The 72,089-nt window shown below is 36.5% G+C and overlaps 2 pseudogenes; both read right to left on the minus strand.

Annotated features, from left to right (window-relative positions):
* Positions 1–13,398: 13,398 nt before the first annotated feature.
* LOC115950165 lies at positions 13,399–21,004 on the minus strand (annotated as a pseudogene).
* A 7,138-nt stretch (positions 21,005–28,142) lies between these two features.
* LOC115950166 lies at positions 28,143–37,688 on the minus strand (annotated as a pseudogene).
* Positions 37,689–72,089: the final 34,401 nt, after the last annotated feature.

Consider the following 72,089-nt stretch of genomic DNA (forward strand, 5'->3'; position numbering starts at 1 on the left):
ATTTTTTTATTATTTTATGTACGATGATACATTGTTGTATGTATAAAACTAGTATTGTGCCACAATTTTATAATTTGAATGATTTTTCATTGTTTCATACTTAAATATAATTTGAGAGAATGCAATCGTTAACAAATACAATAATTGAAGGTTTCAAGTTGGATGTTGAAGGACTTACACAAATTAAATGCCAAAATGATAACGATTGCAAAGATCTACAAAATTGTTTTTGCCACAAGGATTTGAAGTTGTGTTTCTGTGATCCCCCCACTAAACAAGAATTTGTAGCTAAAGTCCTCAACAATCACTTGGAAGGACAAAATGATAACTTGTTTCATTAACAGCAACCCTATAAGTTGTAATTTGGAATAAATTGTAATTCTCAGGACATCCTATTATTCAAGAAAAATAAATCAAGGATCCTGTTAATAAGTGCTATAAGGACACAAGTTAAATATTAATAAATGTTCAATTATTTAAAATGCTAAAAGATTAGCATTAAACTCAATATATTTGCACATTTTCTTCCATTCTCTTTTATTTTCAAAACATTGACATAATATGGTTAAATTTTTTGATTTGTACATTTTACGTTTTTATCTAGACTAGGATCACGCACGTTCAAGAGAACAATCACACTAATATCCATACCCAAAATGAAAAATCTCCAGAATGGTAGATATACAAAATTGAATCATCAATTTCAATGGGAAGGAGAAAAGAAAGATACTCATCTAGCTAAGTAGAAGAATCCTTAAATCCTTAGCATAGGAAACTAAAAGTTCGGCCACCATATTGACCAAGAAACATATCTAAAGGAAAGAAACTGAAATGGAGAGGCCAAATTATGTACAATTATCTCTAAGCTACAGCAAATTTTGAGAGGGCTTGTTTCTGTTGATTGTAGCAAGGGAATTAGTTGTGCATATAAACACGAGAAGTGCTACGTCTACAAACAACTCGCATGGAATGCCAAGGAGTGCAGCCCAAATTGCTTGGAACTCAAGTTTGAGTTGAAACTCAAGTTCCAAAAAATGTTCTATATAACTAAATAACTTTGTTAATGTGCTTTTCTCCTAAAATTTGCTAAAATTGTGCTATTGGGCAAATTTGGCAAGTGGTGATCTCTTCAAAGGTTTAGTCCACTTTAGCTATTCTTATATGAGGGTGAATTAAAATGAAAAAAGAAAATAGAGGTAACGCATGGGAATTGGGGAATTGTAATTGGTCATTATTATTATTCTAAAAAAACTAGTCTAGGAACTTGACTCTTTTAGTGGAGCTTATGCTGTTATATAAACCACACTTTTTTTTAAAAAAAAATGTGAAGTTTAAGCAGAATATTTTTCAAATTCTCTTCAAATAAGATTTCAAAATTCATATAAAATTAGTTCAACAACAAGAGAAGAAAAAAAAAAAAAAAAAAAAAAAAACCTTAAATAACAACAATTATTAATCTAAACAAAAACAAAACTAGGCCAACAACGACTGTAAAAATTATTCATTAAAACCTAATTAAAAAAGGAAAAAAAATTACATTTGCCCCACTTACCATCATTAGTCCTCTTAAAAAAGAAGAAAATGTCTATACAAAATTAACTGATCTAAAATCCCATAATACAAATTAGCAAGGCCAAACAAATTAGTCCAAGAACAAAATCACAGATAAAAAATTTAGCCCAACAAACCAATTTTACGAAAAAAAATAATAATAAAATTAGCTTAGCCCTTATAAAGTTTGTCACAAAACTGATCTCAAAAGGTTGAATTGAGACATTCCACTCCATCAAATTCCAAATAAAAATTTATTTAAAAAAAAAAAAAAAACTAACGGAGAGAGAGTGAGAGGCACTAGGACTAAAGCATGCAGTATAAGTAGAAGCAGTGGAAGATTGAGACCAAAATGCTGCAACACTCCAGCAAGACACTTTGACTTGAGCACCACCAGACTAGATCTGCTTCTGAGAGGTACACCAACAACAGCACTACAGACAAAACGAATCTGAAGCTGGAGAATACAGAATCAGATAGAGGAAGTCATGGACAACACATACTAGTATAGTACTGGACTACATGCTATGCAATTATTAAAAAAAATATGTATTATATTAGCACTTCCTATTTTGTATAGAGGAAGTCATATACCATTTATTAAGAAAATATATAATAAATAGCAACTTCCTATTAATCAAGAATACATACCCTCTAAATGTGTCATTAATTTTTAGAAATCAAGAAAAATCTGAAATTTCTAGATTTCTAAATTTGTTCGTATAAAGATCTTTCCTTGAATTTCAAAATTTATAGATTTCTAATTTTGTTTGGCCAGAGATCTCTCCTATATATACATGTATGCAGAAGAACATCAATAGTAACATCAATAGTAAGGGTACAAAACTAAACACAAGGAAAAAAAAAAAAAAAAAGAGCTTAGCAATTGTATACACCAAGACATAAGAGATGGAGAAATATTCCTTCAAGTTGGCTTTTTTAATTACCCTCTTATTTATTGTCTCCTGTAAGAATCTCATCCTATATTTTTACTTAATTTTTTTTTCTTATGTGTATATAGTACTATATGGCCTTATTGTTCTTGCAAATAATTATAAACTTTGAGATAATTCAGTATTTTAAATAGGTTTGGTACCTATAATATGATAGAAATTTAAGTAAAAATTAAGGAATATATACTTCTATTCATCAAAAAAGAAAAAAATGGTCATTTTCAAGTTTTTTTTAATTATTTTTATTATTTTTTAATATGCAAAATTATTCATTATTCAAGTCTGTGTTATAGGGTAAAAAAATTTAACTCATTCACTCAAGTAAAATTTAGATTCCCTCTTACTCACATTATTCTACATCTAGGTAAACAATTTTGTATACAATTATTTAATCCTTATTCATTTAAGAGGGACAATGAACATTAGTGTTGCTAACGAACATTTGAAAAATGCATAATATTTGGATTTAAAAAAATTGACATTATCTCTCATAATAAAAGAGTTTCAAACACAAGAACGTTCACTTGGTTATCATTTACATAGGAGATTAATTTGTTGGATCTTATTTATTTACTTCTTTATATATTTATTTATTTATTTTATGTACAATGATACATTGTTGTATATATAAAACTAGTACTGTGCCACAATTTTATAATTTTAATGATTTTTCAATGTTTCATACTTAAATATAATTTGAGAGAATGCAATCGTTAACAAATACAATAATTGCAGGTTTCAAGTTGGATGTTGAAGGACTTACACAAATTAAATGCCAAAATGATAACGATTGCAAAGATCTACAAAACTGTTTTTGCCACAAGGATTTGAAGTTGTGTTTCTGTGATCCCCCCACTAACCAAGAATTTGTAGCTAAAGTCCTTAACAATCACTTGGAAGGACAAAATGATAACTTGTTTCATTAACAGCAACCCTATAAGTTGTAATTTGGAATAAATTGTAATTCTCAGGACATACTATTATTCAAGAGAAATAAATCAATGATCCTGTTAATAAGTGCTAAAAGGACACAAGTTAAATATTAATAAATGTTCAATTATTTAAAATGCTAAAATACTAGCATTAAACTCAATATATTTGCACATTTTCTTCCATTCTCTTTTATTTTCAAATCATTGACATAATATGATTAAATTTTTTGATTTGTACATTTTACGTTTTTATCTAGACTAGGATCACGCACGTTCAAGAGAACAATCACGCTAATATCCATACCCAAACTGAAAAACCTCCAAAATGGTAGATATACGAAATTGAATCATCAATTTCAATGGGAAGGAGAAAAGAAAGATACTCATCTAGCTAAGTAGAAGAATCCTTAAATCCTTAGCATAGGAAACTAAAAGTCCGGCCACCATATTGACCAAGAAACATATCTAAAAGAAAGAAGCTGAAATGGAGAGGCCAAATTATGTACAATTATCTCTAAGCTACTCCAAATTTTGAGAGGGCTTGTTTCTGTTGATTGTAGCAAGGGAATTAGTTGTGCATATAAACACGAGAAGTGCTACATCTACAAACAACTCGCATGGAATGCCAAGGAGTGCAGCCCAAATTGCTTGGAACTCAAGTTTGAGTTGAAACTCAAGTTCCAAAAAATGTGCTATATAACTAAATAACTTTGTTAATGTGCTTTTCTCCTAAAATTTGCTAAAATTGTGCTATTGGGCAAATTTGGCAAGTGGTTATCTCTTCAAAGGTTTAGTCCAGTTTAGCTATTCCTATATGAGGGTGAATTAAAAAGAAAAAAGAAAATAGAGGTAACGCATGGGAATTGGGGAATTGTAATTGGTCATTATTATTATTATAAAAAAACTAGTCTAGGGACTTGACTCTTTTAGTGGAGCTTATGCTGTTATATAAACCACAATTTTTTTTAAAAAAATGTGAAGTTTAAGCAGAATATTTTTCAAATTCTCTTCAAATAAGATTTCAAAATTCATATAAAATTAGGCCAACAACAAGTGAAAAAAAAAAAAAAAAAAAAAAACCTTAAATAACAACAATTATTAATCTAAACAAAAACAAAACTAGGCCAACAACGACTGTAAAAATTATTCATTAAAACCTAATTAAAAAAGGAAAAAAATTACATTTGCCCCACTTACCATCATTAGTCCTCTTAAAAAAGAGAAAATGTCTATACAAAATTAACTGATCTAAAATCCCATAATACAAATTAGCAAGGCCAAACAAATTAGTCCATGAACAAAATCACGATAAAAAATTTAGCCCAACCAACCAATTTTACCAAAAAAAATAATAATAAAATTAGCTTAGCCCTTATAAAGTTTGTCACAAAACTGATCTCAAAAGGTTGAATTGAGACATTCCACTCCATCAAATTCCAAATAAAAATTTATTTAAAAAAAAAAAAAAAAACTAACGGAGAGAGAGTGAGAGGCACTAGGACTAAAGCATGCAGTACAGGTAGAGGCAGTGGAAGATTGAGACCAAAATGCTGCAACACTCCAGCAAGACACTTTGACTTGAGCACCACCACACTAGATCTGCTTCTGAGAGAGACACCAACAACAGCACTACAGACTACAGTAGCAACACAATATTTCTTTGTCTCTCTCTCTCTGACTCCTTTCTTTTATTCAGTTTTGTTTTTCTCTGTCTCCTTGCCGGTCAAGTTGTGATGTTATAATTGTGGTTTTTATTAAAATTTTCTGCTAACTATATAAAAAGAGGCAATAGCTCAATCTATAGTAGAGTAGAGTATTTGGTGAGGCAAAACTCATTGTTTTTTTTTTTTTTTTCATTGTACGCCTAGTTTTGTTTGTGCTTTTCTGTTTTTTCTTTTGAAAATTTATGTGTGCATACACAGTACTTACACAATAAATTTTTACAATATTTTTACAATTATTTAGGTGTAAATGTTTATAGGACAAAATAAAATAATAAAATAAAAGATTGAGACCAACTAAAACTGAAAATAAATGATTGCAAAAATTTAATAACATCTTCTTGTTGTTATAATATTTTCACAATTGCCAAGATCTCAGTTCCTTAAAAATCAAAATAAAATCACAATAATTTCATAACAAATATTACTTGGTGAGGTATTATTATTGGATAAAAAAATGATATTAGTAGTGGGCTCAGTTTAAAACCAGTAACAATCAGGTTGGATTTTGTCTAAACTCGAACAAACAAAAAAATAAAAACACAAAAACTAAAAAAAAAAATAAAAACACAAAAATAAAAACAAAACAAAACAAAAACGAATCTGAAGCTGGAGAATACATAATCAGATAGAGGAAGTCATGGACAACACATACTAGTATAGTACTGGACTACATGCTATGCAATTATGAAAAAAAAATATGTATTATATTAGCACTTCCTATTTTGTATAGAGGAAGTCATATACCATTTATTAAGAATATATATAATAAATAGCAACTTCCTATTAATCAAGAATACATACCCTCTAAATGTGTCATTAATTTTTAGAAATCAAGAAAAATCTAAATTTCTAGATTTCTAAATTTGTTCGTATAAAGATCTTTCCTTAAATTTCAAAATTTATAGATTTCTAATTTTGTTTGGCCAAAGATCTCTCCTATATATACATGTATGCAGAAGAACATCAATAGTAACATCAATAGTAAGGGTACAAAAGTAAACACAAGGAAAAAAAAAAAAAAAAAAAAAAGAGCTTAGCAATTGTATACACCAAGACATAAGAGATGGAGAAATATTCCTTCAAGTTGGCTTTTTTAATTACCCTCTTATTTCTTGTCTCCTGTAAGAATCTCATCCTATATTTTTACTTAATTTTTTTTTTCTTATGTGTATATAGTACTATAAGGCCTTATTGTTCTTGCAAATAATTATAAACTTTGAGATAATTCAGTATTTTAAATAGGTTTGGTACCTCTAATATGATAGAAATTTAAGTAAAAATTAAGGAACATGTACTTCTATTCATCAAAAAAAAATAAATGGTCATTTTCAAGTTTTTTTTTATTTTTTTTTATTTTTTAATATGCAAAATTATTCATTATTCAAGTCTGTGTTATAGGGTAAAAAAATTTAACTCATTCACTCAAGTAAAATTTAGATTCCCTCTTACTCACATTATTCTACATCTAGTTAAACAATTTTGTATACAATTATTTAATCCTTATTCATTTAAGAGGGACAATGAACATTAGTGTTACTAACGAACATTTGAAAAATGCATAATATTTGGATTTAAAAAAATTGACATTATCTCTCATAATAAACGAGTTTCAAACACAAGAACGTTCACATAGTTATCATTTACATAGGAGATTAATTTGTTGGATCTTATTTATTTACTTCTTTATTTATTTATTTAATGTACGATGATACATTGTTGTATATATAAAACCAGTACTGTGCCACAATTTTATAATTTTAATGATTTTTCAATGTTTCATACTTAAATATAATTTGAGAGAATAAAATCGTTAACAAATACAATAATTGCAGGTTTCAAGTTGGATGTTGAAGGACTTACACAAATTAAATGCCAAAATGATAACGATTGCAAAGATCTACAAAACTGTTTTTGCCACAAGGATTTGAAGTTGTGTTTCTGTGATCCCCCCACTAACCAAGAATTTGTAGCTAAAGTCCTCAACAATCACTTGGAAGGACAGAATGATAACTTGTTTCATTAACAGCAACCCTATAAGTTGTAATTTGGAATAAATTGTAATTCTCAGGACATCCTATTATTCAAGAGAAATAAATCAAGGATCCTGTTAATAAGTGCTATAAGGACACAAGTTAAATATTAATAAATGTTCAATTATTTAAAATGCTAAAAGATTAGCATTAAACTCAATATATTTGCACATTTTCTTCCATTCTCTTTTATTTTCAAAACATTGACATAATATGGTTAAATTTTTTGATTTGTACATTTTACGTTTTTATCTAGACTAGGATCACGCACGTTCAAGAGAACAATCACGCTAATATCCATACCCAAACTGAAAAACCTCCAAAATGGTAGATATACGAAATTGAATCATCAATTTCAATGGGAAGGAGAAAAGAAAGATACTCATCTAGCTAAGTAGAAGAATCCTTAAATCCTTAGCATAGGAAACTAAAAGTCCGGCCACCATATTGACCAAGAAACATATCTAAAAGAAAGAAGCAGAAATGGAGAGGCCAAATTATGTACAATTATCTCTAAGCTACTGCAAATTTTGAGAGGGCTTGTTTCTGTTGATTGTAGCAAGGGAATTAGTTGTGCATATAAACACGAGAAGTGCTACGTCTACAAACAACTCGCATGGAATGCCAAGGAGTGCAGCCCAAATTGCTTGGAACTCAAGTTTGAGTTGAAACTCAAGTTCCAAAAAATGTGCTATATAACTAAATAACTTTGTTAATGTGCTTTTCTCCTAAAATTTGCTAAAATTGTGCTATTGGGCAAATTTGGCAAGTGGTGATCTCTTCAAAGGTTTAGTCCAGTTTAGCTATTCCTATATGAGGGTGAATTAAAAAGAAAAAAGAAAATAGAGGTAACGCATGGGAATTGGGGAATTGTAATTAGTCATTATTATTATTATAAAAAAATTAGTCTAGGGACTTGACTCTTTTAGTGGAGCTTATGCTGTTATATAAACCACAATTTATTTTTAAAAAAAATGTGAAGTTTAAGCAGAATATTTTTCAAATTCTCTTAAAATAAGATTTCAAAATTCATATAAAATTAGGCCAACAACTATTGAAAAAAAAAAAAAAAAAAAAACCTTAAATAACAACAATTATTAATCTAAACAAAAACAAAACTAGGCCAACAACGACTGTAAAAATTTTTCATTAAAACCTAATTAAAAAAGGAAAAAAATTACATTTGCCCCACTTACCATCCTTAGTCCTCTTAAAAAAGAAGAAAATGTCTATACAAAATTAACTAATCTAAAATCCCATAATACAAATTTGCAAGGCCAAACAAATTAGTCCAAGAACAAAATCACAGATAAAAAATTTAGCCCAACCAACCAATTTTACCAAAAAAATAATTAAAAAATTAGCTTGGCCCTTACCAAATAATAGTGCGTTAATTGTTTAAAGATTCAATTGGGCAATTACTGTGGTCAATCGTAAGCTTCAAAAAAGCGGCTCCAATTAGGGATGATCAAACCCATTGGGTAATGGGTATCCGACCCTACCCAACTCACAAGTTTATGATATTATTTGGTTTTTAATGAGTATAATATAATTAGGTTGGATTTTACCCAAACCTGAACCAAAAAAAAAATAAAACAAAACGAATCTAAAGTTGGAGAATACATAATCAGATAAAGGAAGTCAGGGACAACACATACTAGAATACTATTGGACTACATTCTATGCATTTATTAAAAAAATATGTGTATTATAATAGCAACTTCCTGTTTTGTATAGAGGAAGTCATATACCATTTATTAAGAATATATATAATTAATAGAAACTTCCTATTAATTAAGAATACATACCCTCGAAAAGCAAAAAAAAAAAAAAAAAAAAAAAAAAAAAAAAAGAATATATACCCTCTAAATGTGTAATTAACTTTTAGAAATCAAGGTAATCCAAAATTTATAGATTTTTAAATTTGTTCGTACAAAGATCACTCCTTGAAATTCGAAATTTATAGATTTCTAATTTTGTTGGGCCAAGGATCTCTCCTATATATACATGAATGCGGAAGAACATCAACAATAAGGGTGCAAAATTAAACACAAAAAAACGAGCTTAGTGACTATGTGCACAAAGACATAAGAGATGGAGAAATATTCCTTCAAGTTGGCTTTTATAATTGCCCTCTTAGTTCTTGGCTCTTGTAAGAATCTCGTCCGATATTTTTACTTAATTTTTTTTTTCTTATATGTATATAGTACTATATGGCCTTATTGTTCTTGCAAATAATAATAAACTTTGAAATAATTCAGTATTTTAAATAGGTTTGGTACCTCTAGTATGATATAAATTTTTGTAAAAATTAAGAAATATATACTTCTATTCATCACAAAAAATGAATGGTAATTTTAATGTTTTATATATATATATATATATATATATATATGCAAAATTATTCAGTATTCAAGTCTGTTTCATAGGATAAAAAATTTTAATTCATTCACTCAAGTAAAATTTAGATTCCCTCTTACTCACATTATTCTACATTTAAATAAACAATTTTGTATACAATTATTTAATCTTTACTCATTTAAGAGAGTAAATGAACATTAGTGTTTCTAACAAAGATTTAAAAAATGCATAATATTTGGATTAAAAAAATTAACATTAGTTGTCATTCACATAAGTGATTAATTTTTTGGATTTTATTTATTCATTTTTTTTTTATGTACAACGATACCTTGTTTTATATATATATATAACTAGTATAGTGCCTCCATTTTATAATTTTAATGATTTTAAATGTTTCCTAGTTAAATAAAATTTATATAATGCAATCATTAACAAATACAATAATTGCAGGTTCTAAGTTGGATGTTGAAGGACTTAAACAAGTTAAATGCAATACTGTTAAAGAGTGCAGTGATCCACGATATTGTTATTGCCACCAGGTTTTGAAGTTGTGTTTCTGTGATCCCCCGCTAAACAAGAATTTGTAGATAAAGTCTTCAATAATCACTTGGAAGGACAAAATTAAAACTTGTTGCATTAACTTCAACCCTTTAAGTTGTATTTCAGAATAAATTGTAATTCTCAGGATATCCTATTATACAAGAAAAATAAATCAAGGATCCTGTTAATAAATGTAATAAGGGCACAATTAAAGATTAGTAAATCTTCAATTATTCAAAAAGCTAAAAAATTAGCATTAAACTCTATATTTGCACATTTTCTTCCATACTCTTTTACTTTAAATCATTGACATAATATGATGAAATTTGTTTATTTATACAATATAAGTTTTTATCTATACTAGGATCATGCATGTTCTAGAGAACGATCAAGCTAATTTCCCTAACAACACCGCCCCCCTCCAAAATGGTAGATATACGAAATTGAATCATCAATTTCAAGTATCGTTGTTCAAAATAACGAGAAAACTATAGTTTATAAAGTGTTGTTAAAACAAGTGTTTAAAGTATTCATAATGCAAAAAAGGTGTTTGGTACCCTGTTTCAAATAACATATTTTAAAATATAAAAAAGGATAATTATGTTTGGTATGTGTTTGCTTTTTTTTAAAAATCTTACAAGCACAGTAAAAGCATATTTATTTTATTGGAAGAGAGAGAAACTCCCTCGTTACCAATGCACACCCTTTCCTTCTCTCTTTTTTTTTTCTCCTCTATTGCTCCATCTTTCTTTTCTTTTCTTCTTTGTGTCCTCAAAACCCATTGCTCGACCCTCTCTCTCGATGGTTCTAGAAAATAAAACCCAGGTGAAATTTCAAAGGTGAGAAATTTCATGGGTTTTGTTTTCACTATTGACATGCCATTTTCTCATTGATTTTTCAAATAATATCTCTTCACTGATACAGGAAAAGAATCCATGTGAAATTTCAAAACGAGCTGTGAGATGTGGAACTTTTTCATGGGTTCTGATTGAGTGGAAAATATCCTTACTTGTTCAGTTTGTTCTTTTGTTCTCCTTGTTGACATGCCCTTTCCTCTTAAATTTTTTTAAATAAAAAGATCTTCACTAATACAAGAAGAAAAAATAGTTAGAATTTTATAGAAGAGCTATGAGATGTGGAAATTTTCTTGGGTTCTGTTTGTTTAGATCGATGGAAGAAATCATTGACTTGAGACGTTAAGGGAAGCAAGTGTGAATTGAAGGAGATAGTGAGAGAAAAGAGTGCTAGAGACGTGACAGAGAGAGAAGACTGTTTAAGTGTTTTCTAATCAAGTGGGACCTGTGGGTTCCAGTTAGCTCAACTGGTAAAGTCTCTGATGGTAGAATAAGAAATCTGGGGTTCAATCCCAGCCGACACCAAAAACCAATTGGTGTCTTGGTCTGATGATAAAAGAGTTATTATTAGAAACGGACGCCATAGGTTAAAACTATCTAAAAAAATAATAATAATCAAGTAGTTCCCATGGTTTTTAACATATTTACAAAAGTGCCAATAAGTAATGTGATTTGAAAATTGAAAACTGGTAAGAGTAGTTTTTTGAATTCAGTGTTTAAACACCCTAATATGAGAAATGTAACTCAAACATTTCAGTAAAAAACACCCTTACCAAACACTTTTTTTTTTTTTTAGGCCTACAGTTTAGTGTTTAAATACTAAAAACTGTTAGGAAACCAAAAGTTGGGCCTCCTTATTGACCTAGAAACATATCCAAAAGAAAGAACTAGAAATGAAGAAGCCAAATCATGTAACATTGTCTCTAAGCTGCTGTAAATTTCAAGTGTGTTTGTATAAGTTCATGGAAAATGGTGTTTTAAATTTAAAATTAGTGTTTGTAAAAAAAATAATAATAATTATAAGGAGTTGTGGTTGTAAAACAGAGTTTTGGATTTTAAAAATGTTCTTTTAAGCTCCCAAAACGCCTAACCAAACGGACCCTTCGAGAGGTGATGTTACTATTGATTGTAGCACAGTGGCGTTCTAGGATTATTATTTAGGGTGATCAATAAGAAACATAAATTATACAAAATTTAAAACAAAAGAGAACTTGAATATATTGACATCACAACAAGAAAACAAAAACAAAAATTGAAATACATAAATTTTTTACATTTGCTTTCTATGATGTTTTATATTTTGCATTATCAATCCTACAAGCTACATCTCTTTCAGTGTACATGGCCAAACAATCATTCATCCATTGATCTCCCATTTGATTGATTTATTTCAAATTTGTTACGATTTGAATGAGTTCTTTTTTTAAAAAAACAAATTAAGATTAACAAATATCTACTTTTGTTGTTAGGCTTTTTAATTTTTATTTTCCAGATTTTAGATTAAATTAGTTTATTATTAAGTTTTTTTTTTTTTCATTATTAAAAAGGCCAAGATATTGTTCAGAGGATCATATTCAAACTTGTGGCTGTCAAAAACTCAATGAAAGAAACACAGCTTGATTTTAAAATGGTTAAATCCCTAGGTAACTGACTAGCACAATTTATTTATCATAAGAACATGGGAAAATTTCACAGTGGGAAGCTCAAACAACTGACTTAACAAAGCAAGATTAAAAAATGAGAAGCTGAGTAGCACAACTCATTTTTTTTAGGTTTAGGGAGTTAGCAAAAAAAGAAAAATACAATATATCTCACACTCTCTCTCTTCTCTAGGCTTTTTTCCTAATATTTCTCAACACCCTCTTTGTTACACCCTCATCTCCTTTTATAGGTATTTTCCCTTCCCTTATCTCTTTAGCTAGCCTGCTCCTAGCCGGATTTTTTACGGATACATGTCCCCTCTTTCATTGGTTTCCCCCCTTCTTATCCTAAAACAGGACTTTGGGGGGGGGGGGGGGGGGTGTCTGTACTGTTCAAATTGTCTTATATGTATTTAATGCAGAAGGGAGTAGGTAGAGAACCTTTCATTAATGCAGAGCTGATAGTCTCTGCAATCCTTATTCCTTCAGGGAGTTTCCCAAGGGATATCTGGTAAGAGTGGTATCTCAGCTAAAAGAGGGATTAGTTCCTTGGGATCCTTCCTTTGCCTACTATAAGGTCACCAGTGTTTACAACCTCGGACAAGAGTTTCAATGTTGGTGGCATATCTAGAACTTCACGGGAATCATCTGGGGATAATTTCCCTTTATTACCATTAATATTAGATGTATTGTAAAATATGGTAAAAAAAGATATAAGCATTAATATATTCTTCTAAAATATAAACGAATCTAGGAGCAAAAATAAGAGTCATAAAAAACACAAGAAGATCAATTACATGTCATATTATTTATTTAAGGAATTAAAGGAACAAAGCTCCTACATTCTGTCAATGATTTTTGCTGACCACCTTGACAGTTACCGGACACTATTACAAGTAGTTATCAACCAACCTCACGTTTACAGAATCGGGTTGGAGCCCCATTATAGGATCCGGTTTGGGTCCGAACAAGTAGTTCCCTCCAAGCAACAGCCTCCTTAATGGTGAAATTTCGGGTCCCGATATTACCGCTTTGAAGGCGTACTGGGTTGGCATCATACCCGTGAACTTGTTGTTCTCCCAGGACAAAGCAGAGAGCCCTGGCATTAACGCCATGAATAAAGGTAAAAAGCCTCGGAGCTTGTTGTTGCTTAGATTGATAGCTATGAGCTCGCTTTGTGTGCCTAAAGAAGCTGGGGCTTGTACGGAGGAGAACAGGTTGAATGAGAGAGTGAGTTGTTGCAGTGATAGGAGGTCGTAGAGAAGGGATGGTACTGAGCCACTAAGTCGATTGTGAATTATATTGATTACTTGTAAATAACCCAAAGTTCTGAAATTCTCTGGGATTATTGTTCCTTCTAAGCTATTGTTTCTCATGGAGATTTGAACCAGCGAAGATGGAAAAACCCACAGGATTTTGCCGAAGATGGCATTGTTGCTAGCATCTAAAAAGGAAAACTTTTTCAAAGAACCCAATTTAGGAAACTTGCATGTGAGCTTGTTTGATTGGAGTTCGAGTCTTTTTAAGCTCACAAGGTTGTTGAAACTCGCTGGAATTTCTCCCTCCAGCTTGTTGTTATCGAGGTAAAGCTCCACAAGCTCAATGAGTGAGCTAATCAAGGTGGGTATTTTGTCAGAGAACGAGTTCATTGAGAGACCGAGTCACCACAGACGAGTCAGGTTAGGGAGTGAGTCAGGAAATGGATTAGAGAAGAAGTTGTTGGAGCGGTCAAGGGTGTCTAAGTAAGGGAGGTTCCAAGAAATGTGATAGGCCAAGAATGTATTGGTCCCTTGTGATGAATTAACCAATTAATTTAGCCAAGTGAATTAATTAAGTTAATTAACATGCAAAACGCGTGGTAGCACAAACAAATCACCAAATAACTAAATGCAGCGAAAATTAAATTGACATGGTGATTTCTTTACGAATGGGGAAAACCTACACGACAAAAACCCCACCAGGTAATTTTAAAGTCACCATTTCTGAGAATCCACTATTATCAAAATAGTTGATTACAAGTAAGTGAATCACAGTACCTTATTCCAACTTACAGTTGAACCTTTACCCCAATACCCAATTGGACTTATTCGGTAGTGACAATCTCTCCTTTTAATGAGTAGATCCCAGTATGCGACTTAATCACCAACTTCAAAAGAATGTTGGCTGCAAAGTTCTTTACTTCATCACACGATGAAGATCATGAAGCTCCTTGGTCACAAAATCCTACGGTGCACAAACACAGCAGCTTCTTCAGGAGAAAGATGAACTTGGGAAAAGTTTTATCTCTATTCACAATTTGCATAAACAAGACTTTGCTTCACACTTGTGCAACTTGTATAACCTTTGATGGCCTTTAAAATAATCCTTATATATGTTTAGGGTTGTGAGAAAAGAAAGCCTAAACACATATTCATGGATTGGATGTAAAACAGCTCTGAAAAACTGAGTCTCATAAACCTCGATAGATAGCCATCTATCAAGCTAGCTGTCGAGCCACGGGCTTCAACAGCTTTTAAATCTCGATAGATGCTAGCTGTCGAGTTTTAAATTCCAGCACTTTCTTACTTGATTCTTGGACAGACTTGCATGGCTTTAACACTTGAATTTGAAACCTTGTTCCTTGAAGTATTAAACACATCCTAGATCTATCCAATTACAAGTAAAGTGCATTTTGTCAAAGGATTAGCCAATTACATAAAATAGTGACATATGTTCCTAACATTGAATCACATATGTCCTAACAAAATGGAAGAGAGTGAACCGTTGTAACCCGCCTGGTCATGACCAAGTTCGGTGACTCAGCTCGTTTTTGAGACATTGAGGTCGAAACGAAACCCACACATGAACCAGTTGCTGAAGAGGTTATTGCATGGGTAAACATTGAAGTCCCAGGAGTTAGTGTCTATTTGGAAGTCTCAAAACTGGATCTCGCGACTAGCAAGTCGCCAGAATGGCACACGTGTGAAGCATGCAGGGGGAGCTGAAGGGTCACACTAGCTGTTGCACTACAGGACAAAACTTCTAGTCTGGCCAGGCAGTTAGTTCATGACTCAAACTCGCGACTTGTTCCAGTCGCGAGCTCGAGTTGCCAGAATGCCCTGTCTGGTTGTAATTGACTCTTCGTATTCCTTATACACCCTGCTATAAATACCCTTATACCCATGAAATGTAGAGAGCTTCCAAAGAGAATTTTGGATGAGAAACCTTAGTGAAAAACAGGATTGACTCATCCACAATCTTCATCTTTTAATTCTCCAAATTCCTCTACTCTCACCCTCTCTATTGATATATCCTTGAGAGGTACATTAGCCAAATCCTTATCTCACCATACCCATATCTGTGAGAAGCTATTTTGGTGCTTGGGAAGTAGTTTAGAAGGGAGCAATTCAATTTGGTTGATGCAATGGGCTATTGCGGGATCTAGTAAAATAGGGAAGACAAGGTTCGGCGTAACCCTGTTGGAGCAAGAAGCTTAGAGGGCTTAGGTGCATTTAGTAGATTAGGCTTAGAGGATCTTCTACTATTCATGTATCCCAACTTCATTCTCTAGTGGATTATTGACCACTTGGATGGCGGCGGAGAGGTTTTACGCCAAGTACTTTGGTTTCCTCTTCGATAAAACATTGCCATGTTATATTTGTGTTTGCATCTCTCTTCCCTTTCTCTTTACCTTTTAATTACTATTGTGATTATGATTAATTATGGTTTAAAGTGTGTTACATGTTTGGGTTTAGCTTATATTCATATTCCGCACATATATTGTTTGATTATAAGGTTGTATTGATAATTTGTAGATTGGGGGTCTAAACGTTTATTGGTGTTTTCAACACTATTTGAACATTCAGGAGCGAAGGTTCAACTGTAGGTTGGTATTTCGAAATAGGCCAAGGTAGCTGGTAAGATTCCTTATACTTGTAACCACTTGATTATTGATTAGTGGATTATTGGGAGTAATGACCTTAAAATCACCCGCTAGGGTTTTTGCCTTGCGAGGTTTTCCCCATTTATCAACAAATCACCAGGTCTAATTTATTTTCTGCTGCACTTAGTATTTTTGGTGATTTATCGATGCATTCATGAGTTGCATACAATTGAACCTAATTAATCAACTTGGGTAATTGAATTAATTAACGGGATCAAGCTATCTTAACCCAACAAGTGGCATCAGAGCAGACACACTCTTTGCTGTGTGATCTATTGACTCCTGTTGTTATGGATCGTGGGCAATCCCTAATTGTTCCTCCTTTATTTGATGGTAGTAACTATGCATATTGGAAAGTATGCATAAGAGCCTTTAATCTGTCTTTAGATGAGAAAGTATGGCTTGCAATTGACGTAGGTTGGACGTAGCCTGAAGAGCCACCAGCCATCTGGGATGATGCAAAGATCAAAGCTGCAAATTTTAACAGTAAAGCACTGAATGTTCTGTTTAGTGCTGTGACCAATGAAGAATTCAAGTAGATCTCTTCCACTGACAATACGAAAGAAGCATGGACTATTCTTCAAAAACATCTCTTTCTATAGACTTTCCATCACATATGATAGAATCTATTATAGATTGCTATCGAGGCACTACCACATGTGATAAGCTCATCTTTCCTTCAACTATCACGCACATTCTCACTCACTTGCATGTCACCATTCCTTTTTCTCCTCTCTTCTATGTCATGGGTGCCATGAGCAAGGAGTCTATTCGAAGGAGTGCAGCGCAGCTTGCTGTGAAGCAGCCTTATGTGGAGCCTTCAGTTGTAGCCCCTACAAACCCTGCAGCCCCTTCCTCTCAATCCTCTTCATCATTTGCCCCTTCTTCCTCATTTAGGGCACTTGTCTCCCTTGTGGAAGTCATGGAGCAACTTCAGCATATGCATGCTGATTTTGGTAGTCATCTTGACCATCTATCCGATGAGATGTGTCAAATGAACATCAAAATCGGTCGCATCGCTTAACCGCTAGTCTCGCCGTGGTGGTTTTGCACCCTCATCTTCACCTGAGCATGTTAAGGAGTCCTCTTCTTTGGATGGTGGAGATGATGATGGTGATGATGCTTCTGGCTCTGAGTATGATGATGAGATGACGAACTCTCAGTGATACACCCTTTGTCACTTGTGACAAAAAGGGGGAGTAGTTTTATAGATGAGAGTAGTCTTATTGCTAGGGGGAGAGCTCGCAAAGGATATACTAGATAGTGGGATAGTGTTTTGAGGGATGTAGTGAGGTTTTGGTGTCTTTCTTTTCTCATTACATGTACCATGGTGTTGTGACGACTTTAGTTACATACATTGTATTCTTTGATATATAAATATATATCAATATAATTACCCATTTGGTAATTGCCTCCTATTCCCAACAAAAGAGACTTAGTTAACAGACTTAGCAAAGCAGTGGTTTTCTGTAAGTTTGACGTGAAGAGTGGTTTCTGGCAGATACAAATCAGAGAGTCTGATAGGTATAAGACAGCCTTCACCACACCCTTTGGCCATTACGAATGGAATGTAATGCCCTTTGGTCTTAAGAATGCACCTTCTAAATTCCAAAACATCATGAATGAGATTTTCAATCCATTCTCCAGTCATATCATTGTGTACATTGATGATGTACTTATTTTCTCAGAATCCCTGAACCAACATTGGAAGCATCTTAGAACATTCTTCCAAACCATCAAACATAATGGTCTTGTTGTTTCAGCTCCAAAGATCAAACTTTTCCAAACCAGTGTCCGATTCTTAGGCTTTGATATAAGACATGGTGTCATTAAACCCATAGATAGAGCCATTCAGTTTGCAGACAAGTTTCCAGATGAGATCCTAGAAAAGACCCAACTTCAAAGGTTCTTAGGATCCCTCAATTACATTTCTGATTTCTATCAAAATCTTAGGCAACAATGCAAGCCTCTTTTTGATAGACTTCGAACCAATCCTCCTCCTTGGACACCCACTCATACATTGGTTGTTCAATAAATCAAAAAATATGTCAAAACACTCCCTTGTCTAGGAATCCCCTCAGAAAATTCCTTCAAGGTCGTCCAGACAGATGCCTCTAATTTATATATATGAGTTGATGTATGTTTTCTTTACCTTTGTCTCACATGTGTTGTTTCTTATTGTATACAACTTGTCTATGTTTCACACTTGATCTTGTTTAATCATTTCAGATAAGACAGGTTGCACGTTTATCATGCCATGGTCTCTCTTTTTGCAAAGTTTTCAAGAGTTTGTTGTAGGGCTAGACTTATGTACTTTTGTAAATTATGGGATAATTGTGTTAGACTTCTCTCATAATTGCTTTTTGTGGTTTTATCACGGATTTCCAAAGGGGGAGATTGTTAGAGTCATATTTTATTGTAATTGGCTAATCCTTTGACAAAATGCACTTTACTTGTAATTAGGTAGATTTAAGATGGGTTTAGTACTTCAAAAAACATGTTGTTCAAGTCAAGTATTAAAGACATGAAGATTGATCCAAGAAACAAGTGAAGAAAAGATGTTCACTAAGTCTCGACAGATAGCTCGATAGAAGCCTGCTATCAAGACTTAATGTGAAGCTCGATAAATAGCTCGACAGCAGCTCAATCTATTGAGAACTACGATTTTAGAATTTCCAAATCTGAAATTCAGCCCAGTCTTGTGCAGTTGTTTAGGGTCTCTTATCTCATAACCCTAGACATATTTAAGGCTTATTTTAAGAGTCATCACACATGAATATAAAGACCAAGATACTTATTTTCTCTGTGTGAAGCTACAGCATTTGTGCGCCATAGGATTTTGTAACCAAGTGCTTCCCGATCTTCATTATTGATGAAGTGAAGAACTTTGCAGTCAATAACATCTGTTCAAATTGCTAGAGTTAGTCATGTACTAGGATCCATGCAAAGGGTTAGTCACAAATTGGAGGTTTGTGCATCAAAGGGAAAGAAGGCTACTACAAGATCAAGTCCAATTGGGTATTGGAGTGATGGTTCAACTGTAGGTTGGTATTTCGGGATAGGCTACGGTAGTTGGTGTTAGGTTCTAAAGTCTTAGAATTTTATGTATTTAGAACTCTAATTTGTTTTGTTGGCAAACCATGATCAAAACAATGTGTTTAGAAGTGTTTTAGTCTAGCTCAAAGCTGTTCTTTTATGTAAAGTTGGAATTGAGTTAAAGCAGGAATGCATTGTGCCTTTCGACTTGGCTCGATCGATCAAAGCTCGGTCAGAATGATTTTCTGCAGATTTGTCCAACTCAGCCCTAAGTGTTTTAAAACGTTTTTAGGGTTTCTTATTTGTCATAAGTATAAAAGGAAAACCCTAGCCACGTTTTAGTATTGCTCATAATTGTGATTTGTGTAAATCTCTTGTGAGATCTAAAGGAGCTTTCCTTTACACAAATTTAGGGTTTTCAAGGAGAAGATTTATCTATGCCTTGATGATCAATTCAGTTGCTGCCATTGAAGTTTAAAGAAAACACAAGCGGGTGTGCTTGTATCTGGTGGTGAATCCAAGAAAGAAGGAGTCCGTGGATTCGGAGTTTGCATGTGGTTGTGTCAGTAAGTTCTACTGGTTGGTAGCAATAAGAAGTCAAGCATGGGGGCCTGTAAGTCTTATTGTATGAACTTCGATTCTTTCAAGATAGTGGATTCAAGTTTACCTTGAGGATAGCTAGGTCAAATCCTCCTCAGGTTTTTACCGGTTTGGTTTCCTAGGTGATCATATCTTGTGTTATTTATTTTCCGCTGCTTTGCATGATTTGATCTTTGTTATAGTGATAACCTAGACTTGTTTAATTAGACTAAGTAACAACTTGGTTAATTACCTAGGTTAAAATTAATTGTTTAAGGGGTCTAAAAACTATCAGTTGGTAAAATTCCTTATACTTGTAACCGCTTGATTATTAATTAGTGGATTCTTGGGAGTGGTGACCTTAAAATCACCTGATGGGGTTTTTGCCTTGCGAGGTTTTTCCCATTTGTTAACAAATCACCGTATCTAATTTATTTTCCACTGCACTCAGTATTTTTGGTGATTTGTTGGTGCTTTCACGATTTGCATAAAATTGAACCTAATTAATCAACTTGGGTAATTGAATTAATTAACCGGGGTCAAACTATCTTAACCTAACAAATGAAACCTATGAATAGTAGCAAAAATAAGCTGAATACTTAAAAAATCTGGCTTTTAAGCAATCCTAAACGCACAATTAATGCATGAGCCTGGACTCACTAAGTTAGGGTCCAACCGATTCTTCAGCTCCTTCAAAACCTCTATATCCCCCTAAAATGTTTTTGATTCTACTGTAAACGAATATTGGTAGGTGAAAGGAGAAGAAAGGGGAATTTTTAGGTAATAATTGTGCAATAATTGTTTAAAGATTCAGTTGAGCAATTATTGTGGTCAATGGTAAGATTCAAAAAAAGGGCTCCAATTAAGGATGATCAAACCCATTGGGTAATGGGTATCCGACCCTACCCAACCCGAAAGTTTCAGCCGATATTATTTATTTAGTTTTTAATGAGTATAACATAATCAGGTTGGATTTTATCCAAACTCGAACAAAAAAAAAATAAAAAAAACACAAAAACAGAAAAACAAAAACAAAAACAAAACAAAATAACACAAAACGAATCTGAAGCTGGAGAATACATAATCAGATAGAGGAAGTCATGGACAACACATACTAGTATACTACTGGACTACATGCTATGCAATTATTAAAAAAAATATGCTTTATAATACCACTTCCTATTTTGTATAGAGGAAGTCATATACCATTTATTAAGAATATATATAATTAATAGCAACTTCCTATTAATCAAGAATACATACCCTCTAAATGTGTCATTAATTTTTAGAAATCAAGAAAAATCTGAAATTTATAGATTTCTAAATTTGTTCGTATAAAGATCTTTCCTTGAAATTCAAAATTTATAAATTTCTAATTTTGTTTGGCCAAAGCTCTGTCCTATATATATACATGTATGCAGAAGAACATCAACAGTAAGGGTGCAAAAGTAAACACAAAAAGAAAAAGAAAAAAGAAAAAAAAAAAGAGCTTAGCAATTGTATACACAAAGACATAAGAGATGGAGAAATATTCCTCCAAGTTGGCTTTTTTAATTGCCCTCTTGATTCTTGTCTCTTGTAAGAATCTCATCCTATATTTTCACTTAAATTTTCTTTTCTTATATGTATATAGTACTATATGGCCTTATTGTTCTTGCAAATAATTATAAACATTGAGATAATTCAGTATTTTAAATAGGTTTGGTACCTCTAATATGATAGAAATTTAAGTAAAAATTAAGGAATATATACTTCTATTCATCACAAAAAATAAATGGTCATTTTGAAGTTTTTTTTTTTTTTTAATATGCAAAATTATTCACTATTCAAGTCTGTGTTATAGGGTAGGGTAAAAGAATTTAACTCATTCACTCAAGCAAAATTTAGATTGCCTCTTACTCACATTATTCTACATCTAGGGAAAATGAACATTAGTGTTACTAACGAACATTTGAAAAATGCATAATATCTGGATTTAAAAAATTGACATTATCTCTCATAATAAACGAGTTTCAAACACAAGAATGTTCACTTAGTTATCATTTACATAGGAGATTAATTTGTTGGATCTTATTTATTTATTTCTTCCTCTTTTTTATTTTTATTTTTTTTTATGTACGATGATACATTGTTGTATATATATAACTAGTACTATGCCACAATTTTATAATTTTAATGATTTTTCAATGTTTCATACTTAAATATAATTTGAGAGAATGCAATCGTTAACAAATACAATAATTTCAGGTTTCAAGTTGGATGTTGAAGGACTTACACAAATTAAATGCCAAAATGATAACGATTGCAAAGATCTACAAAATTGTTTTTGCCACAAGGATTTGAAGTTGTGTTTCTGTGATCCCCCCACTAAACAAGAATTTCAAGCTAAAGTCCTCAACAATTACTTGGAAGGACAAAATGATAACTTGTTTCATTAAAAGCAACCCTATAAGTTGTAATTCGGAATAAATTGTAATTCTCAGGACATCCTATTATTCAAGAAAAATAAATCAAGGATCCTGTTAATAAGTGCTCTAAGGACACAAGTTAAATATTAATAAATGTTCAATTATTTAAAATGCTAAAAGATTAGCATTAAACTCAATAGATTTGCACATTTTCTTCCATTCTCTTTTATTTTCAAATCATTGACATAATATGGTTAAATTTTTTGATTTGTACGTTTTAAGTTTTTATCTAGACTAAGATCACGCATGTTCAAGGGAACAATCACGCTAATATCCATACCCGAAATGAAAAACCCCCAGAATGGTAGATATATGTAATTGAATCATCAATTTCAATGGGAAGGAGGAAAGAAAGATACTCATCTAGCTATGTAGAAGAATCCTTAAATCCTTTGCATAGGAAACTAAAAGTCTGGCCACCATATTGACCAAGAAACATATCTAAAAGAAAGAAGCTGAAATGGAGAGGCCAAATTATGTACAATTATCTCTAAGATACTGCAAATTTTGAGAGGGTTTGTTTCTGTTGATTGTAGCAAGGGAATTAGTTGTGCATATGAACACGAGTAGTGCTACGTCTACAAACAACTTGCATGGAATGCCAAGGAGTGCAGCCCAAATTACTTGGAACTCAAGTTTGAGTTGAAACTCGAGTTCCAAAAAATGTGCTATATAACTAAATAACTTTGTTAATGTGCTTTTCTCCTAAAATTTGCTAAAATTGTGCTATTGGGCAAATTTGGCAAGTGGTGATCTCTTCAAAGGTTTAGTCTGGTTCAGCTATTCCTATATGAGGGTGAATTAAAAAGAAAAAAGAAAATAGAGGTAACGCATGGGAATTGGGGAATTGTAATTAGTCATTATTTTTATAAAACAATAGTCTAGGGTCTTGACTCTTTTAGTGGAGCTTATGTTGTTATATAAACCACAATTTATTTTTTTTAAAAATGTGAAGTTTAAGCATAATATTTTTCAAATTCTCTTAAAATAAGATTTCAAAATTCATACAAAATTATTTAAAATTGTAAGGTTGAATTTTATCAACCATCTTGTTGGCTTTATTCCGTGCCAAATTTGCTTGTATTTTAGCAATTAGTAACCCTGTATTTAGGTGGGAATCGTGTAAGGGTAGTGAGTTAGAGAGTGTGAAGAAATGGTCAAGAATTTGCAAGGATGCAGGGACTCGCAGCTGGGACTCGCGACTGGTAAGCTGCCAAAGCTGGCACACATGTGAAGCATGCAGGGGAGCTGAAGAGTCATGCCAGTTGTTGCACTACAGGACAAGAGTCCTAGGCTGGCCAGTCGCAAGGCCAAGTCGCCAGACCACACTATTTGGGAAAAACTGACTCTTCGCATTCCTTTCTCACCCCACTATATATAGACCCTTCAACTTCTGACATGCTTGGCACGTGTGCAACTTCTGGCGGCTTACAAGCCGCAAGCCACCCGCGAGATCCAATTGTGAGTCTGTGCTTCTTTGCACAATCTTGAGCATTTCTTCACACTCTTTCACACACTACCCTTACATGATTCTCACCTAAATACAGGGTTATTAATTGCTAAAATACAAGCAAATTTGGCATAGAATAAAGCCAACAAAATGGTTGATAAAATTTCTACCTTACAATCTCCCCCTTTGGCTATTCCGTGACAAAACCCTAAAACAAACTCTAGACTTAACATGTGAGATGGGAACAGTTGAATAAAACTCACTTACACCTAACTCTAGAATCTGTGTAGTTCTTGAATCATATGAACAAGAATCTCCTTAAACACAATAATACAATATGATCATTGTATGTAGAAAAACTTGTAATGCATATGAGGCAAGCACAATGCGATCAAGCAAAATGGAATAAAGTAATAAACCATGGCTTGACCATACAAGCAATCACTATAAAATAGTGACCACAATGGTCATTCACACTTGGAATGAACATCCGAACATACAAGCTAACAAGCTCAATGCAAATTACTTGCATGTCCAACACTCAACCAATGCACAATAAATAAGGTATATGCATCTAGGAACAAGATCCTACTGCAGCACAAGAGTGAGAGTACTTAAACAAAATGCATAACATTTAACTAGAAGTACTAGGCAACAAAACATAAAGGCTGCATAAGTATGGTACAAACAATAAAAGCCTACAAAACACATGGAAACAAATCCTAAAAACTTACAAAAGGAACATGGGTAGAAATCAAAGTATTTTAAATAAACTAAAAGTGCTTAAAGTTTCTCCCTTTCAAAATGACAAGAAGCTATGATGCACTTGGAACATATATACCTGTAACCTGAAACACTTGCACAAAACACATTAGACGCTCAAGGTAAAGCAAGTAATAAAAGGACAAGTATAATGTAACAAGTAAAAAGCGATCAAGTAAATATGTTGTGAAGCATATGAGCAACTTGATCATACACCAAAACAGTCATAAGACAAACAAACAAAACAAAGTTTTCTTATTATCACAATGTCTTCTCCCCCTTGGTATATGCATCTCCCCTATGGAATATCTCTCCCCTTACAAATGTGCATGAGAAATAGAATTTCTCCCCCACTAGTACTAAGTCAAGTGGTTTATCTCAATTATAGAAATGAACATATATGACCTCCCACAAGAAAATAATTACATATCTTTGAAGCTTTTCATTAGGCTTCTTTACAATCCATAACATTTGATCATTTTGAATCAATACATCTCATTTTGAGATCGATGCCTGAAATTTTTTGATATTTCAATTTGATGAACAAGCCTTTGGCTTTTGGGCATCATACATTTTCAATACAAGTCGCATTCCCTTTTTCCTAGTCAAATACTAGTATGTGCGATGGCTTTTGCAGCTCAATATCTCTTTTCATTTGGAGATTTACATTTGGTGAGCTCTTTAAGCAAAAACAATAGAAAGTGTGGGAAGATATATAGACACAAGTCTACGCATGTATCAAAACTAACATGACTACTAACTAATCATTCATGACAAGCTTGAAGATCGATTTACAACAATCACGCATAGATGTCAAGATTTTTCCCATAAAGATAGATATGCATATATAACAAGTTAAGCTCTAAATGCACTACGCCATTAGTACGAAAGTACTAGGCCAAACTCACATGTGGAATGTGCTCAAACATATACAATCAAACTTTTTGAATTTTTCACTTTTTATGTGTTTTTAGATTTTTACACACACAAAAACAAAAACATAAAAGTAAGATCAAATGCAAAAACAATCAAAATAATGCATATAAAGAGATGCATGATGCACAAATGCATGACAATGAAGCATCTAATGCATGAAGGGTCCTACAAAGATCGAAAGAATTAGATTAAGGACCAAAAGAGCAAAAGCTTAACCATAGGAACCCTTCCTCATCCAAATGGAACGATTGTTTGGAATGAGTGTCTCATGAGAAGAGAGACGAGGGTTGGAAGAATGAGAACCGGAGATGCACATAGACAAGGAGTGAAGAGCATTAAACACTATACAACATGCTATTTTCACTCAAAACCGGTTTACCATGTTTAGCATGACATCCAAGAAGCTCAAGTTTCTCTTTTCTTTCAATTATTTTAGAAGCATGAAATTTAGAGCATTGAGGTTTTAGATGACCAAAGGAACAAAAATGGTGACAAACAATGTGTTTAGGTCCACTAGGCTCTTTAGGAAGGGATCTAGCAACATGGTTTTGTTCTCTCTTTAACTTATGACATTAAGGTCTTATATGACCAATCACACCACAATGGTGGCAAGTTGGAACAAACTTATATCCATCCAAAGCCTTAGGTTGAGACCTAAACGGAGGCTTTGACTTAATAGCCTTTCTCTCCACCTTTTGATTTCTTTTCTGTGGAGGAATATACACCGATTTGTCCTTTGAAGTAGAATACACAATAGGCACAAAATCGAGTACCACAACATGATTGCAACAAATATTTTCATCCTTTTTAGAAATAGGTTCAGCAATCAAACACTTGGCATGCATCTTAAGAGATTCATTTTCACATTTACGATCATCAACTAGTTTGTTAGACAAAACAAGTTTAGCATCCAAGTCCATATTCAAACATTCAAACTCTTTCAACTTTTCAAGAGAATTTTTAGCACATTTCTTATATTTCTCAACCAATTTGTTGGATTCATTGAGCTTAGCAATCAAATCATTATTTTCACAAAATAACTTGCTCAAATTCTTTTGAAACTTCTTTAGCCTTTTTCTTGAAGAGTTTGTCATTTGGAATATCAACAACACCCATATATTCAAGTAACTTGTCATCACAATTATGAGGATTAACACTTATAGATGCATTATAACAAACACATGGCATGTTACACTTGACAACATCCAAAACATCAATAGAAGCATACAAAGCATTATCCATGGCAAAACACACAAGGGGTCAAGGATCACACTTAGGTATTTAAACCACAACAAGTGTACCCACTCTGATACCAATTGAGAGTTCAATTAGTGTATCAAACACTATGAACGTTTAGACCCCCACTTAACAAATTAACAATTCAAGTTTAATATCAAACAATTAATGTGCGGAATATGAACATAAACTTAATACAGAATTGATAAACAATCTAAACCAAATAAAATCGCATCCACAGCAGAAATTAAATGGTAAAGATTAAGGGAAGAGGGATGCAAATACAAGGACAACACAATGATGTGTTATCGAAGAGGAAACCGAAGCCCTCTGCGTAAAACCTCTTTGCTGCCGTCCAAGCAGTAAATAATCCACTAAAGAATGTAGTTGGGATACATGAACAGTAGAAGACCCTCCAAGCCTAATCTACCCATTGTACCTAAGCCCTCCAAACTCCTACTCCAAAGAGGTTACGCTGAACCTATTTCTTCTTTAGCTTTCCGAATTCCGCTACTTGACCATACTATCAACCAATATGAAATTGGTCCCTTCTTAACTGCTTCCCAAAGCACCAAATAGCTTTCTCACAGATATGGGTATGATGAGAAAAAGTTTTGGTAATGCACATCTCTAGGATGTAACAATGGAGAGGAAAAGAGTAGAGGAATTTGAAAAGTCTCTATGTGAAGATTGTGGATGAGCCAATCTAGTTTTTCCCTAGATTTTCTCTCTCAAAATTCTCTCTAGAAACTCTCTATATTTCGTGGATATAAGGGTCTATATATAGTGGGGTGAGAAAGGAATGCGAAGAGTCAGTTTTTCCCAAACAGGGTGGTCTGGCGACTTGGCCTCTTGACTAGACTGAGTCGCGAGTTCAAGTCACGAGCTAGCGGCTTGGCCAGCCTAGGACTTTTGACCTATAGTGCAACACCTGGCATGACGCTTCAACTTCTGGCATGCTTGACATGTTTGCAACTTCTGGCGGCTTGCAATCCGCGAGATCCAGTCGCGAGTCCCTACTTCTTTGCATAATCTTGAGCATTTCTTCACACTCTCTCACACACTACCCTTACATGATTCCCACCTAAATACAGGGTTACTAATTGCTAAAATACAAGAAAATTTGGTACAGAATAAAGTCAATAAGATGGTTGATAAAATTTCAACCTTACAACGGTAAAAAGCATCGGAGCTCATTGTTGCTTAGATCGATAGCTATGAGCTCGTTTTGCGTGCCTAAAGAAGCTAGGGCTTGTACGGAGGAGAATAGGTTGAATGAGAGAGTGAGTTGTTGCAGTGATAGGAGGTCGTAGAGAAGGGATGGTACTGAGCCACTGAGTCGATTGTGACTTATACTGATTACTTGTAAATAACCCAAAGTTCTGAAACTCTCTGGGATTATTGTTCCTTCTAAGCTATTGTTTCTCATGGAGATTTGAACCAGCGAAGATGGAAAAACCCACGGGATTTTGCTGGAGATGACATTGTTGCTAGCATCTAAAAAGGAAAACCTGTTCAAAGAACCCAACTCGGGAAACTTGCATGTGAGCTTGTTTGATTGGAGTTCGAGTCTTTTTAAGCTCACAAGGTTGTTGAAACTTGCTGGAATTGCTCCTTCTAGCTTGTTGTTATCGAGGTAAAGCTCCTCAAGCTCAGTGAGTGAGCTAATCGAGGTGGGTATTTTGTCGGAGAACGAGTTCATTGAGAGACCGAGTCGTCGTAGACGAGTCAAGTTAGGGAACGAGTTAGGAATTGGATTAGAGAAGAAGTTGTTGGAGCGGTCAAGGGTGTCTAAGTAAGGGAGGTTCCAAGAAATGTGATAGGACAAGAATTAACCAATTAATTTAGCCAAGTGAATTAATTAAGTTAATTAATATGCAAAGCGCGTGGTAGCACAAACAAATCACCAAATAACTAAATACAGCGGAAATTATATTGACATGATGATTTATTTACAAATGGAGAAAACCTACACGACAGAAACCCCACCGGGTGATTTTAAGGTCACCATTCCTAAGAATCCACTATTATCAAAACAAGCGGTTACAAGTAAGGGAATCACAGTACCTTATACCAACATACAGTTGAACTTTTACCCCAATATCCAATTGGACTTGTTTTGTAGTGACAATCTTTCCTTTTAATGTGCAGATCCCAGTACGCGACTTAATCACTAACTTCAGAAGAATGTTGGCTGCAAAGTTCTTCAGTTTATCACACGATGAAGATCACGAAACTCCTTGGTCACAAAACCCTACAGTGTACAAACACAGCAGCTTCTTCAAGAGAAAGATGAACTAGGGAAAATTTTTGTCTCTGATCACAATTTGCATAAACAAGACTTTGCTTCACACTTGTGCAACTTGTATATCCTTTGATGACCCTTAAAATAATCCTTATATATGTTTAGGGTTGTGAGAAAAGAAAGCCTAAACACATACTCATAGATCGGATGTAAAATAGCACTGAAAAACTGAGTCTCATAAATCTCGATAGATAACCATCTATTGAGCTAGCTGTTGAGCCACGGGCTTCAACAGCTTTTAAACCTCGATAGATGCTAGCTGTCGAGTTTTAAATTCCAGCGCTTTCTTACTTGATTCTTGGACAGGCTTGCATGGCTATAACACTTGAAATTGAAATCTTGTTCCTTGAAGAATTAAACACATCCTAGATCTATCAAATTACAAGTAAAGTGCATTTTGTCAAAGGATTATCCAATTACATAAAATAGTGACATATATTCCTAACATTGAATCACATATGTCCTAACAAAATGGAAGAGAGTGAACCGTTGTAACCTGCCTGGTCATGACTGAGTTCGGTGACTCAGCTCCTTTCTGAGACGTTGAGGTTGAAACGAAACCCGCACATGAACCAGTTGCTGAAGAGGTTGTTGCATGGGTCAACATTCAAGTCCCAGGAGTTAGTGTCTATTTAGGAGTCTCGCAACTGGATCTCGCGACTAGCAAGTCGCCAGAATGGCACATGTGTGAAGCATGCAGGGGGAGTTGAAGGGTCACGCCAGCTGTTGCACTACAGGACAAAACTTCCAGTCTAGCCAAGCAGTTAGCTCATGGCTCAAACTCGCGACTCGTTCCAGTCACGAGCTCGAGTTGCAAGAATACCATGTTTGGTTGTAACTGACTCTTCGCATTCCTCATACACCCTGCTATAAATACCCTTATACCCATGAAATGTAGAGAGCTCCCAGAAAGAATTTTGGGAGAGAAACCCTAGAGAAAAACAAGATTGACTCATCCACAATCTTCATCTTTTGATTCTCCAAATTCCTTTACTCTCACCCTCTCCATTGATATATCCTTGAGAGGTACATTAGCCAAATCCTTATCTCACCATACCCATATTTGTGAGAAACTATTTTGGTGCTTGGGAAGCAGTTCAGAAGGGACCAATTCAATTTCGTTGATGCAATGGGCTATTGCAGGATCTAGTAAGCTAGAGAAGACAAGGTTCGGCGTAACCCAGTTAGAGAAAGAAGCTTGGAGGGCTTAGATGCATTGAGTAGATTAGACTTGGAAGGTCTTCTGCTATTCATGTATCCTAACTTCATTCTCTAGTGGATTATTGACTGCTTGGAGGGCGGCGGAGAGGTTTTACGCCGAGTACTTCGATTTCTTCTTCGATAAAACATCGCCGTGTTATCTTTGTGACTGCATCTTTCTTTCCTTTCTCTTTACCTTTTAATTACAACTGTGATTGTGATTAATTATGGTTAAAGTGTGTTACATGTGTTGTTTTCTTCATATATTTATGAGTTGATGTATGTTTTCTTCACCTTTGTCTCACATGTATTGTTTCTTTTCTATCTTTATACACATGTTTCTTATTGTATACAACTTGTCTATGTTTCACACTTGATCTTGTTTAAGCATTTCAGATAACACAGGTTGCAAGTTTATATGCCATGATCTCTCTTTTCGCAAAGTTTTCAAGAGTTCGTTGTCGGGCTAGACTTATGTACTTTTGTAAATTATGGGATAGTTGCGTTAGACTTCTCTCATAATTCCTTTTTATTGTTTTATCGCGGATTTCCAAAGGGGGAGATTCTTAGGGTCATATTCTATTGTAATGGGCTAATCCATTGACAAAATGCACTTTATTCGTAATTGGGTAGATCTAAGATGGGTTTAGTACTTCAAGAAACATGTTGTTCAAGTCAAGTATTAACGACATGAAGATTGATCCAAAAAACAAGTAAAGAAAAGTTGTTCACTAAGTCTTGACAAATAGCTCGATATAAGCCTGCTATCAAGACTTAATGTGAAACTCAATAAATAGCTCGACAGCAACTCGATCTATCGAGAACTACGATTTTAGAATTTCCAAATCTGAAATTCGGCCTAGTCTTGTGCAGTTGTTTGGGGTTTCTTTTCTCATAACCCTAGACATATTTAAGGCTTATTTTAACAGTCGTCACACACGAATATAGAGACCAAGATACTTATTTTCTTTGTGTGAAGCTACTGCGTTTGTGCGCCACAGGATTTTGTAACCAAGTACTTCTCGATCTTCATTATTGATGAAGTGAAGAACTTTGCAGTTAATAACATCTGTTCAAATTTCTGGAGTTAGTCACGTACAGGAATCCATGCAAAGGGTTAGTCACAAATTGGAGGTTTGCGCATCAAAAGGAAAGAAGGCTACTACAAGATCAAGTCCAATTGGGTATTGGAGCGATGGTTCAACTATAGGTTGATATTTTGGGATAGGCTAGGGTAGTTGGTAAGATTCGTTATATTTGTAACCGCTTGATTGTTAATTAATGGATTCTTGGGAGTGGTGACCTTAAAATTACCTGGTGAGGTTTTTGCCTTGCAAGGTTTTTCCCATTTGTCAACAAATCACCGTATCTAATTTATTTTTCGCTGCACTTAGTATTTTTGGTGATTTTTTGGTGCTTTCACAATTTGCAAACAATTGAACTTAATTAATCAACTTGGGTAATTGAATTAATTAACCGGGGTCAAACTATCTTAACCCAACAAATAAGACCTATGAATAGTAGCAAAAATAAGCTGAATACTTTAAAAATCTGGCTTTTTAAGCAATCCTAAACGCACAATTATTGCATGAGCCTGGACTCACTGAGTTAGGGTCCAACCCATTCTTTAGCTCCTTCAAAACCTCTATATCCCCCTAAAATGTTTTTGATTCTGCTGTAAACGAATATTGGTAGGTGAAAGGGGAAGAAAGGGGAATTTTTGGGTAATAATTGTGCAATAATTGTTTAAAGATTCAATTGAGCAATTATTGTGGTCAATGGTTAGCTTCAAAAAAAGGGCTTCAATTAGGGATGATCAAACCCATTGGGTAATGGGTATCCGACCCTACCCAACCTGAAAGTTTCAGCCGATATTATTTATTAAGTTTTTAATAAGTATAATATAATCAGGTTGGATTTTATCTAAACTTGAACAAAAAAAAAAAAAAAAAACACAAAAACGAAAACAAAAACAAAATAGCACAAAACGAATCTGAAGCTGGAGAATACATAATCAGATAGAGGAAGTCATGGACAACAGATACTAGTATACTATTGGACTACATGCTATGCAATTATTAAAAAAAAATATGTATTATAATAGCACTTCCTATTTTGTATAGAGGAAGTCATATACCATTTATTAAGAATAGATATAATTAATAGCAACTTCCTATTAATCAAGAATACATACCCTCTAAATGTGTCATTAATTTTTAGAAATCAAGAAAAATCTGAAATTTATAGATTTCTAAATTTGTTCGTATAAAGATCTTTCCTTGAAATTCAAAATTTGTAGATTTCTAATTTTGTTTGGCCAAAGATCTCTCCTATATATACATGTATGCAGAAGAACATCAACAGTAAGGGTGCAAAAGTAAACACACACACACACAAAAACAAAAAAAAAAAACAAAAAACAAAAAAAAAAAAAAAAAAAAGAGCTTAGCAATTGTATACACAAAGACATAAGGAATGGAGAAATATTCCTTCAAGTTGGCTTTTTTAATGGCCCTCTTATTTCTTGGCTCCTGTAAGAATCTCATCCTATATTTTTACTTAATTTTTTTTTCTTATATGTATATAGTACTATATGGCCTTATTGTTCTTGCAAATAATTATAAACTTTGAGATAATTCAGTATTTTAAATAGGTTTGGTACCTCTAATATGATAGAAATTTAAGTAAAAATTAAGGAATATATACTTCTATTCATCAAAAAAAAAAAAAAAAAATGGTCATTTTCAAGTTTTTTTTATTTTTTAATGTGCAAAATTATTCATTATTCAAGTCTGTGTTATAGGGTAAAAAAATTTAACTCATTCACTCAAGTAAAATTTAGATTCCCTCTTACTCACATTATTCTACATCTAGGTAAACAATTTTGTATACAATTATTTAATCCTTATTCATTTAAGAGGGAAAATGAACATTAGTGTTACTAACGAACATTTGAAAAATGCATAATATCTGGATTTAAAAAAATTGACATTATCTCTCATAATAAACGAGTTTCAAACACAAGAACGTTCACTTAGTTATCATTTACATAGGAGATTAATTTGTTGGATCTTATTGATTTACTTCTTTATTTATTTTTTTTTTTTTATGTACGATGATACATTGTTGTATATATAAAACTAGTATTGTGACACAATTTTATAATTTTAATGATTTTTTAATGTTTCATACTTAAATATAATTTGAGAGAATACAATCGTTAACAAATACAATAATTACAGGTTTCAAGTTGGACGTTGAAGGACTTACACAAATTAAATGCCAAAATGATAACGACTGCAAAGATCTACAAAATTGTTTTTGCCACAAGGATTTGAAGTTGTGTTTCTGTGATCCCCCCACTAAACAAGAATTTGTAGCTAAAGTCCTCAACAATCACTTGGAAGGACAAAATGATAACTTGTTTCATTAACGGCAACCCTATAAGTTGTAATTTGGAATAAATTGTAATTCTTAGGACATCCTATTATTCAAGTAAAATAAATCAAGGATCCTATTAATAAGTGCTATAAGGACACAAGTTAAATATTAATAAATGTTCAATTATTTAAAATGCTAAAAGATTAGCATTAAACTCAATATATTTGCACATTTTCTTCCATTCTCTTTTATTTTCAAATCATTGACATAATATGGTTAAATTTTTTGATTTGTACATTTTATGTTTTTATCTAGACTAGGATCACGCACGTTCAAGAGAACAATCACGCTAATATCCATACCCAAAATGAAAAACCCCCAAAATGGTAGATATATGAAATTGAATCATCAATTTCAATGGGAAGGAGAAAAGAAAGATACTCATCTAGCTAAGTAGAAGAATCCTTAAATCCTTAGCATAGGAAACTAAAAGTCCGGCCACCATATTGACCAAGAAACATATCTAAAAGAAAGAAGCTGAAATGGGGAGGCCAAATTATGTACAATTATCTCTAAGCTACTGCAAATTTTGAGAGGGCTTGTTTTTGTTGATTGTAGCAAGGGAATTAGTTGTTGATATAAACACGAGAAGTGCTATGTCTACAAACAACTCGCATGGAATGCCAAGGAGTGCAGCCCAAATTGCTTCGAACTCAAGTTTGAGTTGAAACTCGAGTTCCAAAAAATGTGCAATATAACTAAATAACTTTGTTAATGTGCTTTTCTCCTAAAATTTTCTAAAATTGTGCTATTGGGCAAATTTGGCAAGTGGTGATCTCTTCAAAGGTTTAGTCCAATTTAGCTATTCCTATATTAGGGTGAATTATAAAGAAAAAAGAAAAAAGAAAATAGAGGTAACGCATGGGAATTGGGGAATTGTAATTGGTCATTATTATTATTATAAAAAAAATCGTGAAGTTTAAGTAGAATATTTTTCAAATTCTCTTAAAATAAGATTTCCAAATTCATATAAAATTAGGCCAACAACAAGTGAAAAAAAAAAAAAGCTTAAATAACAACAGTTATTAATCTAAGCAAAAACAAAATTAGGCCAACGACAAGTGTGATAGGCCACAAATTCAATGACCCCTTGTGATAGAAATTAATTAATTAATTAGTCAAGTTATTAATTAATCAAATTATCATGCAAACGCGTGGTAGTACAAACAAATCACCAATAAACTAAATATGCAACGGAAAATAAAAGACACGGTGATTTGTTTACGAATGGGGAAAACCTAACGGCAAAAACCCCACCGGGTGATTTTCAGGTCACCACTCCTGAAACTCCACTATTATCACAACAAGCGGTTACAAGTAAAGGAATCCAAGTACCTTACCAACCTACAGTTGAACCCTTACCCCAATACCCAATTGGACTTGTTCTGTAGTGACAGTTCCCCTTTCAGATGCACGACTTCCGGTACGTGACAAACCAATTGCGCAGATCCCAGTACGCGACTTCAATCACCAACTAAGAAGGTTATTGGTTGCAAAGTTCTTCAGTTCATCCAAACGATGAAGATCAAGAAGATGCTTGGTCACAAAACCCTACGGTACACATACACAGCAACTTCTTCAAGAGAAAGAGATGAACTAGGGCAACAACTTCGTCTCCGGTCACAATTTTCTTGAATAGAGTTTTCTCAAAACTTGTGAACCCTTTGACAGCCCTTAAACTGATCCTTTTATATGTCTAGGTTTAGGAGAAAAGAAGGCCCAAAGACACATTCGCGGATCCCAAGAAAATCATATTGAAATTCTGAAAATCTTAAACCTCGACAGATAGTAGGTGTCGAGTAGCTGTCGAGCACACCAAATGAAGTACAGCTTCCTTAAGCTCGATAGATGCAACTATCGACCAGCTGTCGAGCTTTAATGATTTTGCACTCTGAACTTGTTTTCTTGAACAGACTTGAAAGCTTCAATACATGATCTTGAAACAAGGTTTCTTGAAATATTTAAAACATCCTAAATCTACCCAAATACAAGTAAAATGCGTTTTGTCAAAGGATAAGCCAATTACATAAAATCAAGACATATGTTCTTAACATGTGAAACACATATATCCTAACAATCTCCCCCTTTGGCAATCCGTGACAAAACCACAACAAACAAATGACATATGAGAGAAGTCATAAATCACTCAACTCATATTCACTTGTTGAATACAATAAAATCTATCCTAACACAAACTCTTGAAAAACTTTGCAAGAAGAGAGTTTATGGCAAGTAGACTTTGACAACCTGTATTTCTGAAACACTTTAAACAAAACTCATCATGGCATCTTTGTGTGAAACAGAAATAATAGATTGCATACAAGTATAAGAAACATGTGTATAAAAAGCGAAAAGAAACAACACATGAAGGGGTAGGTGAAAAGAAAAACATACATGAATATAAATAAGGAAATAAGTACAATGTATGTCTAGAAATGGTCACAAGACCTCATGTACAAGAGTAATGTATCTAAAAAGAAAGAAAAGAAAAGATACATACTGTCCTCACTACATCCCTAAAAAATGTATCAACACCCCCCTAACAAAATGATCCTATACTAACTCTCCCCCTAAGATAGACTACTCTCATACCAAAACTACTCCCCCTTTTTGTCACGAATGACAAAGGGTAAGAGTCTCAAGTAGACATCTCATCGGCAGAGTTAGCATCTCCATCATCATCATCTAAAGCATCATCGTCATCACCATCATCATCATCCTCATCCTCAGAAGCAGAAGCCATAAGAGAAGGCGGCGAAGGAGTAGCCTCAGGAGCAAAGCCACCCATAGACACCTGTCATCGAGCAATACGACCAACACGAACATTCACCTGATACAACTCCGTAGAGAGTGTATCGAGGCGAGCATCCATGCATTGTAGCTGCGCCATAATATCTCCTAGAGACACATCACTCGAAGAGGAAGGTGGAGCCGATGTGGATGGAGCCGAACGGGATGAAGCCGAACGAGAGGAAGGAGCCGCTGAATCCGACTACCGCGACCGAAATTAGGCCTCGCTACATTTGACGGTAGTGTAATCTATGGCATACATGCCGGTGAAGTGGTCAGATGAGGGAAAAGGAACAGAAAAGTGGCGTAGAATCCTCGTGATAGCAGAAGGAAAGATGAGCTTATCACGGGTCGCCGAATCTAGATGAACATCTATGATAGATAGAATGAAATGAGAAGGGAAGTCTATTGTGAGATGCTCAAGAAGAGACAACAAAAACCGAGCACGAGGCTCTGTGATGGAGTTATAGTGAGAGAGGGGATGCAAAATAAAAGCCATCACCATGTTCATGAATCTAGGACCTTTAGCGAAAGGTCGACATGGTGTAAAAAGACGCTCACCCCAAGAAGTAGGGCGCTCACAGAAAGCGGACATGAGCTCATCCCTGGACACAGTCCTCAGACGCTCACAGTTAGGATAATCAGGAAACTCTATCCTAGGAACCTGAAGCACATCTGTAACTAGCTGCGGTGTGATAGGAATGCGCATACCTCGAACGCGAGTGAAGAAAAGAGGTACTGACCAATCAATCCCGTACATGTTGGAGTAGAACTCCTGAATCAGCACGAGAGGATAGGTGACCGGGGCGTCACACAGTGACTCCCAACTCCGAAAATGCCTTAAAGGCATCATCATCACGGAACCGGATATGAGATAAAGTAGGATCGGATGAAGAAGAAGCACCGGAACGAAGAGGGTTCTAGGCTGGAGTGGATTTATGCTTAGGTGCCATAGACACGACTAACGTAAACAATAGAAAGGGAGAAAAGAAAGACAATCAGAAAAGTCCCAAACATTTTCAAATATATCAAATATATTGAAAAGAAGTACGTATACATGGGAAATGCATGAACATGTGACTTGCAAAAGAAATTTCACCATGGGCTCAGCCCAATCCAAACCTACCGGCACACAATCATATAGCACACATCTAAATGCATGGCAAGATCATTATAATGCGAATGTGATGCAATGTATGAGTTTTTAAACACATTTAAGTGAAAACCCAACCCAAAATTTCAATGAAATTTCATCAATTTTGAAAAACCCCAAATCCGAGGTTTCAAAACATGAAATGCATGAATGAGAAAGGATTAGAAGCTTACCAAGTGAGGAAAAACATGAAAAACCTTGGAAAATCCTTGAGAACCAAGATTGGAGTGAGATTGGAGAGTTTTGGGAGAGAAACAGAGAAGTGTCGAGAGAGAGATCGGTGGAAATGAAGACCAGATCGCGTATGGGCTTTATATAAGAAAGCCTGTAATTCTCAACAGATGAAGGTATCGACAGGTATCGAGCTATCTGTCGAGGAGGTGTCGAGAAAATACACATTGACAGCTGAGGTTTCGAGGAGGTATCGAGGATCAACTTATCAGATTTAAGAACAGAAGCTCGATCGATCCACCAGGTATCGAGAAGTTATCGAGCATACAGATCCAATCTCGATAGATTAAGCTCTTGTGATAGAAACTGAATGACTCCTTGTGATAGAAATTAATTAATTAATTAGTCAAGTTATTAATTAATCAATTTATCATGCAAACGCATGGTAGCACAAACAAATCATCAATAAACTAAATATGCAGCGGAAAATAAAAGATATGGTGATTTGTTTATGAATGGGGAAAACCTAATGGCAAAAACCCCACCAGGTGATTTTCAGGTCACCACTCCCGAAACTCCACTATTATCACAACAAGCAGTTACAAGTAAAGGAATCTAAGTACCTTACCAACCTACAGTTGAACCTTTACCCTAATACCCAATTGGACTTGTTCCGTAGTGATAGTTCCCCTTTCAAATACACGACTCCTAGTACGTGACTAACCAATTGCGCGGATCCTAGTATGCGACTTCAATCACCAACTAAGAAGGTTGTTGGTTGCAAAGTTCTTCAGTTTATCCAAACGATGAAGATCAAGAAGATGCTTGGTCACAAAACCCTACGGTGCACATACACAGCAACTTCTTCAAGAGAAAGAGATGAACTAGGGCAACAACTTCGTCTCCGGTCACAATTTGCTTGAACAGAGTTTGCTCAAAGCTTGTGTAACTTGTGAACCCTTTGACGGCCCTTAAACTGATCCTTTTATATGTCTAGGTTTAGGAGAAAAGAATGCCCAAAGACACATTCACGGATCCTAAGAAAATCATATTGAAATTCTGAAAATCTTAAACCTCGACAGATAGCAGGCGTTGAGCACACCGAATGAAGAACAATTTCCTTAAGCTCGATAGATGCAGCTATCGAGCTTTAATGATTTTGCACTCTGAACTTGTTTTCTTGAATAGACTTGAAAGCTTCAATACATGATCTTGAAACAAGGTTTCTTGAAGTATTTAAAACATCCTAAATCTACCCAAATACAAGTAAAGTGCATTTTGTCAAAGGATAAGCCAATTACATAAAATCAAGACATATGTTCTTAACATGTGAAACACATATGTCCTAACAAAGTGAACAAATTATTCATTAAAACCTAATCAAAAAAGGAAAAAAATTACATTTGCCCCACTTACCATCATTAGTCCTCTTAAACAAGAAGAAAATGTCTATACAAAATTAACTGATCTAAAATCCCATAATACAAATTAGCAAGGCCAAACAAATTAGTCCAACAACAAAATCACAGATAAAAAATTTAGCCCAACCAACCAATTTTTCCAAAAAAATAATAATAAAATTAGCTTGGCCCTTACAATGTTTGTAGCACAACTGATCTCAAAAGGTTGAATTTAGACATTCCACTTCATCAAATTCCAAATAAAAATTTATTTAAAAAAAACTAACAGAGAGAGAGTGAGAGGTGATAGTTTTTAGACCCCTTAAAACCACAATCAGATTAACCTAGGTAATTAGCCAAGTGATTACTTAGTCCAAGTTTCAGATCTAGGTTAATACAATCATATAATCATATCATGCAAGGCAGCGGAAAGATAAATAACACAAAGATATGATGACCTAGGAAACCAAACCGGTAAAAACCTGGGGAGGATTTGACCTAGCTATCCTCAAGGTAAACTTGAATCCACTATCTTGAAAGAATCAAAGTTCGTACAATAAGACTTACAAGCCCCCACGCTCGACTTCTTATTGCTACCCACCAGTAGAACTTACTGACACGACCATGTGCAAGCTCCGAATCCACGGACTCCTTCTTTCTTAGATTCACCACCAGATACAAGCACACCTGCTTGTGTTTCTTTAAGCTTCAATGGTAGCAACTGAGTTGATCATCAAGGTGTAGATAAAATCTCTTCCTTGAAAACCCTAAGTTTGTGTAAAGGAAAGCTCCTCTAGATCTCATAAGAGATTTACACAAACAGCAATATGAGCAACACTAAAACGTGGTTAGGGTTTGCCTTTTATACTTAGGACAAATTAGAAAACCCTAAACGTTTTAAACAACTAGGGCTGAGTTGGAAATCTGTAGAAAAACGCATTCTGCCCGAGATTCGATCGATCGAGCCTAAGCTTCGATCGATCGAGATAGGCCGAAATGCATAGTAACTTCTGCATTAGCTCGATTCCAACTTTACGTAAAAGATACAACTTTGAGCAAGACTAAACACTACTAAACACATTGTTTTGATCATGATTTGCCAACAATACACATTAGAGTTCTAAATACATAAAAACCTAAGTCTTTAGAACCTAACAAGAGGCACTAGGACTAAAGCATGCAGTAGAGGTAGAGGCAGTGGAAGATTGAGACCAAAATGCAGCAACACTCTAGCAAGACACTTTGACTTCGACACCACCACACTAGATCTGCTTCTGAGAGAGACGCCAACAACAACACTACAGACTATAGTAGCAACACAATATTTCTTTGTCTCTCTCTCTGACTCCTTTCTTTTATTCTGTTTTGTTTCTTTCTGACTCCTTGCTAGTCAAGTTGTGATGTTATAATTGTGGTTTTTACTAAAATTTTCTACTAACTATATAAAAAGAGGCAATAGCTCAATCTATAGTAGAGTAGAGTATTTGGTGAGGCAAAACTCATTGTTTTGCTTGAGCTTTTTCTTTTTCATTTTTTCGCCCAGTATTGTTTGTGCTTTTATATTTTTTCTTTTGAAAATTTATGTGTGCATAAACAGTGTTACACAATAAACTTTTACAATTATTTAGGTGTAAATGTTTATAGGTCAAAATAAAATAATAAAATAAAAGATTGAGACCAACTACAATTGAAAATAAATGATTGCAAAAATTTTATAACATCTTCTTGTTATTATAATATTTTCACAATTGCCAAGATCTCAGTTCCTTCAAAATCAAAATAAAATCACAATAATTTCATAACAAATCTTACTTGGTGAGGTATTTTTATTGGATAAAAAAGTGACATCAGTAGTGGGCCCAGTTTAAAACCAGTAACAATTTGTCATTTAGATTTCGTTATGAAATGTTATGGGTGTAGCATTTCTCTAAAATACAAAAATAAAATATCATATCGGATCCTAAAAATAAAGGTATTGTGAAAATGTTGTGATATTTTGTTGTATTCTTTGACTTCTTTTTTTAGTTTTGTCAAATTGGGAGAACCAAAATTCATAGTTTCATGCACAATTTTCTTGTGTTGCTTTTTTGTTTATTTTTTTAGTGCACAATTTTAAAATTAGTAATAATTTGTTACCTAAGATTTGTTGTGAACATGTTGTGAACGTCAAAATAAAATATTAAAATATCAAACCGGGACCTACCACAGCTGGAAGTAAAAAGTATTGTGAAAATGTTGTGACATTTTTTTTTTTTTTTTTGTTCCTAGTCTTCTTTTTTGGTTTAGTCAAATTTGGTAAGCCAAAATTCACTGTTTTAGTCACAATTTTCATCAATTGGCGTTTGGTCTTTTTTTTTTTTTTTAATGCACGTTTTCAAGTGGTTATCCCAATTTAAAACCATAAATAATTTACTATCTAAGATTTATTCTAAAAATTTTGTGGACGTAGCATTACTCTAAAATAAAATAAAATAAAAAAATATCATACCAGGACCCACCATAGTTAAAAATAAAGGTATTGTAAACATAACTTGACATTTTGTTGTGTTCCTAGACTTCTTTTTTGGTTTAGTCAATCTGTTGAGCCAAAATTCATTTTTTTATACACATATTTTTTAGGTTGACTTTTTTTTATAATACATTACTTCAAGTTATAAAAAAATAATTAAAAAAAAAAAACACATTGTTTTACACACACACACACACAAAATTGACGAAGAAGCACTTTCCCCTTTTATGTGTGGGGTAATTTCATTCCCCCCCTAAACTAAAGTTGAATAATTTCCTCCTTTTATTTTGTAAATGAGCATATACCCCTATTTTTACTCTCTTTGTTAAACCCTAACAAAATTTTGTAATTCCTAAAATATTCCATTGTGCAATGTCTAAAATACTCCCGCTAAATGTTAATGTCCCAAAAAATTTCTTCTTACATTTTGAATTTTATGCGGTAGACTGATAATTATGCTTGGAAAGTTAGAAAGGTGATATATGGTGTTCTATTTGTTACTTAGAGAACACTAATTTATTAGCTTTAAATCTTCTAGACTTATAATTTTATCTAATGGAAACTTTGATGACTGATGTCCTTTGTTATCTTCTTCTTTTTTTAATTTCTTTCCCAGTTTAAAAGGGTGTTCATTAAAAATAATTAAGCTAAATGATAGGCCAAGAATGTATTGACCTCTTGTGATAAATTAACCAATTAATTATCCAAGTTAATTAATTAATTTAATTAACATGCAATACGCAAGGTAGCACAAACAAATCACCAACTAAGTTAATATGCAGCAGAAAATAAAATTGACACGATGATTTGTTTACAAATGGGGAAAACCTCCAAAGCAAAAACCCCACCGGGTGATTTTAAGGTAACCACTCCCGAGAATCTACGATTATCACAACAAGCGGTTACAAGTAAAGGAATCCCAGTACCTTATACCAACCTACAGTTGAACCCTTACCCCAATACCTAATTGGACTTGTTCTGTAGTGACAATCTCTCCTTTTCAATGCACGGATCCCAGTGCTTAACTAACCAATTGATGCACGGATCCAAGTACGTGACTAACCACCAACTTCAGAAGGATGTTACCTGCAAAATTCTTTAGTTCATCAAAACAATGAAGATCACAAAAATCCTTGGTTACAAAACCCTAGGGCCTACAAACGCAATAGCTTTTTCAAGAGAGAGATGAACTAGGGCTTCGATCACAATATGCTTGTGAAAAACCATTGCATCAAGTTGCACTCACTTTTCACCGGCTGTGACGACCCTTAAAATAATCCTTATGTATGTTTAGGGTTGTGAGAAAAGAAAGCCTAAAAAAATATACACAGATTGGTGTGAAATCAGATCTAAAAAACTAATTTTCGTAAATCTCGATAGATAGGTTATCTATCATGCAGCTATCGAGCATCGGGCTAAACAAGCCTTTTAAACCTCGATAGATGTTATCTGTTAAGCTAGCTATCGAGCTTTAAAATCCTATACTTCTTCACTTGCTTCTTGGACAGATTTGCATGGCTTTAACACTTGGACTTGAACTCTTGTTCCTTGAAGTATTAAACGCATCCTAGATCTATCCAACAACAAGTAAAGTGCGTTTCGTCAAAGGATTAGCCAATTCTAGATGACATATGTTCCTAACATGATTCACATATGTCCTAACACTAAACATCATAGTTAGGCTTATAAATCAAGATGATAAAGAAGGAAGTATGAATAACAAATCTTCATTGCAGATGGTTGCAAGTATTTAATTTGATGAAGAGCTTAAAATTGTAGCATATATTGAAAGTTCAAAAACGTGTAAAAACACCTTTGAACGTTTAGACCCCCAAAATACAACTTAATCAATTCAAGCAATATGTCAAACAACTAGTGTGCGGAAACTTAACATATGCTATCATACGAAATTGATTAAATACTATCTAAGCCATAACAGATTAAAATCCACAGCAGATAAATAAAAAGGCAAAGATAGAGAGGAAGGAAGATGCAAACACAAAGACAACACGCGATGTGTTATCGAAGAGGAAACCGAAGCCCTCGGCGAAAAACCTCTCCGCCGCCCTCCAAGCGGTAATCAATCCACTAGAAAATATAGTTGGGATACAAGGACAGCAATAGACCCTCCAAGCCTAATCTACCCAGTGCACCTAAGCCCTCCAAGCTTCTTGCTCCAACGAGGTTGCACCGAACCATTTTCTTTTCTAGCTTCCCGGATTCCGCTACTAGACCGTAGCATCAACCAATGAAGATTGGTTCCTTCCTAACTGCTTCCCAGAAATCCAAACAGCTGTCTCACAATGATGATGATGGTGAGAACCTGGTTTGGTATAATGCCTCTCAAGGACTTAACAATGGAGAGGAAGAGAGTTGAGGAATTTGAAGAGTCTCTAAGGTATAGATTGTGTGTGAATCAATCTAGTTTTTCTTTAGGGTTTCTCTCTCAAAATTCTCTCTGGAAGCTCTCTTTCAATCGTGGGTAATAGGGGTATTTATACTGGAGTGGAGAGGAATGTGAAACGTCAGGTTTTTACAAAACAGGGGTGGCTCGCGGCTTGACCTCGCGGCTTGACTAAGTCGCGAGATCCAGTCGCGAGATAACCGTATGGCCAGTTGTCCTGTTTTGTCCTGTAGTGCTCCAGCTAGCATGACTGTTCATCTTCCAGCATGCTTGGCACGTGTGCTGCTTCTGGCGGCTTGCAGCCGCGAGTCACCCGCGAGTCCCAGCCGCGAGTCTCTGTTTTCTTGCACACTCTTGAGCAAACTTCACTCTATCTCACTCACTACCCTTACATCAAACCCACCTAAATACAGGGTTACTAAATGCTGAATTACAAGCAAATTTGGCACGGAATAAATCCAATTAGATGGTTGAATAAATTCAACCTTACAATCTCCCCCTTTGGCTATTCCGTAACAAAACCCTAAAACAGACTCTAGACTTAACATGTGAGTTGGGAACAGTTGAACAAAACTCACTCACACCTAACTCTAGAAGCTGTGAAGCACTTGAATCATATGAACATAATACTCCTGAAACACAACAATACACCATGATCATTGTAAGCAGAAAATTATATAATGCATATGAAACAGGCAATATGTGATCAAGCAAAGCTGGAGTTATGAAACAAACCATGGCTTGATCAACCAAGTGAACACCACAAGGTAGTGATCACAGTGCTCATTCACACTTGGAATGAACACAAGGACATACAAGTTAACAAGCACAAGGCAAGACACTTGTATGCTCAACACTCAACCAATGCATATCACACAAGGCATATGCATCTAGGAACAATCCTACAAGGGCACAAGAGTGACAGTACATAAACCAAAATGCATACCATTTAGATTAAAGTACTGATTTCAACATAGCATAAAGGCTGCATTAAGCAAGGTACATACCATAAAGCCTACAAACTATGCATAAAAACATAAACCCTAAAAGCTTACACAAGCACATGGGTACAAAACACAAACATCCTGAATAACATCATCAAAATATATTAAACTTTAAACCAAGAGTATAAGTTAAGAGTTAGAAACAATACACCAAAAACATAGTGTATCAAACCCATAAAAACATTAAATAGTACCCAACAAGCATAAACCTAAAACCATAAGTTTAGAGGATAAGACTAAAAACAAAAGTATGACAAAAGTATGTGTGTATGTGTGTACTCCCCCTATCACTATGCACACTTCCCTTTGAACTTTTCTCCCCCTTACTGAAAGCTCTCCCCCTTTTTGTCACGAATAGCTAAAGGCTCTCGTCCAACTTTCGTTGAATATCATCTAGCTGATTCTCCATAGTCTCGAGACGCATTTGAACATGGTTGTTTGTGGAGTAGAGAAGTGCCACAAGCTCATCAACGCGTTTCTGAATATGCTCAAGTACACTGCCGACTCTATCAGTATGAGGAGCAGTCGGTGCTTGCGGAATAGGAGCTGGTGAAGCTTCAGGAACAGCACGTGACGTAGATGTGGTATGTGCTGGTGTCTCTGAGTCAGGGGCAGATGGAGTGACCGAAGAGATGTGAGCACTCCTTGGTGATTTAGAGGAGTGACTTCTGCTAGCTTGAAGAGTGAGCAAGGAAATGGGACGTTGACGAGTCAACATTTTTCCATCTGCAGGAGGAGTAATGCCTTCACGAAGAATGAGCTTCATGATGAGACTGCAAAATGGAATAACTCCTCGTGCTGCAGATCGACATGCGGTCTTCCTCAAGATGTAGTAGATGTGAGCACATATGTCAATGGGAGCTCCTGTAATAAGGTCACAAAGAAATATAGCTCTCCCAAGATTGATGAATTTAGTGTTGGACAATGGGTAGAGATTGGTGAACATGATCAACTTCAGTGTGGTCAGCTTGGGTGCAAACTTTGCGGTGCTGATGGAGGTTCCTGCACTGGATACTTCATGATCGTATCCTAGGATTTGCAAAATTTCTCCAACTTCCGAATTTCGTTCATCGTAAGGAGTAATATTAACATTCTGAGGTCTGGTGATGCTGAGAAGGTCTGCGATAGAGTTTGGGGTAACACTGAACTCTGTTCCTCTGACCCAGAAAACAAGTTCAGGTCCAAGATCAGTTGCATTGGAGAAGCATTCTTTGACCAGCTCATCCATTGGGTCATCAAAGTTCCCGAACAAGTTTGCCCAATCTCGGTTCTCAAAGATTCGAGGGATGAAAGTGGTCCCTAGGGTATTAAACTCTACCACTCGTTCCACTATAGTGGTCGACTTGTCAAACACGTTTGAGTAGACGTGTGAGTTAAGAGGAAGTCTGAATCTATCCTCATTGGGGTCTTGAGAAGCCTGAGATGATAATCGAGTCCTTTTGGCAACTGGTGTTGCTGGTTCGTCAGCAATAATGTCTTTACCCCTGGAAGATCGACGAGATATCTGCAAGATAACATTCCCACAGCAAAGAACCAAAACACCAATACCACACAAGACCAATGACAACATGATTCAGTGTAAACAGAATATCAATATACAAACACAAATTGAAGATAGTGCAGACCCAATCAAACTACCAACAATACACAGGAGCACAAAATGATAGGTGCAGCAATATGGTGATAGTGCACCAAGACATAGAAGGACAAAACAACTAACACTTATCGCTGAGACAGGTTATCAAGACCATGATATGCAAACAAATACAGCATTCGAACGATAACATAAAATACTCCACCAGAGATATGAGCAAGGAAAAATATTTCAACATGAAGAACCCAATAAACCATACTAGAGAACAAGGTTGAGATACAAACACCCAAAAAGGATTCAGTAACCAATATCATTATCAGAAACAATGCTTAAGCAAGTGAAATGAGTAAGCCAAATAGACACCAAACCCATTTAACAAAAGATTTTCAGACTCAATAATAGGCAAATATCAAAACAATGAACATCACATTTTGACCGTTCAACATGAGAACAGATGAGAACAATATCAAACAAAACCCGCCATACCCATTTCATAAGAGAGAAGTATTTCGTACACAATATCAACCCAAACAGCAGCAAGAAAAACCAGGAAAAGAGAAAATGAGATTGAGAAAGCATAAACCCTTACCTTTTCTTGATGATTTGGATAAGAAATGAAGCACCAATGAGGGTTGAATATGGATTCACAGAGTTTTTGGAAAGGAGGAAGTTTAGAGAGAAGATGAACAGTTACAAATGTTCGAGGGAAAACTAAAACAAGTTTTAAAACTGCTCCTGTTTCTACCAAACACGCGATTTTCGCGACTGGATTAAGTCGCCACACAGTCGCCAGCTCAAGCCGCCAAAGCACTCAAGAACAAAATTTTGAAAAAAATTTTCTAAGTGTTTTTCGCGACTGGAAGGTCTACCCGCGAGCGAGTCGCGAGCTGAGCCGCGAAAATCTCTGAGTGAACCTCGCGACTGGACCTTCCACTCGCGAACAAGTCGCCAAAAATTACCAGCGAAGATGCGACTGAGACTCGCGACTTGACATACCCGCGACTGAGCCGCCAAAACAGGGCAAAACTGGTTTTTGAAATTTTCAGATTTTTCAAACAAAAATACTTTCCAAAAGCACCTAAAACACTCAAAAATCTTTTTGTGCTTGAAATAACAAAGATTGAGCATGTGAAAACACATTTCATCAAGTACAATCACACAAATGAATATGGCATTTATTGAACATAAACTTGTGTGTTGTGTGTGGATATCAACAATGAGATAGTCCTTCGTCTAATGTGAAGCTTCAATGATCAATTCAACCAAGGCATACACAATTAGCACTAGATCATGTGACCTATCTCAATTATAGAAGTATGTATATATGACCTCCCACAAAACTTGAAAAACATGATTTGGAGCATTACATTTGACTCCACTTTCAAACATAACAATTGATCTTTTTGATCATTTGAGTCAATCACCTCTCATTGTGAGATTGATACATGATATTTCACTTTAATGAATAAGCCTTTGGCTTTTTTGAATGAACATTCACTTCAATAGAAGGTCGCTTACCCTTTTTCCTAGTCAAATACTAGAATGTGCGACAGGCTTTTGCAGCTCGATATCTCTTTTCATTTGGAGATTTACATTTGGTGAGCTCTTTTTAGCAAAACAAAAATAAAGAGTGGGAAGATATATAGACACAAGTCTATGCAAGTCTCAAGATCAACAGAACCATTCACTAATCATTCATGACAAGTTTGAAGATCTATTTACAACAATCACAAAGATTTCAAGATTTTTCCCACAGTGATATAAGTGCATAAAGACAAGCAATGCTCGAAAATGCACAAAGCCATTAGCACAAAGGTACAAGGCAAAACAAGTTTTGAGACAAAAGCTCAACAAAGTCAATCAAGCTTTTTGATTTTCTATTTTTATGTGTTTTTTGGATTTTTGACACAAGAAACAAAAAGATTGATAAGACAAAATTAAAGAAATGTACAAGAAGACAAACAAACAACCAACAGCAAAAATAGCAAGCAAAACAATCAAACATAGTCACAAAGCATAGGAAGTATTGATGCATGGACATGTTGTAATGCTTATGCATGAGTACCCTTATTCACCCTCACGTCACTTGCGTTTGGGGTGATTTCCTTATAGGATTGGGTACGGGAGTTAGGGCTTTCAAACCTTCGTGAGAAGCTTTCCAAGCAGTTGGTGAATGCACCAATCATCTTCATCACGTTCATCATTCCGGGATCACCATTCTGATCTCTAGATTGATCTCCAGCCCAACTTCTTCTCTCATTTCTAGGTCCTCCTGACCTTTGAGGGGTTGCACTATTCTTTGCTCTCAGCTTTTGGCAATTTGGTCGAGTATGCCCTTGAAGTCCGCAGTAGTGGCACACATAAGTTCCTCTAGGACCTCTTTGTGGTCGAGGACGTGACTTGGCACGAGATTCAGACCTGCCTGCTAACTGATTGTGATGATTTAACATCCGTTGGTTCACCAAATTCTTCTTCTCCTTCACCTCGAGCTTTTCACCAGTAGAGTCAGCTACAACTGGATCTTTGGCCTTTACAAACTTTACTTCTTTTGTGATATTTCCAGACGAACTACCTCCTCCGGTATATCCCAATCCGGATTTGTCTGAAAAGCTCTTTTGAGATGATATAACATCATCTAGCTTCTTGGTGGTAACCCTCTCTACTTTAGCATTAGCTTGCACAACCTCACTCTCAAGAAACCTTACTTTTGTGTAAGCTTCGGACAACTCTCCATTCAGAGTTTCTATCTCACACTTGGCCTCCCTATATCGGATTAGGAGACTTTTGTAGTCCTCCTCAGCCCTCTTCATTTTTCTCACAGCAGCCTTGGCCACCCTTGTGTATTCCCCGGACTTCTCCAAAAGTAAGTTATAATTCTCCTGAAGATTCGCATTGCTTCCATCTTCTTCAGCATCCGATTCTTCAACAATTCCTAGTGATTCATCATCACTATGTTCTCCAAGGTCTTGCACAAGCAGATTCAGTTCATCTGACGACTCAACATGAGCAATAGTCATAAAAGCTGAATAGTTCCCCTCTCCATCACAGCTCTCTTCAGACTCTGAGTCAGACGAATCCGAGTCACTCAAGGTCGTGGCATACACTTTACCTTTCGATTTCAAATAATTCGGACATTCCTTTTTGAAGTGTCCATGCCCGTTACATTCGAAACAAATGACACCTTGTGTAGGTTGGGATTCTTTTCCATCTTTCCTTTTGAATTCCCTTTTCTCCCTTCCAGAACTTTGGAATTTTCTTTTATCATCAAATTTGCCATTATTTTTGAATTTCAAAAACTTTTTGAAATTTTTGACAAGGTATGCAACATCTTTGTCAACCACATCTTCTCCCGATGAGTCTTGATCTTCCACCTTCTCATTAATGGTCTTTAGAGCAAGAGATTTACTCTTCCGTTGATTGGGCAGCGACATCTCATAAGTCTGCAGAGAACCCACCAGCTCTTGCACTTTGATGTCATCGAGGTCCTTGCTCTCTTCTATTGCTGTCACTTTAGCTCGAAAACTTTCCGGCAATGATCGAAGGATCTTTCTTACAATCTTCGAGTCCTCCGTTTTCTCCCCCAAGTTGAACTTGCTGACAACCACTTCATTTAACTTCCCATAGAAAGAGTCAAAAGACTCATCCTCACTCATTTTGAGCTCCTCAAACCGAGTGGTCAGCATTTGTAACTTGGTGTCTTTCACTTTCTTCGTGCCTTCATAGGTAGTTTCCAAAATCTCCCATGCTTCTTTGGCCACGGTAATATGAGAAATCCTGTGAAATTCATATGGAGACACACCACAGAAAATAGCATTGAGTGCTTTACTGTTAGCATTAGATGCAGCAAGTGCTGCCTTATCCCATGTGGATTTTGCTGCCTCTGGTTTGGTCCAACCAATCTCAACAGCATCCCAAATGGATTCATCAATAGAACACAGAAAAGCTCTCATTCGAACCTTCCAAAAAGCATAATTGCTACCATCAAAATATAGAGGTGCATTTAGGGATTGAGACCTATCCATCTCAAAAGGGAGTCAAGGATCACACAATGGTAATGAAACCAATATCAGTGTACCCGCTCTGATACCAATTGAAAGTTCAAAAACGTGTACAAAAACACCTTTGAACGTTTAGACCCCCAAATAATAACTTAATCAATTCAAGCAATATGTCAAACAACTAGTGTGCGGAAACTTAACATATGCTATCAAACGAAATTGATTAAATACTATCTAAGCCATAACAGATTAATATCCACAGCAGATAAATAAAAAGGCAAAGATAGAGAGGAAGGAAGATGCAAACACAAAGACAACACGCGATGTGTTATCGAAGAGGAAACCGAAGCCCTCGGCGAAAAACCTCTCCGCCGCCCTCCAAGCAGGTAATCAATCCACTAGAAAATATAGTTGGGATACAAGGACAGCAATAGACCCTCCAAGCCTAATCTACCCAGTGCACCTAAGCCCTCCAAGCTTCTTGCTCCAACGAGGTTACGCCGAACCTTTTTCTTTTCTAGCTTCCCGGATTCCGCTACTAGACCGTAGCATCAACCAATGAAGATTGGTTCCTTCCTAACTGCTTCCCAGAAATCCAAACAGCAGTCTCACAATGATGATGATGGTGAGAACCTGGTTTGGTATAAAGCCTCTCAAGGATTTGACAATGGAGAGGAAGAGAGTTGAGGAATTTGAAGAGTCTCTAAGGTATAGATTGTGTGTGAATCAATCTAGTTTTTCTCTAGGGTTTCTCTCTCAAAATTCTCTCTGGAAGCTCTCTTTCAATCGTGGGTAATAGGGGTATTTATACTGGAGTGGAGAGGAATGTGAAACGTCAGGTTTTTACAAAACAGGGGTGGCTCGCGGCTTGACCTCGCGGCTTGACTAAGTCGCGAGATCCAGTCGCGAGATAACCGTATGGCCAGTTCCTGTTTTGTCCTGTAGTGCTCCAGCTAGCATGACTGTTCATCTTCCAGCATGCTTGGCACGTGTGCAGCTTCTGGCGGCTTGCAGCCGCGAGTCACCCGCGAGTCCCAGCCGCGACACTCTGTTTTCTTGCACACTCTTGAGCAAACTTCACTCTATCTCACTCACTACCCTTACATCAAACCCGCCTAAATACAGGGTTACTAAATGCTGAATTACAAGCAAATTTGGCACGGAATAAAGCCAATAAGATGGTTGAATAAATTCAACCTTACATGTTTTTCTAAAAAATGTATGATCTTACTAGCCACAATTCCACCAACCTCCCATAATCCTATTTAGGATTCTGATTTTGACAACATTTCCTAGCATGTCCATGACATTTGGGGTTTAAATCCTCTCTCAACCCAATTAATTACATTTTTGCCCCTCTTTTTGTAACATTGAACATGGACATCTTAGGTAACCATTGGCATTTGACTTTGTTTCAACCAACTTAATAATATTTTCTTATTTTTTAGTTCACGTTGTTCATAACTTTTTTATTTTCCTTTTCTTCTTCTTTTTTTCGCCCCACCTTTTTTCTTTTTCATCTTTTATTTTTCTGTTTCTTCTATTCAATGTTCGTTCACTTCATTGTTTTGGATTTTTTTTTTTTTTTTGGTGCTTATCTCACAACTAAAAACCTATAAATAATAATTTAAATTTAATATTGGGAATATTATCAAAATTATTCATAATCTAAAATTAAGAAACTAATACAAATCATAAATTAAGATATAAATGTAGAAAAAGAACAAAGAATTTACTTGTTTGTTTCCTCTATCACTTTGAGAGATGAAAGTGTGAGTATGTAACGAAATCCAAAACCAATTATTGTAGAAGAGAGCAAATGAGCTGAATTCATGAATTTAAGTATGCGTGGGAGAAGTTTTTATTAATTTTTTTCAAGTTAAAAATAAAAATAGCTTAAACAAAATGAAAAAAATAATAATGAAGAAAGAATGCTTATTGGTATTGTCAATTGCCATAGGATTTAGGCATTCACATATGGGAGTAAACTTCACTCTAGATATATATTGGTAGAGTTCTACTTGATATAGAATTTAAATCCTATTGGAATTAGGATTTCTAATCAATGTGTTTTGTTGCTATCCCATAAAAAAGTGGAATAAAAAAAGTTCAAACAAATAAAAATAAGGAAACGTTGATGTACGTACATTATTTACAATTTTTTTTTACTTTATCCAAAAAATAGTTTGGTTACAATTTTTTTTTTTTTTTACTTTATCCAAAAAATAGTTTGGTAAACCAGTATGAATAAATAAACTTGGGTTGTTGCTTTTTTTCTCTTTTTTCTTTTTCTAATGAACTGTATACTTGTGTAGTAATATAATTTAAATAAAAATAAATAGTAAAGAATTTGGATTGTAATATAAAGATTTTTAGTAACTTAGAAACTATAGATAAATTACTAATAAAAGGATTAGATGGAGAATTTGGATTGTAATCAAATTAAAATTTTATCAACTTAGAAATTATAGAAGAAGAAGATAAGGACTATATATATATATATATATATATTATAGTACTATGCATTTCAAAATTTCAAAGTGATCTTTTGAATCAAAAGTTTTTAATAAGAATTGATTGTAAATCTGCAAAACATGTTTTAGAAAAAGATGTTCAAAACATTGCATCAAAACAGATTTTTGCACGTTGGCAAGCCATTCTTTCAGTTTTCGATTTTGACATTGAATTCATTGCAGGAACTCAAAACAGTATCCCTGATTTCCTAACCCGTGAATTTTTGCAGGATCCAAAACAAAATGTCCGGGAAGAAACCCGTACAACCCGAACCTCCCAAATTGCCTAAACAGCATAACACTAGGAGTACCAGTCAGGCACAGAACCCTGGCCCTATAGTACCCTTTTCCAGTTCACCAAAGAACCCACCTGTGTCGCCATCCGTTGTTGCCAATCGTTATTTGGTTTCCACAATCCCCAAACCAAATTACCAAAGGCCCCAAGGACAACACAGTTACAATTCTGCTTTAGCCACATTACCTCCCAAAGTTGTGTCTTCTCCATATCATGTAGATGAACCCTTTGGTCCGATTGTGTCTAAACAACCCTCCTATACTCTCCCTCCCAAAACAGGTAGAGCTTCTTATCTTAAGAAACCTTTTGTCCAGCATATCTCCTATATTGAGCCTCACTTGGCCCACATAAAGGATCCGTTGGCACTAGCAATGGAAGTATTGCCTCATGAATGGCATTTCCTTCCCAAAAGCCCAGATAAAAGCATCAGATTCTATAAAGGCATTCTCACACAAGAATAGTCTGCCCGCATAGAAGACATCAGAGACAGAAGCAATCCCTCGATTGTCCTGTACCATAAATTCATAATACAGAGTTTTGTAAGCAGCAAAGATTGGGGACACCCCTCCACTCTCAGAAAACTTACAGTTCTCAAGGGCTCTGAACCCCTGTACAACTATTATGACTATATGGATGCTTTTGAAAAAGTATTGTTCTTTCAAAACGAGACCTATGATCATTCATGGTTCATCCAATTTGATAAGAACTTCAGTGGACTAATCCCTTCGTGGTTCCTCAAGTGGTGGGAAATGTTCGGTTCAACCCCTCAGAACTTCCCAGAACCCCTACAGGATGCACTAAGGTATTTCAGTACCAAATTCCAGACTGATAGGCATTCTTCCCAGTTTCCGGCCATCTTGCACATGACAATTCAGTACAAGATCCACTGGATAAGTATGTGGAATTATGCAATCAACCAAAACCTACTCGATAGGGAATTCTTTACAAAATGGTGGGATAAGTTCAGACCAACTGATGCCATCAACAATTTGTATAATGACTTTCCTCTTCCAGTACAGAAGTCTATAGCTCATTGCACAAGATCACAGTCTAGCCTAGATTCCGTCCAAATCTCCGGAAAGTCTAGCAAGGAACTAAAGGATCTTGCCCAACAGCTACTTCTCCAGTCAGCCCAGCTAGAGTCAGCAGAAAGGAACTCTCCTGCCTCTTCCGAAGCTTCTTGCAATCGTGTCCCATTTGACCCATTCCAGGATTCTCAAGATCCTTATGATGGCTACAACTTGGACAGTGATTAATGCATCTCCATGAAGGCTCCCAGACGCTCCAGAACAGCTTCTGAAAACCCAAACCAGCTCAAGTCCCACCTTTGCAAACCCGGTTACTATTCAGAACAGTACCAGCACTGCAGAGTTGACCAAACAGAGCATTATCCACTGCACAGTCCAGAACACTATGCAGAGTTACTATTCCAGAAAAGCAAGGGGACAATACACTGTTCATAAACAGTGACCAGCTACTGTTCACTCCAACAGTGCCCCAGCAGAATCATTGAAGTTACTATTGCTTTCGGCTGAAAAGATATTCACCTGAAGTAAAAGCAATTTACCTTCCGTGATTGACGCAGTCTCCTGAACGCATCCAAGGCTCTCTCCTTCTATATAAGGCATCCTTGGCCTCAGTCTTCGGCAGGCTAAATTCTAAGGCTCAATTCTACACCTCTCTTAGAATTACCTCAGAGCTCTCTCACTTATAAACAGAATGGCTCTTTTCTTTTCACTTCCCCTAGTTTACACTTGTACCAGAACTACATTTGTAACCTATTTATGCTTCCGCCCCCAGTGCCCTCTGAACGGCACCTTTTGTTTGTAGCTTACCCCCATTTGGTATCAGAGCCATTTGTGCTCGATCGTAAGTGTTTGTAAGTTATTGTAAATTTTGATTTTAAATCAAGTTGGCCGGTACAACCGCCATAGTTATCCATTATTTTGTGTATTACTTTGAAGTATGTTATCTTTATCTCTAACAAACATTATTTTGTTTTACATCTATTTTCTGATAGCACTTCCACTCCCATATGTTGCATTTTACATCTACTACTTCATCTTAGCCAGTTTATACTGTTCTTTCTTTTTGTGGTAGGCTGAGCCTCCCGTTCATTCAAACTGTTTATTATCTTGTGATCATCTGTTTAAGCTAATCTTTTACTTCCCAGTTATCTTCTTTTTCCCTTCTTTGTTTCTTTCCCCACAGTTTGTTACAAATGTGTACTATGCTAAGAACTGTGTCAGTCAGTTATCCAATAAATCTAGGGATAAGTCCGGTTTTGTGTTAATTTCTGCTACCCAGTAAGACTGAAGTAACTAATATTGAGCAGGAAGCCCGAGTCAATCTGTAATGCCCGTTGAGCCGTTAGCCAGGAGAGCGTTAGGCGTTAGGGTCGGAAAAGATAGGGAAAGTACACTCAGTTTAGAGAACCAGAGTCAGTAGTAGCAGAAGGCACAAAAGGCACCTTAGTCGTAAGTTGATAACAAGATACAGTAGGCGTCCATACACTCCCTGTTTCAGATCTAAGGTTAGATCCAGAAATTGGAAGATAAAGGTAGTCTAGGCTGTAATTGATTTCTTAGGCTTATAATCCAGAATGATGAATAGGATGTTTAGAAGGAGTGACTCTTCCACTTCAAATAGATCTAGCAGTACAAACCCACCTGAGATTCCAGTTGAAGATGGAAAAATCAACTCAGAGTCGTACCAGCTTTTAGATCTAGATCAGAAGTTAGGAGATTGGAACATACCCAAAGTTCCCACAACCCAGGTCTACAAGTCTTCGTCATGGTCTTTGAAAAAGTCTTTCAAGAACGACTACCATGTTAGGACTATAGAACAAGTCTACAGCATTAACAAGGAATATGAAACCTGTTATTTGTTGTCCCCTGCAGCCGTGAAAGCTCACAGGGAATCTGGTCACAAATACCTCCACATAGGACTTGTCCAAGTCGGAGTTAAACCACTGATCAGAGAAGGTTTGAACAACTCGGTCCTTATGGCCCTCAGAGATACCCGTCTCATCAGATTTAGAGACAGTCTCCTAGGAACCATAGAATCCAGTTTGAGTAACGGTCCAATTCATTTCGACTGTTTTCCAAACCTCACAGTTGCACTTGACGACCCTCATATCTTGAAGGTCCTCACTCTCAACATCAGAACCCATGGAATCTTTGTATTACATGGCACCAAACAGCTTGCTCTTATATACCGAGTGTATTATAAGTGCATGAGGACGAATATGTCCATCCAAGCTTTCGATAAGAGAAAGGCAGGTGAAACTACTCTTATCCAAACTTCAGATGTGAGATCCACCGTTCAGGTACCAAGAACCCTGAAATGGTCTGAAATCACATTCCCTGAACAATGGTCTTTAGAAAATGAAAATTATCCTCTACAGATCCAGAATCCTGTTAGGAACCCAGACCCAGATTATGTCCAGCAGCTAGCCGATGGGACGGTTAGACTAAGCTTTGACCAGTCTAGGTTTCGGTCACCCTTAGAGTATGTAGAAACCTTGCCCAGATCCTCATTAGATCTGCACCAAGACACATACCAGGAACCAAGGTCAAGATCCATGGATCTTCGCCAACCCTTTAGGCAGCCAACTATCCTCTTGAACGATAGACCTGCATCCCATAGTAGTTCGTCTAGAACACGAACTCCTACTTCTAGAAAAGACTTAGGTCCACAGTTCCAAGGTGTCAAAGACCACTCCCAGGTTAGTACCCCTTGTTACACAGCCAAACAAGACTCAGTTATTGATCAAGAAGAAGACAACAACAGTCAGGTCAGTCTTAAACCTCCCTCACCATCAGGATCTGATTTCAGAAATCCTATTCAGCAAGAAACTGAATATGACCATCAGCTCCTCGTGTTGACAAAGGAATTCATTCCTGATATGGACTACCTCGAAAAGGATTTTAATTCTGAAAAGAACAGAGTTAAGAGAGAAGCCTATCGAGCAAACCATACCAAGGAACAAAAGGTTGAAGTTTTGGAGAAATGGAAGTTATTCATGAAAGAGGTAAAAGCAGATTATCCTTTCTTTGAATACTTTGAGAAACATTTCAAATGGCATAAAAAGAACTGTGTCAAAACCAAACTTCCAACTAAACCTATTCCATCACCAAAAACTAGACATTCAGCTCGAAAAGCAGAGAACCCAGTCTCTCCTGCACCAGAAGTTAATGTCTTAGAAGCTCACATATCTTCTAGTAGTTCTAATGAACTCTCCTCAGATGAAAAGGAGAAAGAACCATTAGATGACCAGCTTGGTGATTCACCCCCACTTCCTCTAAGGATATGGAAATCCAAATATAGAGGAAACCCAGCCTTTAAGGATTTCAAAAGGGAAAGGATAATTTCCAGAGAGTATAGACGCCAGAAGTTGATAAATAGAGGCTTCTATAAAGATGGAAATGGAAATGCCATAAAAACTCTCAAACCTAAAGCAAAAGGAAAATGCTTTAAGTGTGGGAAGAAGGGACATTTCAAGAAAGAATGTCCAGGCAAATCCCCTACCCATTCCTTAGTATCTGAAGATATCTCCAAAATCCTAGAACTTGACCATCCAGAAAGTGAGTCTCCTAATAGTTCTATTGACCGAGAAATCTGCCAGATTTACCAAGATTCATCCCCTCCTAGAGTTCCAGATAGCACCTCTAGTAGCTCTGATGAAGCCATTTCATGTACAAACAGTTGTTGCAGAAACAACACTGTTGAAGTTCTTTCTAGACAAGAAGAACTACTCCTAGATCTCATAGAACAGATCAAGGATCCAGATGAGAAATCTCGAAGACTGAGTGAGTTCCACAAAACCCTAGTCAAGGAAACTAGTACGTCCAACCCTAGGTTTCAGGAACCAAAAGTTGACTTGGAGAAAATCTACAATAGGTTTACCAAATCCAAAAAAGAGACAACCTTTATCTTCCAAAATTCTGGATCTAACCTTAGATCTGAAACAGGGAGTGTATGGACGCCTACTGTATCTTGTTATCAACTTACGACTAAGGTGCCTTTTGTGCCTTCTGATACCAAATGTGGGTAAGCTACAAACAAAAGGTGCCATTCAGAGGGCACTGGGGGCGGAAGCATAAATAGGTTACAAATGTAGTTCTGGTACAAGTGTAAACCAGGGGAAGTGAAAAGAAAAGAGCCATTCTGTTTACAAGTGAGAGAGCTCTGAGGTAATTCTAAGAGAGGTGTAGAATTGAGCCTGCTGAAGACTGAGGCCAAGGATGCCTTATATAGAAGGAGAGAGCCTTGGATGCATTCAGGAGACTGCGACAATCACGGAAGGTAAATTGCTTTTACTTCAGGTGAATAACTTTTCAGCCAAAAGCAATAGTAACTTCAATGATTTTGCTGGGGCACTGTTGGAGTGAACAGTAACTGGTCACTGTTTATGAACAGTGTATTGTCCCCTAACTTTTCTGGAATAGTAACTCTGCATAGTGTTCTGGACTGTGCAGTGAATAGAGCTCTGTTGGTCAACTCTGCAGTACGGGTACTGTTCCGAATAGTAGCCGTTTTGGCAAAGGTGGTACTTGAGCTGGTCTTGGCATCAGAAGCTGTTCTGGAGCATCTGGGAGCTGTTCTGGAGAAGCATTACTCGCTGTCCAAGTTGTAACCATCATAAGGATCTTGAGCATCCTGAAATGGGTCAAATGGGACACGATTGCAAGAAGCTTCAGAAGAGGCAGGAGAGTTCTGTTCTGCTGACTCTAGTTGTGCGGACTGGAGGAGTAGCTGTTGGGCAAGATCCTTTAGTTCTTTGCTAGATTTTCCGGATATTTGGACGGAGTCTAGACTTGATTGGGATCTTGTGCAATGAGCTATAGTCTTCTGTGCTGGAAGAGGAAAGTCTTTATACAATTTGTTGATGGTATCAGTTGGTCTGAACTTATCCCACCATTTTGTAAAGAATTCCCTATCGAGCAGGTTTTGGTTGATTGCATAATTCCACATACTTATCCAGTGGATCTTGTACTGAATTGTCATGTGCAAGATGGTCGAAAACTGGGAAGAATGCTTATCAGTCTGGAATCTGGTACTGAAATACCTTAGTGCATCCTGAAGGGGTTCTGGCCAATTCTGGGGAGTAGGACCGAACATTTCCCACCACTTTAGGAACCACGAAGGGATTTGTCCTTTGAAATTCTTGTCGAACTGGATGAACCATGAATGATCATAGGTCTCGTTCTGAAAGAATAGTACCTTTTCAAATGCATCCATATAGTCATAATAGTTGTACAGGGGTTCTGAGCCCTTGAGTACTGTGAGCGTCTTGAGAGTAGAGGGGTGTCCCCAATTTTTGCTGCTGACAAAACTCTGTATTATGAATTTATGGTACAAGACTTTTGAGGGATTATTTCTTTCTCTGATGTCTTCTATTCTGGCAGACTTTTCTTGGGTGAGAATGCCTTTATAGAACTTGATGTTTTTCTCTGGGCTTTTGGGAAGGAAATGCCATTCATGAGGCAGTACTTCCATTGCTAGTGCCAACGGATCTGTTATGTGGGCTAAGTGTGGCTCGACATAAGAGATGTGCTGGACAAAAGGTTTCTTGAGGTAAGAAGCTCTACCTGTTCTGGGAGGGAGAGCATAAGAAGGGTGTTTAGACACAATTGGGCCAAAGGGTTTATCTACATTGAATGGAGAGGATACAACTTTGGGTGGCAATGTGGCTAAAGCAGAACTGTAACTGTGTTGTCCTTGGGGCCTCTGGTAGTTTGGTTTAGGAATTGTAGAAACCAAATAACGATTGGCAACAACGGATGGTGACACAGGTAAAGTCTTTTGAGAACTGGAAAAGGGTACTAATGAGCCAGGGTTCTGTGCCTGACTGGTACTCCTAGTGTTATGCTGTTTAGGCAATTTGGGAGGCTGGGGTTGTACGGGTTTCTTCCCAGACATTTTGTTCTGGATTCTGCAAAAATTCACGGGTTAGGAAATCAGGGATACTGTTTTGAGTTCCTGCAATGAATTCAATGTTAAAATCGAAAACTGAAAGAATGGCTTGCCAACGTGCAAAAATCTGTTTTGATGCAATGTTTTGAACATCTTTTTCTAAAACATGTTTTGCAGATTTACAATCAATTCTTATTAAAAACTTTTGATTCAAAAGATCACTTTGAAATTTTGAAATGCATAGTACTATAGATAAAATCTCTTTTTTAATAGTACTGTAATTTAGTTGAGTGGGAGTCCAAATTCCTGAATGGAAACAGACAATCTGTTCTGGGGAAGTGGGACTAACACGCTGAAGGAGAATGCCACCATAACCAATGTTGGAGACATCTGTCTGGACTACCTTGAAGGAATTTTCAGAGGGGATTCCAAGGCAAGGGAGTGTCTTGACATATTTTTTGACCTGTTGAACAACCAGTGTATGATTGGGTGTCCAAGGAGGAGGATTGGTTTTGAGTCTATCAAAAAGAGGCTTGCATTGTTGCCTAAGGTTTTGATAGAAATCAGAGATGTAGTTGAGGGATCCTAAGAACCTTTGCAATTGGGTTTTTTCAAGGATCTCATCTGGAAACTTTTCTGCAAACAGGATGGCTCTATCTATGGGTTTGATGACTCCATGTCTTATATCAAAACCTAAGAACCTGACACTGGTTTGGAAAAGCTTAATCTTTGGGGTCGAGACAACAAGACCATTATTCTTGATGGTTTGGAAGAATGTTCTGAGATGCTTCCAATGTTTGTCTAGGGATTCGGAGAAGATTAGTACATCATCAATGTATACAATGATATGACTGGAGAATGGATTAAAAATCTCATTCATGATGTTCTGGAATTCAGAAGGTGCATTCTTAAGACCAAAGGGCATTACATTCCATTCGTAATGACCAAAGGGTGTGGTAAAGGCTGTCTTGTACCTATCAGACTCACTGATTTGTATCTGCCAAAAACCACTCTTCATGTCAAACTTACTGAAGACCACTGCTTTACTAAGCCTATTAACTAAGTCTTTCTTGTTAGGGATAGGATACCTAATCCATTCTAAGACTTTGTTAAGGGGCTTGTAATTGATGACAAGTCTAGGGACACCTCTCTCAATCTCAGCGTTTTTCTGGACATAAAAGGCTGGACAAGACCATGGTGACCTAGAGTTCCTGATGATTCCCTTTTTAAGAAGATCCTCTATTTCTGCCTTACAGGTATCCATAAGTTATTGACTCATTTGGATAGGTCTGGCTTTGGTAGGGATATTCTTTTCATGGAAATCTTTGACATAAGGTAGTGCAACTTCGTGCCTTTTCCTATGCCAAAAGGCTGTGGGAAGATCAGAGCAAAATTCGTGCTTGAGCTGTTCTTCAAACTTTCTGATGTTTGATTGGTAATTCTTGCAAGATAATTGCTCATCAGTTCTATTGTAACTTAGTTCATGACCAAGGTACTTAAGGTGTTGGGTTTTGGCTTTGATAAGGTGAAGGGTCTTGGAGATGGAAACCTTATGGAGACTGTTGATGTCTTTAGGTTTTGGGCTCCTAAGAAACTTGAACTTAACTGGTTGGCCAAAAGGATGGGTAGTGATTCCTTCACTATCCGTGGTGAAAGGATATAACAGACACATGAACGGGTTTCCTAAGATGACCCTATCTGTTATATTTTTGACAAGAACAAAGGTGGTTTTAAAACACGCATTGTCTTGACAAACATGTGATTTTGGGATCTTGAATTTGATCTGCATTTGTCCTCCACTTGCAGAAGTTAACCTTTCTCTGGTTTTCCGGAAGTATTTGGAGGGGATAATACCTTCTTGGATGCAGATGAGATCAGCACCCGAATCTATTAGGGCAACCGTCTCAAACTCAAAATCTCTGTTTATGACAATCCTGACTTTGGAATGCCATTTCTGATAGTTAATCCGACTGATGGTTTGTAAGAATGACCCATTGGATGATTCTAACTCCATATATGCAGTAGGGTTAACTGTATCATCTACTTCGTCATCAGAAGGGTTCTGTAATGAGAGTCTGTCCTCATTGCCTTGATGGGAAGTATACTCATGGTTTTTGATTCTTTGATCTGTAAGACCATGATCAACCTTAAGGATGATTAATTCTTGCCTAAGGATTCTAGCCTCAGACTTGGTATCTTTGATCTCTTTGTGGAGATCATGAATGGTTATCTCTTTCTTGGATTCAGAAAATCTATTGTAGATTTTTTCCAAGTCAACTTTGGGTTCCTGGATCCTAGGTTTGGATGTACTGGTTTCCTTGACTAGGGTTTTGTGGAACTCACTCAGTCTTCGAGATTTCTCTTCAGGGACCTTGATCTTTTCAATGAGATCTAGGAGTAGTTCTTCTTGATTAGAAAGAACTTCGATAGTGTTGTTTCTGCAACAACTATCTGTGCATGGTATGGCTTCATCAGAGCTACTAGAGGTGCTATCTGGAACTCTAGGAGAGGATGAATCTTGGTAAATCTGACAGATTTCTTGGTCAACAGAACTATTGGGAGACACACGTTCTGGGTGGTCAAGTTCTAGGACTTTAGAGATATCTTCAGATACTAAAGAATGGGTAGGGGATTTGCCTGGACATTCTTTCTTGAAATGTCCTTTCTTCCCACATTTAAAGCATTTTCCTTTTGCTTTAGGTTTGAGCAGTTTTAAGGTATTTCCTTTTCTATAGATGCCTCTTGCTTCTAATTTCTGGCGTCTATATTCTCTGGAAACAATCTTTTCTCTTTTAAAATCCTTAAAGGCTGGGTTGCCTCTAAACTTGGATTTCCATATCCTTGGAGGAAGTGGGGATGGATCACCGGGCTGGTCGTCTAGTGGTTCTTTCTCCTTTTCATCTGAGGAGGGTTCATTAGAACTACTAGAAGATATGTGAGCTTTTAAGACATTAACTTCTGGTAAAGGAGAGACTGGTTTCTCTGCTTTTCGAGCTGTATGTCTAGCTTTTGGTGATGGGATGGTTTTTGCTGGAAGTTTGGATTTGACACCAAATGGGGGTAAGCTACAAACAAAAGGTGTCGTTCAGAGGGCACTGGGGGCGGAAGCATAAATAGGTTACAAATGTAGTTCTGGTACAAGTGTAAACTAGGGGAAGTGAAAAGAAAAGAGCCATTCTGTTTACAAGTGAGAGAGCTCTGAGGTAATTCTAAGAGAGGTGTAGAATTGAGCCTGCTGAAGACTGAGGCCAAGGATGCCTTATATAGAAGGAGAGAGCCTTGGATGCGTTCAGGAGACTGCGTCAATCACGGAAGGTAAATTGCTTTTACTTCAGGTGAACATCTTTTCAGCCGAAAGCAATAGTAACTTCAATGATTCTGCTGGGGCACTGAAACAGTGAACAGTAACTGGTCACTATTTATGAACAGTGTATTGTCCCCTTGCTTTTCTGGAATAGTAACTCTGCATAGTGTTCTGGACTGTGCAGTCAATGATAGCTTTGCTGGCAGCCTTGCAAGTGTGGGTACTGTTCTGAATAGTAGCCGGATTCGCAAAGGTGGTTTTTGAGCTAGGCTGGGGGTCCTGGAGCTGTTCTGGAGCATCCGAGGAGCAGATTCAATCTGTATCATAACCAGAAGGATATCCTTCGTACGGATCAAAAGTAGGAGGTTCATCATCATGCTCATGCTCGTGGTACCTGTCAAACAGATTACAAAACCTACAATAGAGGAGAGGTTCATAGTCTGCTTTCTTGACTGTGTACAGAGGGAAGTCCGTATGGTCAAGCCTTTGGGTGGTGAAGGCTTCTGAGTATGGTCTGGTGGTAAATACTGTGACTCTGCCATTATTTCCAACAAAATGGTAATTTTCCCATAGTTCACCGGTGACATCTCGAAGTTCATTGTTGAAGTAGTCTTTCCAACATTCTGAGAGGGCCAAAGGATCAGTGTAGGAAAGGTAGGAATCACCATCATACCAGGGGCCATTGTGGGTGTACCCGTTGATGAGTACAAGGTGGTGAGCAGGTTGAACAGTCATCCAATTGTTACCATCCCATTGTGGGAGAGTGCTCCAGTATCTGATGGATACAAATGGACTTTTGATCTTTGCTACGACCTGTTGGATTATTTGTGGGAATTGGCTGATTTGACTACGGCTCGTTAGCTTGATAAGTCTAAGGAAACCATATTCAAATATTCTTGAAAGCCAGCTTGGGTTTCTGTCTTCATCGTCTGCCCCGTCTTCATAGTTGACTATTAGACCAGGAAAAGGATGTTGTTTTTCATAGATCCTGTGACTGCTTCCAAAGTATTAGTTCCAGGTTTCACGGATGGAGGCAGTTTCTATGGTATCTGCTTCTTCACCTAAAACCGGGAAATGGGTGGTGACCATTATTTTAAAATGCGTGAACCATTGGTCACATGATCCAGACATAGCCTTGCTTCTAAGTATACGTGCTTGTATATCAGAAGGCAAGTTGGCAATAGCACTCCTAAGCTGGTTTTGAGTCTTAAGACTTAACCTAGCGTAGTCTGTGCCCATGATAGTCGTTTTATCCATGGAATGGATATCCTCTTTGCCAAAGAGTTGACTAGTGAGTAATATATTTCCTGCCTCAAGTTCGACTAGGTGCAATTCTAGTGCCTTAAGGGTTCTTTGGAAAAGGTTGTAGTGGTTTTGGGTAAATGCTCTCTGAAGGTTATCAAGGATGAATTTAGTGGAAGGAGGGAGATCTTTATACACTCCATTGCTAAATTGCAAGGCCTTGTTTTTAACTTCTTGAAGAGTGATAGCCATATGACCACTGGAATATGTAACCGCTGAGGGGTACATAGGTTGAAGGGATGTTGCTTTTCTGGGTTTATGGCCAGAAGAAGCGCCTTCATGCATTTGAGGAAATCCCTGAATAGGTGCCTTTCCTTTTTTCTTTGAATTTGAAGAAGACATATCTGTATTAACAAAATGGTTGGTTTCAAAAACATTTTTGTTAAAATCATGAGATGTCATGGAACAAATTCTTTTATATGCAATGTGATGAGATGATAATTTATGAGATTGAAGAAGACTCAAAGAATTATCAAATATGATGGATGGTACAAATTGATCAAGGTTCTGGGCTTGATTTGGACCAAATGAAATGGTTTTGGCAATGGTGAAGTTAAGATCTTTAGAAACAAAAACTTTTTGGAGACACTCAATCTCTCTAGGTTCTGGATTCCTGAGGAACTTAAACTTTACTGGTTGGCCAAAAGGATGGGTAGTGATTCCTTCACTATCCGTGGTGAAAGGATATAACAGACACATGAATGGGTTTCCTAGGATGACCCTATCCGTTATATTTTTGACAAGGACAAAAGTGGTTCTAAAGCACGTATTGTCTTGGCAAACCTGTGCATCAGGGATTTTGAATTCAATCTGCATATTCCCACCACTTGTAGAAGTTAACCTTTCCTTGGTTTTCTGGAAGTATTTAGAGGGAATGAGTTCTTCTTGAATGCAGTTGAGATCAGCACCCGAATCTATTAGGGCAATAACCTCAATTTCAAAATCTCTGCCTATGACAATCCTGACTTTGGAATGCCATTTCTGGAAGTTAATACTACTGATGGTTGACAAGAACGTTCCAGGTTCTGGTTCCATTTCTGCAGTAGGGTTAACTGTTTCATCTACTTCGTTGTCAGAAGGGTTCTGTAATGAGATTCTGTCCTCATTGCCTTGCTGTGAAGTAAACTCCAGATTCTTGACCCTAAGGTCCATGAGACCATGATCAACCCTAAGGATGGTTAATTCCTGCTTAAGGTTTCTCATCTCAATTTTGTTATCCTTAATCTCTCTCTGGAGATCTTGGATGGTTACTTCTTTCTTTGATTTGGTAAACTTGCTGTAGATTTTTCCCAAATCGACTTTGGGTTCCTGAAACCTAGGTTTGGATGTACTTGTTTCCTTGACTAGGGTTTTATGGAACTCACTAAGCCTTTGAGCTTTCTCTTCAGGGTCCTTGATCTGTTCTATGAGATCGAGGAGCAGCTCTTCTTGCTTGGTTAGAACATGGACAGTCTTGTTTCTACAACAACTATCCTGGCAAGCTAGGATTTCATCCGAGTCACTAGAGGAACTAGAAGATACTCTAGAGGTTTCAGAGGATGTCCTAAACAATTGGTGTTTCTCTTGGTCACTAGACTCACTGCTTAGGTGATCGAGTTCTAAGAGTTTGAGGATTTCTTGCCTGCTGGTTTGGTCACTAATGAGGGTATTGATAAGGGTTTTGGCCTTAGCTCTACAATCCTTCTGGTAATGACCTTTCTTTCCACACTTATAGCATGTTCCTGATGCTCTGGGTGTGAACTTCCTTGTAGGGCTGGATCTACCTTTCTTATAGAAGTCATTTGTTTTGAACTTTTGACGTCTATGATGTTTGGAGGTAGGTTTCTTCCTATGGGGTTCTTCAGAGGGTTCTTCGCCTCTGTGTTTGGATTTCCTTTTGGGAATGATTGAAGGTAAGCCGTACTGAGTACAGAAATTCCCTATTTCGTACTTGGCTTTGCTCTTATTGGCTTGGCTCTGGATTTTGAGATCTCTGCACATCTTCATCCCTTCATTTCGGATTGTGCTTAAGATGTCTCCATAAGTCAGGTTGTCATATTCTATGATACCTAAAGAGCTAGCAAGAGTTTCTTTGACCTTCTGCCCAAACAATGTGGGTAAGCCATTGATAAACTTCTCCTTCCAAAATGGAGAGTTACAATCGCTTCTATGCATGACATGGGTGGTGAACACATCTTCATACCACCGGTATTCTCCAAGGTTCTTACATCTAAGATTACTCAACTGATCGTAAATCCTAGATGTGACATTGCTGGGTTTACCAATGAAGTGTTTCATGATCGTATAGATCAGGGTATTGACTCCATCGGGAACTCCTCTGCCTATGCATTCGTCAAAGATAGGGTTCTCATCCTCATCTTTTTGAACAGCATGCTTAATGTCTTCCTTTGAAGTGGTTGTCATACAATGATTCCACCAATTCAACAACTTTCCAGTAAATCCTAAAACAATGAGCTCTACAACCTCGGTGTGTGGAATACCATCATTTAGATAGTTATTGGCTACCATGGTTATATGCTGGATTTTGTTTTGGATTTCTTGTTCGGATAAACCGTCTATGTTCCATTCATAGAGTTTACCACTGGACACTGTGAATTGCATGGTCCTTTCCTCAAACTGGAGGTCAGGGGGTGTTGGCCTGGGGTACCAATTTTTGGTAAGGCTGGTTGGTGTTACCTTGGGTTGGTAAAGCTTATTTACCTGTAAACCTCGAAATTGGTCTTCTATTTGTTCTATCTCCTGTTCAGTTTCTGAGGAGGTTCTGCTAGAACTGCTAGAAGCTGTATTGGCATGTAGAGTGTTTGCCTGGTGTTCAAGCCTAGGATCCCTACTGGTTGAGGTAAGATCTGGTGAAGGGGAAACTGGTTCCTTTTTTACGAGATCATCAAGCTTTTGAGCCATTTCCTTTAGGGCTGTTTGCTCCTTTGGTTTGAGGCTAGCTTGTCTGGTTGTGGGAAGCCTGACTAAAGGATTTTCTAGAGGTTGGATTGGTTTAGTAAGGTTTCCTGGTTGGAGGAGAACTTTGTTGTCAATCCTATCTTCTATCCTATCAAGCTGTTTTCCTATAACTCCTAAACACTGGTTAGTATAGTTGTTTTGCTCTATTACCTTTCTAACAACCTTTTCTTCTGGGGTTGGACACTTGAAAGGTGAGGCAATAACATCGGTACCACACTGGCTAAAGAGTATAGCTTCCTGGGGAGGATGGCTAGACCTAACAATTTCTGGTTTGCTAGAGCTTGGAGCATCCTTCTTGGGAAGTAACTTCCAGTTGGTTTTGGATATGACATAGTTCTTTCTGTGCCAATTGAAATGTTTCTCAAAGTATTCAAAGAAAGGATAATCTGCTTTTACCTCTTTCATGAACAACTTCCATTTCTCCAAAACTTCAACCTTTTGTTCTCTGGTATGGTTTGCTCGATAGGCTTCTCTTTTAACTCTGTTCTTTTCAGAATCAAAATCCTTTTCGAGGTAGTCCATATCAGGAATGAATTCTTTTGTCAACACGAGGAGCTGATGGTCATATTCAGTTTCTTGCTGAATAGGATTTCTGAAATCAGATCCTGATGGTGAGGGAGGTTTAAGACTGTCCTGACTGTTGCTGTCTTCTTCTTGATCAGCAACTGAGTCTTGTTTGGCTGTGTAACAAGGAGTACTAACCTGGGAGTGGTCTTTGACACCTTGGAACTGTGGGCCTAAGTCTCTTCTAGATGTAGGAGTTCGTGTTCTAAACGAACTACTATGGGATGCAGGTCTATCTTTCAAGATGATAGTTGGCTGCCTAAAGGGGGGGCGTAGATCCATGGATCTAGACCTTGGTTCCTGGTATGTTTCCTGGTGCAGATCTAAAGAGGATCTGGGCAAGGGTTCATCATACTCTAAAGGTGACCTGAACCTAGATTGGTCAAAGCTTAGTCTAACTGTTCCGTCGGCTAACTGCTGGACATAATCTAGATCTGGGTTCCTAACAGGATTCTGGATCTGTAGAGGATAATTTTCATTCTCTAGAGACCACTGTGCTGGGAATGTTATCTCAGACCAATTCAGGGTTCTTGGTACCTGAACGGTGGATCTAACATCTGAAGTTTGGATAAGAGTGGTTTCACCTGCCTTTCTCTTATCGAAAGCTTGGATGGACATATTCGTCCTCATGCACTTATAATATACTCGGTATATAAGAGCAAGCTGCTTGGTACCATGTAATACGAAGATTCCATGGGTTCTGATGTTGAGGGTGAGGACCTTCAAGATATGAGGGTCGTCAAGTGCAACTGTGAGGTTTGGAAAACAGTCAAAATGAATTGGACCGTTACTCAAACTAGATTCTATGGTTCCTAGGAGACTGTCTCTAAATCTGATGAGACGGGTATCTCTGAGGGCCATAAGGACCGAGTTGTTCAAACCTTCTCTGATCAATGGTTTAACTCCAACTTGGACAAGTCCTATGTGGAGGTATTTGTGACCAGATTCCCTGTGAGCTTTCACAGCTGCAGGGGACAACAAATAACAGGTTTCATATTCCTTGTTAATGCTGTAGACTTGTTCTATAGTCCTAACATGGTAGTCCGTTCTGAAAGACTTTTTCAAGGACCATGACGAAGACTTATAGATCTGGGTTGTGGGAACTTTAGGTATGTTCCAATCTCCTAACTTCTGATCTAGATCTGAAAGCTGGTACGACTCTGAGTTGATTGTTCCATCTTCTTGTGGAATCTCAGGTGGGTTTGTACTGCTAGATCTAATTGAAGTGGAAGAGTCACTCCTTCTAAACATCCTATTTATCATTCTGGATTATAAGCCTAAGTAATCAATTACAACCTAGACAACCTTTATCTTCCAAAATTCTGGATCTAACCTTAGATCTGGAACAGGGAGTGTATGGACGCCTACTGTATCTTGTTACCAACTTACCACTAAGAAACCGGTCTATGAATCCTGCTACTACTGACACTGTTCCCTTAGTCTGAGTGTACTTTCCCTATCGTTTCCGACCCTCAACGCCTAACGCTCTCCTGGCTAACGGCTAAACGGGCATTACAGATTGACTCGGGCTTCCTTCTCAACCTTCGGTACTTAGACTTTTTGGGTAGCAATCGATCACAGAACAGGACTTACTCCTAGGCTTACCGGGTAACATACTGACACAATACCTGGCATAGTACACATCTGAAACAAATTGTGGGAAAGAAACAAAGAATGGAAAAAGAAGATAACTGGGAAGCAAAGGATTAGCTTAAACAGATAATCACAAGATAATAAACAGTTTGAATGAATGGGAGGCTCAGCCTACCACAAAAAGAAAGAACAGTATAAACTGGCTAAGATGAAGTAGTAGATGAAAAATGCAACATATGGGAGTGGAAGTGCTATCAGAAAATAGATGTAAAACAAAATAATGTTTGTTAGAGATAACATACTTCAAAGTATAACACAAAAGTAATGGATAACTATGGCGGTTGTACCGGCCAACTTGATTTAAAATCAAAATTTACAGTAACTTACAAACACTTACGATCGAGCACAAATGGTTCTGATACCAAATGGGGGTAAGCTACAAACAAGAGGTGCCGTTCAGAGGGCACTGGGGGCGGAAGTGTAGATAGGTTACAAATGTAGTTCTGGTACAAGTGTAAACTAGGGAAAGGGGGAAGAAGAGAGTCATTCTGATTACAAGTGAAAGACCTCTTGAGGTGTTTACAAAATTTAAGCCTAAGGTTGGACTTGAAATTTTAGCCTGCTGAAGACTGAGGAGAAGAGTCCCTTTTATAGTTGGAGGGAGCCTTGGACCAGGTCAGGAGACTGCTGAAATTACGGGAGGTGAAATGCTTTTACCTTCAGGTGAATATCTTTTCAGCCGAAAGCAATAGTGATTTCCATGATTCTGCTGGGGTACTGTTGAGTGAACAGTAACTGGTCACTGTTTATGAACAGTATCTTGTCCCCTTGCTTTTCTGGAATAGTAACCCTGCATAGTGTTCTGGACTGTGCAGTGAATAGTGCTCTATCGGTCAACCTTGCAGTGCGGGTACTGTTCTGAATAGTATCCGGATTTGCAAAGGTGGTTCTTGAGCTGTTCTGGACTTCAGAAGCTGTTCTGGAGCAACTGGAAGCAAATTCTGGAGATACTTTCAATCTGTATCATAACCAGAGGGATATCCTTCATATGGATCAAAGGCAGGAGGATCATCATCATAGTTATGCTCGTGGTATCTGTCAAACAGATTACAAAGCCCGCAATAGAGGAGAGGTTCATAGTCTGCTTTCTGGGCTGTGTACTGAGGAGGGTCAAGGCAGATAATTCCTTCTGTGTTGAAAGCTTCTGAATATGGCTTGGTGGTGAATACTGTAATCCTGCCAGTATTTCCTACAAAATGGTAGTTTTCCCAAAGTTCTCCAGTGACATTTCGTAGTTCATTGCTGAAGTAGTTTTTCCAACATTCTACGAGGGCCAGAGGATTGGCATAGGAAAGGTAGGAATCACCATCATACCAGGGGCCATTGTGAGAGTACCTGTTGATGAGTACAAGGTGATGAGTAGGTTGAACTGTCATCCAATTGTTATCGTCCCAATGTGAGAGGGTGCTCCAAAAACTGATGGATACAAAAGGACTCTTGATCTTTGTGACCACCTGTTGTATTATCAAAGGGAATTGACTGATCTGGTCATGGTTCGTTAGCTTGATGAGTCTAAGGAAACCATATTCGAACATTTTTGAAAGCTAGCTTGGGTCTCTGTCATCATCATCTGCCCCGTCTTCATAGTTGACTATTAGACCAGGGAAAGGATGTTCCTTTTCATAAACCTTGTGACTGC

The sequence above is a fragment of the Quercus lobata genome, chromosome 6 (assembly GCF_001633185.2).
Source record: "Quercus lobata isolate SW786 chromosome 6, ValleyOak3.0 Primary Assembly, whole genome shotgun sequence".
Taxonomy (NCBI): Eukaryota; Viridiplantae; Streptophyta; class Magnoliopsida; order Fagales; family Fagaceae; genus Quercus; species Quercus lobata.